The sequence below is a fragment of the Salvia miltiorrhiza genome, chromosome 7 (genome assembly GCF_028751815.1).
Source record: "Salvia miltiorrhiza cultivar Shanhuang (shh) chromosome 7, IMPLAD_Smil_shh, whole genome shotgun sequence".
Taxonomy (NCBI): Eukaryota; Viridiplantae; Streptophyta; class Magnoliopsida; order Lamiales; family Lamiaceae; genus Salvia; species Salvia miltiorrhiza.
In genome coordinates this window covers 7666264-7738352 of record NC_080393.1, presented here as the reverse complement: position 1 = coordinate 7738352, position 72089 = coordinate 7666264, and the positions used below count along the sequence as shown (strand labels likewise).

The following is a 72089-nucleotide window of genomic DNA, read 5'->3' as shown; positions in this document are numbered from 1 at the left end:
ATAAATGTAGTTTTTCCAAAAGCTAAATTTTTGAATTTTATTTTAAATGTGAACAGGGGAAGCATTGAAGGAGGATGAAGAAAATTATGAATTTGTTCCCATCTATGAGGACAAAGATGGGGACTGGATGCTTCTTGGAGATGTTCCATGGGAGTATGTCCTTCTCACCTATTTATATTTATTGTATTTTTTTTAATTTGTGATTTTATTTTATTTCTATCTTAATTAGCTGTCATGAATAATAGGTTTTGGGGAGTATTTGGCCCACAAGATACTTAAGTATAGATTACATTCTCTAAGCTTGAATAGAAATTATTAGGAAGCATTAATTAGTTCCGAAGATGAGTTGTTTGGGTTGATAAAAATAATAAGGGTAATCATTTATTTATTAAAATGAATTGAAATTTTAGGGTATTTCAAAATTCTTTATAATTTTTATCATTTGTTTAATCCATTAAAGAGTGAAATTGAAAAAGTCCTAATTTTGAGATAAGAAAAAAATATTCAATAATGTAAAATAACACCTCCCTATTTTTATTTTTTTTATTTTTTTTGGTATATATGACTATATATATATATTCACCTATAGTAGGCAGTACAATATTGTATCTAAAATTAAAATACCAATAATTAAAAAATATGATCAACAAATTTATTACTGTTGTTAAAATTGAGAGGGCAAATTTGTCCAATGACAAATCCAAGTCAAGACAAGCATCATTGCTTATGATTATTGAAAGTCTGTTAGGACCACCACTTCACTAACATGAGAATCTCTCGAAAATTTAATAGTTTTACCTTTTCTTGTAAAAAAATAATCATCGCTTGTCGCTGCAGACTCATTGAAACTTATCAATTATTTTCATTTGTACCAATGTTGTGTCATTGTTGATAGGCTTTTGTCCATTACCATTACTAATATTTTATTCTATTTACTCCACACCATACGTACATTTAGTTAATTATGATATAAACATTTTATAATCATTCCGTCTTCAAATAAGTGTCTTTCATTATCCTAATTTATATATTAAAGAAAGAAATGAGCAATTTTAAATTACTCTTAATTAATATCTCTAATTTGAAACTTTAAAATAGTAAATCGTAAATTTAGCAACATTTTATCATTGAATTCTAAAATAAGACGCTTATTCAGGGATGAACAAAGAGTAGTTCACATGAGAGGTCAGAAGAAAGGAGATGTCATTTAGTTGTATCTCATTTATTTGAAGATATATAATATAATATCCAACCAACACATACATATATTATTGATATTATCAAAACACATGATGCAATTAGTAATATATTGGTTTTATTTTATTTATTGAAATAAATAACCTAAAATTAATTTTTTGTGTCCATTACATGTAGGATGTTTGCAGAGTCATGCAAAAGGTTGAGGGTGATGAAAAGGGCAGAAGCCAAAGGTGTTGGGCTTCATGCAAAGGACCTTCTCAAGGGACTTTCCAAAGAGGAGTAGCTTGTATTTCTCGTAATTAAGAAGGATAAATATGTCTTTTCACCACCTTAGTTAATCACTATCTGTTATGAATGAGTAAGTTTAATTTTAAATGTGACTTCAATTCACTATAGAGACTTGAGATTTTTGAAGAATTGGTTGTATGTTTTATTGAAGATTGTCTGTATTGGCATGTAAGGGTGCTTAATACGCTGACTTTAAGCAGTGAGTTTTACAGTGTTGGAATTGTTGTTATTTAATTTCCAAGCATATATATAGGGATGTCAATCTAGCCCGAAACCCGTGAGCTGGCCCGATTAACCCGTCACCCGAGAGGGTTAAGGTTGAATATTTTCAACCCGATAAAAGTTACAACCCGATTAGCCCGTAACCGAATAGCCCGGCACCGATAGGGTCGGCCCGACTAACCCGATGGGCTAGCCCGAAACCCGAATACTTAATTAAATATTTAGATATAAAAATAAAAAAAAATGACAAAATATTATAAAGTCTCATCATTTCACTTTTCTGTATTTTTGAGATGCTTTGTTTCTATGAATTCAAACTATTGTTGAATATTTTAGGGTTAATTCTCTCTAAATCCTTAAACTATAGTCATTTTCTATTTTTCCCTCAATCTTTGAACTTCCCACAAAAAACCCCCAACTTTCAATTTTTCCTAATTTTCCCACGACGGGTTTTCCGGCCAAATTCGATCACAAGTGGAATCGGAATTAAGTGACGTGGACACGCCGGATTGTTAATAAAACGACGTAGTATCTATTATACATAAACGACGTCGTTTCGTGCTTGTTATTCTTCAATTTGTCGCCGTTCTACCACGTCCACCACCATCTTCTTAAAGTCCGATCACTGCCACTCATCTCCTCCAAAAAACCGGCAGGCTACCACCTTCATCCCTGTCTGTTACAGATCCAACCTGAGAACCCTTCTCTCTGACCCACGTTTTCAGAGTTGTAGCTAGGGTTTTGCCCCTCTTCGCGCCGCCTAGGGTTTGCACCGTAAATAGCAGCGTCGCCCTTACCTGCCTCCTCTGGTGAGCCTCTGTCTCCCAGTCACGCCGCCTAACGCCCCGAGCCTCTTCAAATTTGGTATCTGAAATTTGGTATCTGAGTAGAGGAGAGAGGGAGGAGGGGGACGAAGTGGGTTTTCAATCGGCGCTGGGAATCGAGTGGAGGTGAGAGGGAGGGGGAGGAAGGAGGAAGTGGCGGCGGTGGGGGATGGGGGAAGGGGGAAAGTCGACGAAGGTCCCAAAAAATGTCGGCCTGAGCCGGCGCCACCTGAGCTCGCTCGCCGCCTCTGAAATTTTGGCAGAGTCGACGCCGCTCTTCGGCTTGTGCCGTCTCCTGGAAACCGCCGTCCCCAGAATCTGGGCGATTGTGGCGATGAAAGAGGGGGGGAGCCAGACGGGGGGACAGGGAGAAGGGGGATGGTGGAAGAGAGAAAGAGAGTGACGTGGGAGGGGGAGAGTGACGTGTGAGGGTGTGATTTGCCACGTATAGGGTGATTTGGCATGAATAACGCCACATAGGAAAATTCCGACTTCGAATTTGGCCGGAAAACCCGTCGTGGGAAAATTAGGAAAAATTGAAAGTTGGGGGTTTTTTGTGGAAAGTTCAAAGATTGAGGGAAAAAATGGAAAATGACTATAGTTTAAGGATTTAGAAAGAATTAACCCAATATTTTATTATTTTTTCGTTAACAAAGTTGAACATTTTATTGTTACCAATTTATTTTATATGTTATGCAATCTTGATGTTTTTTTCAATATCTTATATTTTTGCATTTCATGCTTGCTATATAATTTATATCTTTGATTTCTATGTATATTTTATACATTATACATTAGATCATTAAAAATAATAAAATACAAATGATTATTTTATTTTACGCATTTAAGCCGACTAGCCCGATGGGCTAGCTCGAAACCCAAACGTTTAGGGTTAGGGTTAAAAATTTGTAACCCGATAAAATCCTCAGTCCGATTAACCCGCACCCGATTAAACCGAAACCCGATAAGGGTGGCCCAAAACCCCGTGGGCTGGCCCGATTGACATCTATTTATATATATATATGCTATTGTATTTAATGGTTAATTATAAATGTACACCTTGATGAAAACTATTAGGGGTGGAAAATCGGGTTGCGGGTATCGGGTATACCCTCACCCGTCCCGATACCCGCGCGGGTATCGGGTACCCGATACCCGCAAAATTCGGGTGGAGGGTCGGGTGCGGGTATTGGATCCTCGAAAATTGCGGGTAGAGGGTACCCTCGGGTATACCCGCGGATACCCGCACTACCCGCAAAATTTAACAATTATAAAATTAAAATTAATAATTTTATTTAGGTTTTTAGGAATTAAACCCCCAAAACTCTCCTAGCCCTAATTTTTCCCCTATTTCGTTCCTGCTGCCCTGGGCCTGGCCGCTGCCTTGGCTCTCGACTCTCTCCCTTCTCGACTTCGCCGTCGCCGCCGCTGCCCCGCGCCGGCCCGTCGCCACCCCCTCGACGCTGCTGTGCTGACTGCCGTCGCCACCCGGCACGTCGCTACTTTGATCTCTCCCTCCTCCGCATCGTCGACATCGGCAGCTGGCATTCGCTCTCCCTCACCTCCCCTTCGTCAGGCTCCCGCGTCGATTTCGCGTTCAAGGCGATTGATGCTCAGCATTGTCCAGGTAATTGTGTTTACTGCTTTTGATTCGTAACTTCTCAGTGAGATTTTGCTGCGATTGGCGTTGTTTGGGGTCGGATTTTCCTTGCGATTGAAAATTTCCGATTTCCCCTCTTTTGATTGTTAAGAACCCTATTGTGTTCATCAATTCTCAGATCCTGGAATCATCTCATTGCTTTTGATTGACCTATTTCATTCACTCTAAATAGGTTCAGTTATTTACTCGTCACAGGTTTTATGGATAATCGATGAAATAGAAAGGATATTTTCAATTTTTTTTTGTGAAATGCGGGACGAAATACCCTCTCGCGGGACGAAATACCCTCCAGCGGGACCAAAAACCCGCAAAATTACAATTAAAATCAAAATCGCGGGACTGTGAGGGTACCCTCATACCCGCAGCGGGTATCCGCTGCGGATATTCGGGTACCCGCATCGATGAAGAGGGTCGGGTGAGGGTGCCCTTTTGGGCGGTTTTCGTCCCGCGGGTACCCGCATTTTGCGGGTAGGGTACCCGCGGGTACCCGATTTTCCAGCCCTAAAAACTATGTTAGATTCAAGTCTGACGCTTGACTTTTTGTCGGTGGACTTTTAGAGCTCATTCCCGCTCAATTGATGGTGGAAGGTTTGAATGTACATCTCAATTTAGGTGGGGTAAAGTTAAACAATAATGTTATTTGGATAAAATATTTAGATAAAAAAATAGTTAATATATAAAAAAAATGATTTTACATAATAAAAAATAAAAAATGATTTATTTTAAAAAAATGTTCAAAATAAAAAAGATTTAATTAGTTTTATTATTTTGTCCACATTTTAGTTAATTTTGTATTTTTTATATAATTTTTGTTATTTTTTATGTATAAAAAATACATTTTTTTTAATACAAGAAATTTGAAAGATAGATACAATGTGCCCAAAACAGTAAAACAAACTAAATCCTATTTTAAAAACTACATTTTTTTAGAAAAAAGTACAAAAAAAAAAAATCAAAGATGGCTACAATGTGGACAAAATAGTAAAACTAACTAAATTCTAACAATAATGCTATTTGGACAAAATTTGTCCGGACAAAATATGATTAAATACTTTATGAAATAAATTTATTTAAAAATTTTGGTTCAAAATAAAATAGGATTTAGCTAGTTTTATTGTTTTCTTTATATTGTAATTTTTTGATAACCTTTTTAATTATTATTATTTTTAAAGCACACAAACTACAAATAAAATAACAAAAAATAAAAAATTTGTTAAAAAATTACGAAAAAACTACAATATGGAGAAAACAATAAAACAAACTAAATCCTTTTAAATTATACTAAATAAATTGATTTGTAAAAATTTGTAACCTTATTTTTGTCCGGACAAATTTTGTAACACTACTCAAATTCTAATCCCTAGTGCCTCCGTCTACGAAATGTTGTCCTAAGGAAGGGAGACACATATTTTAAGAAAAAATGTATTGTTTATTTATTGAGTGGAGAAAAGGGCCCACAAATGAAGGATATTGAAAAAAATTAATTAAGTTAGTGAGTGGAGAAAGGGTCCCACAAATAATTATTAAAAATATATTATGACAATTTTTTGTGGACGGACGAAAATGAACTTAGGACAACATTTCGTGGATGGAGGAAATATTTTATTTTGAATAGTTTTTTTTTATATATATATTTGAATAGTTTTTTTTATATATATATATTTGATCATGTTTTATCTAGATATATTTTGTCTAAATAGCACTACTCAAAGTTAAACCTAAGTTTAAATGTGTGTTAAAAGATGCAAATAATTCCCCCTAAAAAAAAAAAGAAGAAGATGCAAATAATTAGGGGCGAGCGAAATCCGTTCCAATTAAAATCGAAAATTTGACTATGTTCGATTTTTATTTATAGAAATCAAAATTTATTAGATTCGGTTCGATTTTTGAATAATTTTTTTTTTTTAATTAGAACTAAACTGACTATACAGAGAGTAGGAGAGTTAAAATATTGGTCCATCAGTTAAGCTCGAACAATACCATAAGGGATCGGAAGTCTCATCATCTCATGTTACAAGTTCATATAGTTTAAACCAAAATACACACACAAAGCAATGACATATTTATAATTTATTAAAATTGAAATATATTATTCTATGTTCTCGAATAAATGTATTTAATTAGCTAAAAAAAATTATATACCAAGAAATTATATAATTTATTTTTCTGAAACCAGAGCAATATTAATTACCCAAAGCTGGTTTCCAGATTCCTTACCCAACAAGGAATATCCGAGAATCTAAATTGTTCAATTCACAAGCTTTAGCAAAACTGTATACACAAAAAACACAAAAAATTGACAATTTCACTCTTTTATATTACCCTTATACTATTAATTGCATGAAAAATTCAAAACATGGAAATTTTATATTATATAAGGAAAAAGGTAAAATAAAAATGTTGGCATCACTTTATCATTACAATCTAGTAAAATGAAACACTTATTCGATGACAATAATTATTTTGTTATTCTGGCTAAAACTAGTGATTAATCAACCACACTAGTGATTAGTGATAACGTGTCAATGTCTACATTAATGATTCTTAATTATTAAATAAATAGCTATAAATCTAAATCCTTATCAATTCAATTAATCAACCAGGCATATTTTGGGTTATTAATTTCAAACCAATCCATAATTTACTTTTATCTGTTTTCACGCAGCTGGATTAGAGCTGTTTTAATTGATTGGTGCATGCATGAATCGAATTAAAACTTCCATTATTAACATTAATTTCCACTATAATAGTTTTATTCATTTACATATTGTTCAGAGAATCAGACTGATCTACATTCAAAGAACATTGAACAAAGAAGTAAACAAAATTTAAAATTTTGTGTAACACGATATAATATGGAACAGATTCTATGAACCTATAAATTTTAAATTTGTGATAAACTAAAACTAATCTCACAGATTAGATGTGTTAAGTGATAGAAGTTAATACAAATATATAATATGAAAGTATATTCGATTTGCAAGAGATTTTGATCAATCACAAGCGTTTGATCGCGTATCTCGTATCTCAACACACACATAGATTGATATCGCTATTTTTCTGGCTGATTTTGTAAAGTCAATCGATTTGTGTGTGATTTTGTTCAATATAGACCAGAATATTTGGAATCTTGTTGATCTACTCGTGCATGTTAGCAAATTAAACATATTTCAATTAATATATGGTTCTGTGTTTAATAAAATATATATTTTCGAATTGAACTAATTAATTTGTATTGGTCCTTTCGTCCACTATAAGTATGATTTGGATTGAAGAATACAGATTTTAAGAAAATACTAGGAGAAGTGTATAAAATGGAGAAATAGGCCCACTAAAATTAATTTGTTATGTAATTAATAATGATGTGTGAGATGAGTTTTTAACAAATATTATATGTGAATGTAGGTAAAAATATATTGGTAGTATTTGTGGTAAAACAAAAATACCACACTTATAAACGGATAAAAATGACAAAAAGACACACTTATCATGAAAGGATATATATAGGGCACGTTTGCTATGCATAATAAGTGTGAGATAGATACCTATAACACAATAATATGTTGTTTGCTTCAAAATTCAAAGCCCTTTATAAATTAATGGCCCGTTATCTATTATCCTTATATTTTGGATTCTGTATCACACATGGGAGGTGTGATAGCATAAAATCTTTTTTATATATATCTTACCAAATATGATATTGATATCTAATAAATTAATAGATATCACAGTCAAAGATATTACGTTTTATCCCATACCACGAAGAAAACGAGCCCATAGAGTATTACTGAAAAATTGATAAATTAAATATAGAAATTTCGAGGTACGATTGAGCTCCACTTATGTTTAGCTCGATTCGGTTTTGATTTTATTAGTAATCAAATAAGTTGAAAAACTAGGTTCGGCAGCTACTTCATGTAAGCTTAATTAAAATAATTATCTTTTTAACTCCAAATTATTTACATTTATAGAGAATAAAAGAAAACAAAGAACGTATGTGCATGTACTGATGTAATAATAAAATGGTTAATGTTTGAGAATGAAAATTTCATGTTCGAATTCATCGTCATACAATCTTTAAAATTAATTGTCCATTCACAGAAAAAGAAAAGAAAACATAGAACAAAGTGTTTTTTATAAGAGAAATCTATTATATAATCAAATAAGCAACTCGCATGCAGACGGAACTTCTACACCACACAAAGGTACTAGAAAATAATCACACGTAGATGAGACTACATAACACGCAAATGAGATTGAACCCAAGACCTTCGCAAAGAAAATTACCACTTAGACCTGTCTTATTGGCAATACATATATAGAACAATGTTAAAAAGCCAAAAGTTGATTTACTCTGAACTCCATTATAATTAAACTCATTTAAAGTTATGACTTCTGTATGAATATTATACGATTTCCTTTCCTCTTATGATTTAATTATTTTATTAAAAATAATTGTAGTAGTGTCTCGATAGTGATTAATTGGTTGATCGGTTTAACGGATATTGACCCGTCAGATGATTTGCTTAAAGACTCTTTTAACTAGTGGACCAAAGAACTTTATTTATTACTTTGCAATTAGAACACCTTTTCTTTTTCTTATTTCATTTACCTATCACATTAATTTCATTTTAGTTTGATGATCTCCATATATCAATTTTTTTTAATAAATTAACAAATAAAGAAAGAAATTTAAAGACAATGGAGTTGAATCCAACACCTCTGATTTGGGTATTAGCCCCCTATCGTGAGGTCATACACGCAAAAAGTTTTAAATATAGTTTGTATTAGAGTTGCTATACATTCATATTTCTCATGCTCTTGCCTTTATTTTGGGATCGATTTCTGAACCGTTTGTGTGAATAAAAAAATTTATAGACACCTATGAGACATTCTTTCATTGTTTAACAAGTTTTTTCTATTTAAAATAAAAAGTTTCAAATCCAGAAAAAAAAAAAAAAAAAAAGCAAAAAAATGTCTCTTAATTTTAAGTCTTAACTGCCTTAGCCCATAATTAGATTCCATTCTCTTTTTTGAAATATTCAAAGTACACCGTTTCATTATGTGGTCTAAGGATATTTTTTTTAATTAAAAAATGACAGGTTTAGTTAAGTTCGTTGAACTCGTTTACTTAAATTCGTTAAGGGAGTGCATAAACATGAACCCGATCTCAATTACTTTTGATATTTGTAATTTCGGAATAAGCACAATAAAAAATACTAATGTTTAGTATAAAATAATTGGAGACATGTTTCCTTGTCGTGCTGTCAAATCCCCATATGCATACATGAATGTCCGATAAATCAGTTGTATGTGACCATATAAAATTTATAATGTCTCCAAATCGAATCTAGAGTTTGATGCATATTTTGTTGGTAATATGTTGGTGTCTTTCGATTTTCTACTTTATTTTATGAGTGTATGTTATATATATGCGTAGTATAAGTATGGTGATCGATTGTTATATACTTGAAAATGATTATGAATATTACTTGTATTTTGAAAATCTTCAGTTTAATATGATATCAAATCTATAGAATATTGGCGTGTTCAGTGATGGAGGATGGAGCTATGGAGAGGATTATTGCTTAAGTCATCCCAACTATTTATTTATTTTTCATTTTTCTAAAATTGTTAAATTTTTTATATTTCGTATAAATTACTGTACAAAAGTGATCCCTATCACCAAAATCGAATATATCACTCAAAAAATGATTTTACAAATTCTCCACGTCTCATTCCCGATTTTTATGCTATAAAAATAGTAACATTAGCTAGAGCATCCACAACAGATCTCTAATAAATAATCATAACTTTAAATTTGAGCTAAAATAATAAAAAGTGAGATAAAATGATCATCCAACGGATCACCTATATTAAGTTGGGCCCACAAGAAAATTTACACCCCCTCAAATCTAATCCAAAATTTACACCCTCTTAAATCTAATCCTAAATTTATAAAATAGATAATGAAAAATTGGAGAGCTGCTGTGTGCAATTGTAAAATAGGGGTTAAAAATAATTTAGGGAAGACTTTATGAGTATTTTTAAGAGTACAATTTTGAGAGATCTGTTGTGGATGCTCTTAATCTTTTGTTACTAAAATGATTGGAACTTTGAGATATCACATTGAAAGAAAGTGATTTGAGAAGTCCTACTTTTGCGAATAAAAATAATCAATTATATATGTATTTTATCAATTATGCAAAATCATGCAAAGTAAATATCCATAAATAAGTATTTTACATCATGCAAAGTAAATTATTCATAATTGTGGTGTTTACTTTTGAAGATTAGCTAAAATAGGTATAAATAGTACTCCGTAAAGTAGTTTATTTTTTTTTTACTAAAATTGATGTTGATACCCCATTAAAAAGATAATTTCTACTATTATTTTTGCTAATTTTACTTTATTGATACCCCATTAAAAAGATATCATTAAAAAAAATAAAAAAAATATTCAATTATATATTAATATTATAAAAGAAATTATTTGAACTAGTAAGTTGAGACAGGGGGGATTCCTAATAGTGGAATGAGACTACGATTTGCACGTTGAAGGAACAACATGAATGCTGCAGAAATTTATTCATCTATTGCTTATTAAAAGAACGAAAAAAAAATGAGTGCATTGTACTTTTGCTAATATGAGCTCACGAACAAAGTATTGGTTTTTTCTTCTTCTTATTTTAAATTATATTTCATGTTTTCTATTTTATTTTATCTTTATAGAGCTTTCAAAATATATCTAAATGCTATCATGCTAGATATTTTCATTGATTTTGGATTTTTTTTTAAAAGGCGGTGAAAATTATTCCGATAGTCGATATCCTTGAGTTATCACGATGCAAAACAAAATTAGTTTCTCAATAGTATTAATTTCCCATGTCTAGGGGTGTAAACAAACCAAGCCGCTCGCGAATTATTCGGAGCTCGGCTCGAAAAAAGCTCGTTCAAGTTCGTTTAGAGAAGCTCGATAAATAAACAAACCAAACTTGAGCTTAATAGTATTCGGCTCGTTAGCTCGTGAACATGTTCGTCAAGTGATTCAGCTTGAAAAATATAAATTATTAGTATATACAACTTATATTTATCCACTAAAATTAATAATAATTGTATTAAATCTCTAATTAATTTTATTTGTTGTAAGAAAATAATTAATATATTTATTATTTTAAATAAAATAATTTATTTTTAAAATAAAATAATAAATATTTTGAATATAAATATAAATTTAGAATGTTCGTATAGTCTCGATTAGGCTCGTGAGCCGCTCGCGAGCCTCAAAGTATTCGGTAAGTAAAGTTCGGGATTCGATTCGATACTAAACAAACCAAACTTGAGCACACCATTATTCGGTTCGGCTCGATTCGATTACACCCCTACCCATGTCCAACTAAATTAGGTAATAGAATTCAATAATTGTGTATATTCTTCGTGCGTGGCAAAACCAAGACAGCTGCATATGCTATTAAAAGGCTACGGATTATTTTGTGACCAGATAATCATGATAGTTGAATTAACTCTACTCACGAATATGTGAATATCAAGATTTCACCAGTCAACTTTTTTTTGTCCTTGACGTAATTTAATGGTAAATTTTTAAAATTTCACTTATTGTAACTATAATAATCATCAAATAATTAGATGTTGAAAGATATCATATTAGACGGACTACGATGCATCGGTAAAATATAAAAAATGTTTTAACACTAAAAATGTCTGAACATTTCAAAAGTAAAATTAAACCTAAAGTTTTATAATTTATAATAAAATTGTCCCAACTATATATTTTGGCACAAGAATATTTAGAGAGCGCTTTTGAAATAGCCATTTTAAAGAATGAAATACAATATTTGGCCACTAATTGAAAAAAAATACAAATTCTGACCATTTATTATGTGTAAAAATTGTTTTGCCCTTAATTAGGGCGGACCGGATTCGGGTCGAATTCGGGTTTGCGCGCGGGTTAGGTACATATGGCAATATTAGTGCCAAAAAAAAATCTAAGTATATGGCACTAATGACACTAATATGACCTTAAGTACCATTCGTGCAACACTACATAAGAGAGTATAAGACACTAATGACACTAATATGACCATAAGTATCATTCGTGCAGCACACGAAATGGAGAATCTAAACCCTAAATGGATAATGTAAACCCTACGGAGAAGTGTTCAAAATGGTCATATAACTGTATCTATCTAAATAATATCAGCACACAAGTATATGGTACTAATATAGCCATAAGTACCATTCGTGCATCACTACATAAGACATAGTATATGGTACTAATGGTACTAATAGTGCCATATGTGCATAACCCGTGCGCAAACTCAAATTCGACCAAAAGTCGGTCCGCCCTATTTAAGGGCAAAACAGTCCTAAAACGTAAAAAATGACCAAAATTTGTGTTTTTTCAATAAGTAGCCAAATATTGTGTCTCATTCTTCAAAATGGTCATGAGAGTATATTGTTTCGAATATTTATGTATCATGCCTGTCGAAATGCATGGACTCATATTCTCTCCGATTATAACGTATTCAACTATTTTTTTTAAAATTTGTGCCAAAAACTATGTCAATATTGCATATTTAATTGTCATAATATTATTACACGGGAAACTAAAATAATTTGATAATTTAAAAAGTTAATTACTTAAACAACACAGCACTGGAGGATATTCCATTATGATGCGATGCGGTACAATTGTAACCCCAATTTTTTTATTTAAAAAAAACATAATATTTGTATATATAAATATTAGTCCCTCCGTTTCAATAATAACGTTCCAAAAAAATGAAACATGTAAATTGAGAAAATATAGATAAAGTAAGAAAGAGATAAAGTAAATAAGAAGAGATATAGACAGAATAGTGAAAAATTAAGAAAGAGATAAAGTAATTAAATGAGAAGAAAGATAGAAAGGATAGATAAATTAAATTGTTTCTTTCTTGGGTTGAGACATTATAAATAAGACGCCTAAAAAGAAAATTTGGGATATTATTATTGGAACGGAGGGAGTAAAAAAATACTTCTATTTTTTATTTATACCCCTTTTTATATCATGTTAGTTCACCTTCAATGAAACTTATTGAAACAAATATACATATACTTGAGTCGTACCATAGTATCACTTTTTCATTTTTGTATGTACCATAAGAAAATATAATTTTTATTTTGGGCCATGACCTCACACATTATCCACTGCACATTATCATTTTTTTTGTAAAAAGTAGTGGTTTATTTCTCCAATCAACATACTCCATTCGTCCCATTACAAATGTCTCACTTTCCATAATGGGATGTCCCATTACAAATGTCGCATTTCTTTTTTGACAACATATTCTGTCTTTAAACCTAATATTTAAATAATTTTCATCATCCCACTTTATCCATTAATTACATATTTCTTAATCTCCATACCTAAAAGTAATGAGTCATTTGTAATGAGACGAGCAAGATACTATTTACCAAACATTTCTTAAAACTCCTGTCATTTTCAAGTGATACTATCTTAAGAGACATACGGAGTATAAATCTTATACTAGTGCTTTTTACTCATTAAGTTGTATTACTTCCTTCTTATCTACCAAGCATTTTCTCAAATGTTTGTTTGGTTATTTTGATTGATAAGGATATTTTTCTCATTTTAATATTAAATATTTTTTATGTTTGTATTTACATAAGCATTTATCGCACCCTTAAATATATATATCTTTGATCTGTCACTGCAACACAATATGTATTAAAATTTTCATATGAGTTTTAAAAATATACTCCCTTCGTCCCATCTTTTAGTATTCAATTTTACTTTTTTGGATATCCCACATTTTAGTATCAATTTCTATTTTTAGTAAAAGTATGTGGGATCCTTACTCCATTTTTATTATTTTAACACTCACATAAAAGGTGAGACCTTTATTCCACTCACAACACACCTAACCACTTTATTAAAACTCGTGTCACTTTCAAATGGATATTAAAAGCTGGGACGAAGGGAGTAATAGTTACACCACCTTATCTTAACATTTTACAAATATAGCAAATGGACCGATGAAGTCTAGCTCAAGTGGCAAAGTTGAGGCACATAAATACTCTCTTTTATGAGAGGTCTTAGGTTCAATCCCGCCCACGTAATAGTAATTTTTCCACTTTTGTGTAGGGTAATATTGATACTCTTGTGTGGATAATAATTTCGTCTGCGTGCAATTGTTTTTCAGCTTTGTTTAATATAAAGATTTCGTCTGTATGCAAATTACTTATTTAATTATATATTAGATACATGTTATAATTTTTTTTGAAAAATATCTACATGGAGTTATGAGTTTAGCGCATGGACATACCCACAAACTTTGGAAAACAAGACTTGCCCCTAAAATCTCATAACTTGGGAGTGACGGTTAAGTAGAAAAGGCAAGGGTCGGCAACGCCGGTCCTTTAGGCCTTAACGCCCACGTGTCGGTCGCGGAGAGAGAAAATATTGCTGGTCCTAAAATTGAGACTTGATTACCCGACAAAGCAACAGGTTCACATGCGGCACCGGGCCCCACTCTTTGAATGCATTCGCGGTGTTGTACATTTTTCTGTTGACTTTGTACCTGATTTGCCCCGACACGCGGGCCCCACTTCCCGCCCTATAATTTCTCCTTGCCTTTGCTGACACCAGCACCGGGCCCCGTGTTTCTCTGTGTCTGCGCTTCAACTTTCTCTCCGTGCACTCTCCTTTTTTTCCCACAAATTTTAGCCCAGATAGATATATTTAAAGCTTTTACCAAATTAAAATTAAGGACATCTAATCTAAAAATGCTCACTTCGCTAGTAACTAGGTTATTTTTAATTTATTTATAATTAAACTGAACAGTTTAAGATTTTACAACTCATTGTCGTCGTACAAGTAATTCAAATAATATAGTATATTAGAATAACAACATAATATATTGGAATTGGACGAGTTTTGAATACAATTTTAATTTTAATTAGCTACCTTTTTAATTTTACTCAAATTATGAAAGGATTAATTTAATCATTTCCACAAAATTATTCAAAATATATGTTTCTTAGGCTAAAATAAGATGTCGGAATCTAACATAATCTTTGATAGGCCAAAGTTCAAACGATGAAAATCCTGAATCATGATCATATCAATCTTCGTTTTTATTTAATTCAGTTTCTTCGTTGTATAATCAATCAATGGGGAGTGATTTTTGGACACCAACTGTCTTAGACACCTTCATAAAAAAAAACGATTTGTTCTTAATATTTAATTTGATCGATTTTTTGCTATTTAGTGATTTGTCTAAAATATCATTTCCAAAAATATATTCAATCGATTTTGTTATTATTTTTTATTTTTATATAAAATAAATAAATTAGTGAATTTGGAAAAAATAAAAAATAAAACTATAAAAACCGAAAATAATAACAAAATCGATTGAATATATTTTTGAAAAGAATATTTTAGACATATCACTAAACAACAAAAAATCGGTCCAATTAAATATTAAACAAAAATCGACTTTTTATGAAGGTGTCTAAGACACCTGGTGTCCGAAAATCTTTTCCATTAATAAATTAGATGGGAAATACGGGTTGTTCCAGAAAAGGAATCGAAGTTAGATGAAGATTGTGGAGTTTTCCAGAAAAGCAGTGGCAAATTTAATGAGAATTAAGGGCTTTTATTGGAAAGAATTGCCCCATGAGATTCAAATTTACTATTTTCTTGCCAAACATTATCTCTTAGGAAACAACACAAACAATTATATTTTTTTTGTTAAGTTTTTGCAACTATTAATACTCTAATATTGTGTTACGTTTTTATATTTTACATTCACTAACGGCAAAGAATTTGACCTACTTTGTTGTAGTATTTCAGACGTCTATGCTTCACGATTCGATAATCGACTCCTCCCTAAAATTAAATAATATTGATTGCTAGTCGAATAAATAATATATAGATATTCAAATTATATAATAATATATTTTCTCTTTAGGGTGTATTCTTTTTTGTTTTAAATTTATCATGAAAAAGATAAAGATAAAAAGAATTATTCTTTCCAATCTCTCATTTCTTTTCTCTGATTATTTTTACATAAGAGAATTACCTAATTTACTATTCATCGTCTTTTTCACTCCAAACATGTATTCCTCCATCCCAATTTAATAGACCATATTTTTGTATTTGAATGTCCCATTTTAATAGGCCACTTCCTAAAATAAAAAATCAAAACATAACAAATATCCTCATATAACTCACTTCTTTATTTCTCCCTCTATTTTTTGGATAAATATATCCACAAGAAAATTTACATTATCTCTCCTATTTTAATATAAATTATTTGTTTCTTAATATTCATGCCCAACCTTAGTGGCCTATTAATTTGGGACGAAGGGAGTATAATATTATCACACAAAAAAATGAAGGAATAATATTATGTTGTCCTTAGGGTGAATTAGTGAAAAGAAGAAATGACAAATGGTTAAAACAAATTTTGTAAAAAATGAGTGAAAAGAAATGAGAAATTTAAAGGGTAAAATTATTTTTGCCCCTCTTTTTGTCATGATAAAATTGCAATCAAATCAAACACACTTTTTGATAGTGTAGAGCTCGAGAAAAATTACTGCCCTAATAATGAGATAGGATGCCTTTTAACGATAAAATATATATTATCTCCGTCTCGAAATAGTATGCATTTTTTTTTTCCAGTACATCTCGCAAAATTGTGCACATTTCATTCGAATGCTAACTCACGACAAACTCTTTATTTTTTTATTTTTTACCATCATTATATTACAATAAAAACAATAAAAATGAATTACTTTCTCTGTACACAACATTCAATTAACATTTATTAAATTTTATAAAATAATTTGAAGTGCACACTATTTTAAAAGAGAGAGAGTGTGTAAGATTTGTACAAAGATAAAAAGTGACAACCATTTTAACTTAAATGGAATTGCCAACAAATTTAGTAACCTAGCTTGCCAAACTAGTATATCATTTCATGTTACATCACTTTTACACTTTTGAACTCCACCTAACCTTTTGTAGCCTTTACAGCATATTTATATTACATGGTAATTATTTATATTTTGTTATATATACCCTTTTCATTTACGAAACATCTTGGTAATTTTTCATTTTCGTTCGCCTACACAATATGTTTCTACTCCATTTGTGGAAAAACTTCACAATTTTTATATATTTATACACATTGCCACTAATAGATTCATCATTTTTTAAAACAATTCCATTAAATATCATTTTTTCTAATGTGTGGAACCCTTTCTCTACTTATCAAATATACATTTGTTTTTCTTAAGACTGTCTCTAATCAATAATATTTATATCTCATATTTTAACGCGTACATATATTTTGCACAAATAACCCACAATTTTATAAATAATATTTGAATAATCTAACCAACACATTTCATAACATATCTTCCATCCCACATATTTCTGTTTCATGAATATCTCTATTATGTATCTCTATTATTACACTCTCCCCGTTGAAAGAACTTTATACTTTTCTTTTTTGGGACTTTCGCAAAAGAATTTTTTATCTAGTGTTGGACTATATTACATCATTTATCACACTCTATTTACCCTTATTTTCGGGTTTTATTACCGTCATTACTAATTACAACACTTTTTCATTACTCACATCACAATACACCTAACAACTTTTTCTCTATGTTACTCTCAATACACTCAATAACATTTTCATAAAACTAATGTCACTCTTTTATAGAAAGTTCTTTATGAATAGAGTGAGTATATATTTTCTTTTATATTCATATACAAATATTCTCCTGGTGCTCTTATAAATTAATATACTAGTACATCAAATTATTACAAATATATTAAAAAAAAATGATCGAGTAACATATTTTTAAAATAATAATTTTTATTCTTTGGACTATGGCTAAAGGCAATCGTGTATTTGAGGCTGACAGTCTAATTTAGCAATTACTCTCTCTTTCGTTGAATAAAAGTATCCTAAGCATCCTGTTTGAATATATAAATTTGTTTCTAAATATCATATCTGGATTTATAAAAATATATCGAACCTTTCCTTTTATTCTTATTTATAATACATTTAGTTTTGATAACCTACAAATGAATTATTTAATCGGCCAATTTTTAATCTAATAACTAGAGGTAAAAAGAGAAAAACTTAAGCACTTTATTAGTATGCAATTTTTTTACGACAAAGAATACTTATTAAATATCACGATTTAACAAAAAGAGTAACATTATTATATATCACCATTTAATTAATTTTATTTTATGAGTTTTGTGTGGACCCGGTACACCAATTTAGCTACAATAAGAAGCCCCCCCTACTAGTATAATGTAAAAAGACAAAATCGTACATGGTGGGCCCTAATGTCGAAAGGCACTCAAAATCACAAAACACGCACACCCACACGCTTACCATCACAACAGATGAACAAATCGACTTGGAAATCAAAATCACTCATCATCTGACACGCGTCGATTGATGAGTGGTCCATCGTCTACCAAAACGCTGACGTCTTGTTTCCTCCTCTTTATATCTCACTCTTCTCTCATCCCAATCTCAAAAGCAACAAAAACTAAAAAGAAAAATAACACGCAAAGCAGTTGAACCCAAAATAGTCAAAACTTTTCTTCCTGTTCAGACAGCGGAAAATGTCAACGGAAATAGGAAGCGCTCTGTCGGAAATGGAATATTCCGGCTGCCTGAAAACGGAGCTTACGTTGGGCTTACCTGGCGGTGGAGGCGCGGCGGCGGCGCCCAAGTCCGGGTCCAAGCGCGGATTTGGTGAACTGGTGGATTTGAAACTGGGTGCGAGTTGCGATCGTGACGAAGTTAGTGTCTCAACACCGCCTCCGGCCAAGTGAGTTTAGTTTATTCATCTACTCGCATTACATATATATATATATATATATGAAATACAATACTCGAGATTTATGAAAAATGTTGTTGATTTGTAGGGCACAAGTTGTGGGGTGGCCACCGGTGAGATCGTACAGAAAAAACATGATGAAAACCTGCAAATATGTGAAGGTAGCTGTGGATGGAGCTCCATATTTAAGAAAAGTTGATCTTCAAAATTATTCTAGTTATCAACAGCTCTTGGCTGCATTGGAGGACATGTTTACATGCTTAACCATTTGTAAGTACATGAAAAACTCATTTTTAGAATATCATTTTTTATTTATTTATTTTAAGTTTGAAATATTGATTTTGATAATTTTTTTAATTTTCAATTAATGTGGATTCAGGTAATGTGATGAATGAGAGGAAGATAATGGATTCTGCAAATGGCACAGAATATGTACCTACTTATGAGGATAGAGATGGGGACTGGATGTTGGTTGGAGATGTTCCTTGGAAGTAAGTCATCGAATATTTATATATTGTGAAATTTAGTTTTGTATTATTCCTTGGATGGCCTTAATGCGGGATCTAGATTATTGATTTTGATCAAATTGTTTAATTTTCTAATTTTATTAATTTATTTTTATTGGTTGGTGCAGAATGTTTGTTGAGTCATGTAAGAGAGTGAGATTGATGAAGAGTTCAGAGGCTATTGGATTAGGTAAGAGCTAGAATCATGTTTGATTATATTTAGTTCAGATTAATTTCTATACTTTGTTTAATTAATTAGCACGATGTATGCATAATTTGAAATGTATATAATTCTTTTTTTCCTTCTTTTTTGCAGCACCGAAAACATCTTCGAAGGGGTTAAGCATAAATTGATTAAGAAGGATTTGGCCGCAATCATCTCTTGGTTTAGAGTTTCTTGTACATAGAGGCCTTCTTTTGTTGTACTAGATCTTTAGAATTTAGTTATATGCACAAACTTTTGATGTATTATCGATTTTGGGGATTTATTTTCTTTTTGGAAATTTCAAAATACAGCAGCTATTCCAATGATTCGTTATAAAATTATAACTATAAGATGATTGTATTATACTATAAAGATTGTAAATCTGAAAACCCAATTTGAAGCTTTCCAAGATCTTGGTAGAGATTGATTCGTGGATACTCACAGATGTGCAGAAGATGTTTTTTACTATATATAGTAATTGTGAATACATGACAATTTAGCATTCATATTCGTGTAATGCATAATAATGCAAGGAAACGCTTTTACAATTTTTATATATGAAATTAATATTAAATTAATAATAATATAAAATTTATAAATATATATAAAAAATACTATTATTTTAACTGAATATATTTGAGATGAATTACAAATATTAAGAAGAATTCACAATAATAAAATTTGATATTATGAAAATATAAAATAAAATTAACAAAATAAAATAAGTTCAAAGAAAAGAAAAGAAAAGAAAAGTAAAAATAAAAAAGAAGTGAAAAATAGATTTATTAAAAAAGAGGGAAGAACGAGAGATTTTTTTAAAGTTATAATCTTTAAATAAATATGGCTTTTACACTAATACTCCCCCATCCCACTTCAATTGACACACTTGTCTTTTTTGTTTGTGGCACTTTTCAAAAATAGCATGTGGTCCCTACCTTCTCTACACACATTAAATAAATGGTCCTCATCCACTTTACACACATCAAATATTTCATAATTAGTCGAATTAATTTCACAATTTCAGAAAAAGAAAAAGAAAAATAAGAGCTTGGGCTTGAAAAAATCAGGTGAGGGCAACCGTGATACAAGCACTTGCTTGTTTCCTTGAAACCGTGTTCTCTTTACTTGGGATTATATCCAGAAGATTATAAAATTGATGTCAAACTTTGGGTTGCTGAGGGCTTTATAAAACCAAGTAGAAACCAAAGTTTGGAGGTAAGTTGCAGAGAGTTACGGAATTGCAAGCTTGAGCAGAGTGGTATGACAATGATTGCTTCGCCGCCTCAACTTGAGGATCTTATATGCAGTGGTGGGAGCTAGGTGACTGGAATTGTGTTTCATAATATGTGGGAGCTAGGATCACTTCGCGTGTTATGTGAATACGTGGGAGCAGCCTACAAATATTCGCTATCATAGATGATACTCCCTCCGTCCGCCAAGATTATGTAAAAATTACTATATTTGGCGTCCGTCAAGATTATGTCACTTTCCTTTTATGGCAATGGTCCCACCATCTTCTTTAATATTTTATCCTTACTAACACTCTTTATTTACAAAAAACTCACTCAAAACTCAATCTCAACCACACATCTCATAAAGTGGTGGGACCCTTTCTCCACTACATCAAAATCATCACCAATTTTATTAAATCCCGTGCCCAAGCAATTTTACATAATTTTGGCGGACGGAGGGAGTATCAGAAATGAAAACAGCCCAAGTCTGATAGTATGAGACAAGTGGAAGAAGCCCACAATACTTCTTTGTGTGTACACTAATCATAACCAGAGCGATCCAATTGCTACGTTGGTCAGGAGCCGATTGTTAAAGGCATAGGAGCTCTTTAATCAATAGAAAGATAAAAACATTTAAACATGGACACTCATTTGCATTTACATAAATATGTAGAGTTCAATAACTAAAAATATACTTTGAAAAATAAAAGTTCACCTTGATATACCAAATCTGTAGATAAAAGATGTACAAACATAGAAGTAATGCTAATTTCTTCTCTCTAGTAAACCTGAGTACAAGATATCTAATCTTAATAAGTCTCACGTATTGGTCTTAGCAAATATCTCTGAAAAGCTATGAAATCCTGATATTCTACACCCGAGTTTTCAAAACTTTTAGTTAGAAGTCTTGAAAAATTAATTCATCAAAATCTTCTTATTGCCAGATCATAACTTAAAATTTTGATAAACTCTCTTTATGCTATATTCACATGATTATGCACGTAGTGATATATTAATGTAATTCTTTTCTAAAATAATTAATTATCCCAAATTAGAATCAAATTAAATAAGCAAACTAAATCTTTAATTAAGCTATATAAGCATTAACCTTGGCCCAAATTAATAGATAATCCCATTTGTTTATCAAAGAAAATGTACAGCCCAAGAAGATGATGAAATAAACTGAACTCTTTTGTCTTATTTCATGTCCAATTCAATTCTTTTAATTAAAAGAAAGGCCCAAGCTGAGCCCAACTGATTTTAAATTGGTAAAAGCCCTGTTTTCAAAAAAAAAAAAAAAAAAAGAGTTAACTAGGGCTTTTACCTTTTTTACAGTATCGTGTATTTCACGGTTTGACAGAGCATCTGAATTTATTTTGTTGGCATGAATGGCGGGTGAAGGGGAAGGACGTGCGATCGGGATCGATTTGGGAACTACCTACTCGTGCTTGGCGGCATGGCAGCACGACCGTATTGAGATCATACCGAATGATCATGGCAACCGCACCACGCCGTCTTCACCGACTCCGAGCGTCTCATCGGAGACGCCGCCAAGAATCAAGTCGCCAATAATCCCACCCGCACTATTTTCGGTCAGTTTTCTCTTCTACTTTTCATGTTTTTTTTTTTTTTGCGTTTATCATCTCTCTTGCATTCTCCAGAAACCATCTGCACACACACGCATCAGTATCACTAAGCTAGCTGAATAAATGTAATCACAACCAATTTGGCTTACGCAAGGGAAAATTCTTGTAACCTTTCAATCCAACGTAGGGAAAGTTGAAAATGATGCGATCAAATTTAAGGTTTGCGAGCAGTTGATGATTGGCCATTGTAGTGGCATGCATCACCTTGCTTCCCCTGCTCCTTAGTTCCTCAATGTTGCTTCACATAATGCTTCTCTAGAAATGCTGAAACAAAACCCACAAATTAGGTAAGGTATAAGGTATGAACAATTTATTAAGGTATACGTCCCATCCTTATCATAAATCAATTGTTCATGTTATTCTTATTAAAAGAAGAAGATACTAGTATTAAGTGAGACCTCGGGAAGCTAGAGTGTGGCAATGATGTTGGGAGCGCTACGAAACGCCAGCGCAAAACAAGCAGAGAAGGAGAAATTCCCCTCTCCCACCAACACTATTCAATGCCCGCTGCTCTACTGCTTAATCCGCCTCATCTCTTAATCCACACTCTTTATCTCCACTGCCACTCTTTCTTCTTCTGCTCACTTCAGAGCAAGGCCGTTTCTATAATGGCTGATTTTTTCACGGTGGGAATTAATTATGTCATAATTACGTTTTAATTTTTTTGTTTTATTTTAATTAATCATATTAACAATACTTTCGGAGCACAAAAATAGAAGACAGTTTAATAGTTATGCCAAAATGCTGAATTGAAATAAAAAATTAAAAATTTATAAAACCCAGCCATACAATGAGACGACTAATGAAAGATTAAATGTTTTTAATCTTTATACTCCAAATAGTTGAATTTTTTGTTATTCTGTGTTGCACAGATGCAAAGAGGCTGATCGGCCGCAAATTCAGTGATCCAACGGTTCAGAGTGACATGGTACACTGGCCATTCAAGGTCATTCCTAGCCCCACCAACAGGCCTATGGTGGTAGTAACCTACAAAGGAGAGGAGATACGGATTTCGGCTGAGGAGATCTCCTCAATGGTGCTCACCAAGATGAAGCTTGTCGCCGAGGCATATCTTGGATCAACTGTCAAGAATGTTGTTGTCACAGTGCCTGCTTATTTTAACGACTCTCAGCGTAGGGCCACCGTGGATGCCGGAACCATTGCTGGCCTTAACGTTATGAGGATCATCAATGAGCCTACTGCTGCAGCAATCGCATACGGTCTGGATAAAAGAGCTAAAAATGTGCTCATTTTCGACCTTGGTGGTGGCACGTTCGATGTGTCTCTGGTGCAGATTGAGTCGGGCATCATAGAAGTGAAGGCTTATGCTGGACATACTCATCTTGGAGTTCAAGCAGAAGAAGAACAAGGATATTAGTGGGAATCCAAGAGCTATTAGGAGATTGAAGAGCGCTTGTGAAAGGGCCAAGTGGTTCCTTTCCTCCACTTGTGAAACCACGATTGAGATTGAATCATTGTTTGAAGGGGTTGATCTATTTTCGACCATCACTCGTGCTAAATTTGGGGAGCTTAACATGGATTTGTTCGACAAGTGTATGGAGTTAGTTAAGATGTGTTTGCAGGCTGCAAAGATGGAGAAGAGCAGCGTGGATGAGGTGGTGTTGGTTGGGGGGTCGAGCAGAATTCCCAAGGTGCAACAGATGTTGCAGGAGATGTTCGATGGGAAAAAAGTGTGCAAGAGCATTAACCCAGACGAAGGTGCTGCGGGGCTAGCTGCCAAGTTGAGTGGTGAAGGCAATGAGAAGGTGCAGAATTTGGTTCTTTTAGATGTCACTCCGTTGTCGCTTGGTGTTGAATGTGATGGAGATGTGATGAGTGGAATAAAACCATCCCTACAAGGAGGGACAAGATTTTCACCACAAAAACGGACAATCAGACTGCTGTGTCGATTAATGTGTACGAGGGTGAGAGAGCAAGGACGAAAGACAACAATCTGCTAGGGAAATTCCTGCTCCAAGGGATTCCACCGGCACCCAGAGGTGTTCCTGAAATCAAAGTGTGCATCGACATTGATGCAAACGGTATCATGAGTGTGTCAGCGGAGGCGATGGCGAACGGAAACAAGAACAAGATCATCATCACCAATGACAGAGCTAGGCTGTCTAAGAAAGATATAGAGAAGATGGTGCAGGATGCGGACAAGTACAAGTGGGAGGACGACGAGTATGGGAAGAAGGTTGATGCCAGGAATGCTGTGGAGAACTACGCACCATCAGATGTGCAGCCAACCTCACTGCAGCAGACAAGAAGAAGATGGAGTCAAACAAATATGCAGAGGCTCATGTTTTCAAAGACAAGATGAAGAAGCTCGAGACCATTAACCCTGATGAAGCCGTGGCTTATGGTGCTGCTGTGCAAGCTGCAATCTTAAGTGGTGAAGGTGATGAGAAGGTGCAGAATCTCATTCTTATGGATGTCACTCCGTTGTCGCTTGGTATCTCTACTACGGCTGAGCGAGTGATGTACGTAATCATCCCGAGGAATACAACTATCCCAATAAGGAAGGAGCGTACACTCGTCACGTCGGTTGACTATCAGACCAGTATGCATATTCCGGTATACGAAGGTGAAAGAACGAGGACAAAGGACAACAATCTAATAGGGAGATTCGTGCTCGCAGGCATTACTCGGGCGCTCAGAGGTGTTACTCGAGTCGACATTGATGCGAATGGAATCACAAGCGTGTCAGCGGAGGAGACAGCGACTGGACAGAAGAACAAGATCACCATCACCAACAACAAGGGTAGGCTGTCCAAGGAAGAAATAGAGAAGATGGTGCAGGATGCAGATGAGCAGTTTAAGAAGAAGGTTGATGCCAAGATGGCTTTCGAGGACTACGCCTACAAGATGAGGAACACCATCTATGATGACAAGAATGCAGCCAAGCTCACAGCAGCCCAGAAGAAGAAGATGATGGATGCTTTCGAGTCTGCTATACAATGGTTGGACTCAAACAATTGATGATTTCAAAGACAAGAAGAAGGAGATGGAGAGGATTTTCAACGCGATCATCGCCAACATCCATTAAGAATGAACAAGTAGATTTTTTGTTCCTTTTTGCCTGTATAGTAATCCGCTACGACACTAATTAAGGCCAGCATTTCAGTGTGGAAGAATTATCCTTTTTTCTTTTTTCGTTTTTTGCGTTGACATGTGGGTCTTAATGGGTGACGATTTCTGCGTTGATTTTTGCAAGTTTCATCTGTTCTCCTTTTGACCTTATAATTGAAATTAGATATGCTCCACGACATCCGCCAATATAAAATGGATTATTTCAGATTGAAGTCCCCATCCTCATCACTCATCAGTATATTAATTTTCATTGTATTGTTTCATCAATCTGCAAGAGTAGCATTAAAATTCTACCTTTTTTCTTTAATCTATCTACATATACTCTATGAAGAAGAGTTATATTATAAGGGTGTATTTGCTTTTTATCATTTTAAATGGATGAATAACAAAATTTTATGCTTTTAAATCTCTCCTTTCTTATCTCACATTTTATACAAAATTGAAGTTCACTATTTTTCTTTCCTTATTTTCACTTCAAGGAGGGATAATATTATCAGACCAAAATGGGGGTGAACTTCTCTTTTGTGTGAAATGTAAGATAAGAAAAAAAATATTTAAAGGCATACATTTTTGTTATCCTTCCTTTTCCCACCCATCAAAGTGAACACACCCTGAGTTTATATATTTAATATCTAAAATCAGTATGTTCGATAACTAAGGAAATTGTATGGCATGCATTGAAATTTGAATGGTTATTTGTTATACTATTTACAAAATACTAACCACCATACTAACTTGTAACTAATATACTACTCCCTCCGTCCACGAAATAAAGGCCTACTTGCCTTTTTGGGATGTCCACAAAAACAAGGCCTACTTTCTACTTTCTATTTTTGGAAAGTTTTTATTCATATTTAATTAGTGGGTCCCTTTCTCCACTATACTTTTTCTCCACTCAACTAATAAACAATACATTAATTGGTGGGTCCCTTTCTCCACTCAACTAATAAACAATACATTTTGTGGGTCCCCTTCTTCACTCAACTAATAAAAATACACTTTTTCTTAAAACCCGTGTTTTTTTACCTAGGCCTTGATTTCGTGGACGGAGGGAGTACAAATCACTGAGTAAATAGCAAAAATATCCAATTTCATATAGCAAAGACAAATTATATGCATTCCATTATTTTATTTTTATAAAATTATCAACTTTAATATAAATAGATATATTTACCCTTAGTTGTGTGTTTTTTTTTCTGATAAATTTAGTGACATTTTTACAATATTTTGATGAGTTTGATCTTGGTTCGAATTTAAGGCTTCATACTTTGATTTGAACTTGAGGACTCATAACATATGAGCTCAATTGGAGCTCATGGATTTAGATGATTTGAACTCCATCTTAACTCATATTTATGGGCCTTCAAAGGTCGAGTTGAGTTCCTTGCAATAAGTGAAGAAAAGGGGAATAAAAGGAAGACGTCGTCAAAAAATATTTAAGTAGGCGCAAAGAAAATTTGAGGTAAAAAAGATTTAACTTGAGGCAGTGAATTGTTTCATATTTTGACATTTGCCCATCAACCTATTTATTTACTCTATAATACGATTAGGCATTAGCCTACGTGGCAGTCCTCAAATCCTCTTTTCAAAACTCTTAGCCTACGTGACACATCTATAGTATATTCATATTATATATTACTACACGCTATATTAACCAAGATTTGTTCAAATCTTCTTTATTATTTACTGCAACATTAACGGATTACATGGTGCATTTAAATGGAAATAAAAGTCAACTTTACATCGAAATTTGTGAATCTGATCTGTAATTTTTCACGTTAATCCTCTCTGGTATGGTCTGGTCTGGTCTGCTCTGCTCTGGTATCTAGCTACTCTGACCTTCACTCCTGCTCTGATCTGGTCTCTGCTTTTACCTTCCGAGTGGCTCTGCACTGGTCTCAGCTCTTACCTTGAAAATACCCCATTACATATTAAATTTTGTTTAACACCCTAATTTGTCGTCCTCCAGAATCACGCTAATTTTTCATTTACTATTAACTGCTAAGTCTTCTCCTTACTCCTTCTAATTTGCCTTCTAACTATATCATGCCTCAAATCCTCTCTTTTCAAACATTAGACGCTGCTCAAATCTCAATTAGTGCAGGATTTTCTTAAAATATCTCTCTATTCACTCACAATCAACATCCTCCTTTTCCACTATAAATAATGGTTTCAAGATTTATTTTTTTTACCAACACCACTCCAATCAAAATCCTACCTATTCCACTTTTAAAATCTACCGCTCCTCGACGACTCCGCCAATTCCCTCACTACCAATAAAGGTGTGTTGTTTTTTATTTTTCTTCTTCATAAGTAGTTTTTATTTTTGTGTAGTGTATTGTTTGATATGTGAAATTTGCATAGGGTAAATTGTAAATTGTTACATCCTGTTTGAAACATTTATAGTTGTGTTTGATTGTGTTGCTGATGAATTTGGTGATAGATTGCATTTCCTTCTTCTGTTGTTTGCATTTTAAAAACAGAATATGCTATTGTGTACCAACTGTTCCACGAAATGCCTAAATGAAATTCGAATATTCTATTGTCTACCAACTATGGGGCGCGTGTTGGGATATGTTAATTGCATTTCATCGAATATTAATTGGTTTGTGTTTGATTGTGTTGCTGATGAATTTGGTGATAGATTGCATTTCATCGAATATTAATTGGTTTATGACTTTTTTTATAATTGTCCACATGTCGACGACTAATGGATCTATACGCTTGAGTGACCTCCACGATAAAATGAGAAATAAAACTGTAACTGTTAGAATCCTACGCTTGTGGATTCAAAAGGACATGTCAGGCAAAGAAGACATAGAAATGATTGTAGTCGACGAATGGGTAAAATTTTAGTTTAAATTCACTGTCATTTATTATTTCTTGTCAAGATGGCTAATGCCACTAAATATCAAACCTTCCGAGCTGAGCGCTCTGACCTTCCGATCTGCTCTGCTCTGACATTTCGATTTGATCTGCTCTGAGCTTCGGAGCTGCTCTGCTCTGGTTTCTGCTCTGACCTTCCGAGCTTCTCTGATCTGGTCTCTGCTCTCATTTGCTAGTACTAATTTCTCACTAATGGTATTTTGTTTGAAGAATGTTGGCATCTACTCTCAAGCGTGTTGTGATTGTTGCATGGAAGCAATATGATTTATCAACTCTGATGAGGGGTGAAATATGCAAGGTCCTAAGATCAGGACATGTGGCTTTGCTTGGAATACCAAAGATGAGCAGCAGGGAGCAAAGAAGCTGTGAGAAATAGGCAGAGGGAAAAGTCCAGAGCAGAGTTAACCAGAGCAGAGTTAACCAGAGCAGAGTTGCCAGAGCAAAGCTTCCAGAGCAGAGCTGCCAGAGCAGAGTTGCTAGAGTATAGCTTCCAGAGCAGAGCTGCTTATGTGAAATTTTTTCGGCTGAATTGGTCGCCAGCCGCCGTCAAATCAGCGCTCATGACTACAGGTAAATCGGTTACTCACTCCATCCCAAAATTACAGTTTCTATTTTATTTCTGTATGTATGTATGAATTAATAAATCATATTTAATATATTTGAAAAAAATAATAATATAGAGTCAAATTTCTTACTATACCTTTCTTCACTTAGCTCGCTTCGTCTCAAATATTTGGTCCAATATTCTATTTTGGGATTGCCTAAATTATATAGTCTTTTATGGCTATATTTCTTTTATAACTCTCTTTGTCGCACAATATATGGTTTAGTATTTCATTTTGAAGTGTCCCAAATCCCAATCATATAATTATATTACTATATTTCAAATAGTATTTTGTATTGTTTATCAAACATATATTATATGTGTTCTTGGAAATTAACATGTTGCATTAAATTATTGTACGACTCGAAATTCATTTAAAAGGAGTAATATAAAAAGACCTATATGCATGGAAGCAATATGATTTATCAACTCTGATGAGGGGTGAAATATGCAAGGTCCTAAGATAAGGACACGTGGCTTTGCTTGAAATACCAAAGTGGAATACCAAAGATGAGCAGCAGGGAGCAAAGAAGCTGTGAGAAATAGGCAGAGGGAAAAGTCCAGAGCAGAGCTAACCAGAGCAGAGTTAACCAGAGCAGAGTTGCCAGAGCAAAGCTTCCAGAGCAGAGCTGCCAGAGCAGAGTTGCTAGAGCAGAGTTTCCAGAGCAGAGCTGCTTATGTGAAATTTTTCGGCCGAATTGGTCGCCGGCCGCCGTCAAATCAGCGCTCATGACTACAGGTAAATCGGTTACTCCCTCCATCCCAAAATTACAGTTTCTATTTTATTTCTGTATGTAGGTATGAATTAATAAATCATATTTAATATATTTGAAAAAAATAATAATATAGAGTCGAATTTCTTACTATACCTTTCTTCACTTAGCTCGCTTCGTCTCAAATATTTGGTCCAATATTCTATTTTGGGATTGCCTAAATTATATAGTCTTTTATGGCTATATTTCTTTTATAACTCTCTTTGTCGCACAATATATGGTTTAGTATTTCATTTTGAAGTGTCCCAAATCCCAATCATATAATTATATTACTATATTTCAAATAGTATTTTGTATTGTTTATCAAACATATATTATCTGTGTTCTTGGAAATTAACATGTTGCATTAAATTATTGTACGACTCGAAATTCATTTAAAAGGAGTAATATAAAAAGACCTATATGCATGGAAGCAATATGATTTATCAACTCTGATGAGGGGTGAAATATGCAAGGTCCTAAGATAAGGACACGTGGCTTTGCTTGAAATACCAAAGTGGAATACCAAAGATGAGCAGCAGGGAGCAAAGAAGCTGTGAGAAATAGGCAGAGGGAAAAGTCCAGAGCAGAGCTAACCAGAGCAGAGTTGCCAGAGCAAAGCTTCCAGAGCAGAGCTTCCAGAGTAGAACTGCCAGAGACAGAGCTAACCAGAGCAGAGGGCCAGAGCAGAGATGCCAGAGCCAGAGCTAGCCAGAGCAGAGATGCCAGAGCCAGAGCTAACCAGAGCAGAGTTGCCAGAGCCAGAGCTAACCAGAGCAGAGATGTCAGAGCAGAGATGCCAGAGCTAAGTCATTAAAGTCAGAGCCAGAGCCAAGTCACCAGATCTAGAGTCTGAGCTAAGTCATTAGAGTCAGAGCCAGAGCCAAATCGCCAGATCCAGAGTCAGAGCTAAGCTATTGGAGCCAGAGCGCGGAGCCACACGCCAAAGATAATTCGCCAAAAGGCGGAGCTACTTAGCAGAGCGGAGCCAAAGAGTAGAAGTCTGCCCCAAGGAAGGAAATCCAGAGCTACTAGACAGAGCGGGATGATGAGGACATAATCCAGCTCTGTAATTAGGGGACAACGACCTGACAAGTTATAATCTAATAATAGCCTTAATTAGTTTGATAGCGAGCATGCGGAATAGATGAACAGACGAATTTATTACTTTACCCCGACTGTAATGCCTATAAATACCTACGATGATGAAATAAAGCGCACGCTCTCTCTTTTATTGCTTTAAGAACGCTTCTCTTTCCTTTCTCTCTAGAGTTTGAACTAATAAAATTACATATATAAATAAAATATCTAAATTGTTAGAGTTATGTTTGTTAGATAGTTGACAATTGGAGTCATGGTTGAATATAATTTCATATTTGATGATGCTCTCTCAAACTCTAGATGAGTGATGCTCAAAACTCCAGACGAGATGATGCTCTTTCAAGTTTTAGACGAGATGATTCTCTTTCAAGTTTCAGACAAGATGATGCTCAGAAGTTAGAGGTGATCTGTCAAGTTTGCGACGAGATGATGCCCACAACTTGGTTGGTCTTAAAACTCCAAATGATACGATGTTCGATAAATCAGTTATGGTCTTTTAAATATCAGGCGAGATTATTTTCATAATTAGTTATGCTTTTAAAAGTTCGAAATTATATGATACTCACAATTCAATTATGATTTTTCAAACTCTATATAAAATTAGGGCTAATTGCCTGTAAATTCCTAACGTATACACGGAATTGGTTTTTGCACCTATTTTTATTTTTCTACTTTTAAATACCTAACCTTTCGTTTTTGTCTCAAATTTATCCGATGACCGGTTTTTTCTTACTCCGGTGCCGGAAATCCCACTGTGGCAGCCGGAATTGATGAGGTGGCAGCCGGAAATTGACACCTATGCACATTTATTACATGTGGAAAAAAAACTTTAAAACAAAAATAAATAAAAATCCATATCATCTTTTTCCCCAATCTTCCATACTTCCAAACCCTAATTCTCCCCCTTCCACCGCCGCCGCCGCCCCCTCTCCTTCCCCCACCCTCCGCAGCTGTCACCTTCCCCAACGCACAGAACATGAAGATGGCGATAGATGTGAAGCCCAGATCCGCCCAAATTTGAAGCTTTGTCTGCTCTTTCTTACGCATCGCCTGGGGCGCCGCCTCAAAGCATTGGATTCGTGGAGGCCGGCTTGGCGGAGGCGCCGCCAGAGGATTCGGTGGCGTTGGCTAGCGTGAGAGGTTTGATGGTGTGGGAGGCTGAGAGGGTGGGGCGGCGTTTGGAGAAAAGAGGAGCGACAGTGTAGGCGGATTTGAGGGACCAGGACTAGTGGTGGGCGGAGGAGAGCACAACTCCGCCGCCGTTGGCGGCCGGAATTAGCAGAGGTGAGTGTTGTATAGACGGATCTGAATTTCCTTATTTTTTTCTTCTTATTTTCTGTTGGGAGAAGGAGAGTGTTGTGTAGAGCAGGGTGGGGGTTGGCGGCCGCAGAGGGGGAGGCGGCGGTAAGGGGAGGAGAAGGGAAGGAGGTGGCGGAGGGGCGGCGCCGGTGGTGCTGGCAAGTAGCAGGGGGAGGCAACGACGAGTTGGAGGAGGGGGATAAGGGTTTGAAGAAATCGCCGGTAGTGTGTGGTTGATGGCGGTGGTGGCAGCAGCGGCGGCAGATGTGGGAGCTATGTTTCGCAGAGGTGAGGGAATCGTCGGTGGAGGGTGCGGCTGAGACTGAGCTCGACGGTGGCGAGCGAATCGCCGGTGGTGTGTGGCTGGGGGCGGTGGTGGCGGCAGCGGCGGCAGAGCCGGGTGGGGGAAGGGGAAGACGATGGGTGGGTGGGGAAGATGATGACATAGATTTTTTTTATTTTTTTATTATTTTTTTTAATTCCACATGTCATGAATAGGCTATGTGTTAATTTTCGGCTACCAAATCAGCGATTCCGCCTGCCACAGTGGCATTTCCGGTGCCAGCGTAAGAAAAAATCGGTGACCGGACAAATTTGAGACAAAAACGAATGGTTAGGTATTTAAAAGAAGAAAAATAAAAATAGGTGCAAAAACCAATTCCATGTAAACGTTAGGAATTTACAGGCAATTACCCCATAAAATTATGGTCAAAAGGCAAAATAAAAAAAAATTGAACAAAATTAATAAATCTTGTAACAACAAATGCAACAAATCAATCATCCATAATACCTATGTCAAATTTATATGTATTTCTACTCTCTTTTTTTTTCTTACAGCGTCAACTTTTTATAAAATTTCATATGAAAACTAATGGGTATTTTTATGATCTCAACAAAATTAATAATTTAATTGCTAAAAGTTGTTGAGATTAATATAATTTAAAATGTATTACTAATTTAATTTAATTAATTATATAAATAGTTTACATAAAAATTATTTTATATAATTATCATAAGAATAACATATAGTATATAAATTACAAGAAAATATCATGTACCCTTCGAATTTCAACGGATAATGCACTAGTTGTCCATAATATAGATTAAAAAAAGAAAAAAAAGAGATCCAAAATCACCGTCATCATAAATTCGCGCTCTCTCTTTCCACCGACGCCTGCGGTGCGCATCTCTCTCATATGTATTTCCTCTCTCTAAATCTACTGAATTTGCGCTCAAAATCTGCTATCCAAATTGACAAAGAAAAAACTGCATTTCAAGAAAATCACTTGACTCACAAATTTTCTTCACAAACAGAGCGAGATAAAAGAAAAGAATAAATAAAACATCCAATCTTGACGCTTTCTTCCACATCGAGCTCTACAGAACTCCGTTTACGCTCATCTCAGATCTGCTAGCCAGGTAAAACACCAATCTCTGTTCGAAGAATTCCACAGTCAATGTCATTTTCTTGAATTAATTTTCTAGGTTTTATTCCCCTTTCCCATTTTCGTGCAGATTGGAAGCGCTCAACCGAGAAATTATGCCCAATTCCGTAGCAGAACCGCACCACTCAAACGGCGTCGCGGCAAATAACTCCGATCCGAAATCGAGCAACGGCACTGTGAGCCGCAAGCCGTTCAAGATTTTCATCGGCTATGATCCGCGCGAAGATCTCGCTTACGAAGTCTGCCGCTATTCTCTATTGAAAAGATCTTCGATCCCGCTCGAAATCCACCCGATCAAGCAGACCGAATTGCGCGAAAGGGGGGTTTATTGGCGGGAAAGGGGGAAATTGGAGAGCACGGAGTTCTCATTCTCCCGTTTCCTGACCCCATTCCTGGCCAATTTCGAGGGCTGGGCGGTTTTCGTGGATTGCGATTTCCTATACCTAGCCGACATCAACGAATTGTTCCAATTGATCGATGAGAAATACGCGATCATGTGCGTGCAGCACGACTACGCGCCTAAAGAGACGACGAAGATGGATGGGGCAGTGCAGACTGTGTATCCGAGGAAGAACTGGTCTTCCATGGTGGTGTACAACTGCAGCCACCCCAAAAACCGCGAGCTGACGCCTGAGGTGGTGAACAAGGAGACGGGCGCGTTCCTGCATAGGTTTCAGTGGCTCGAAGATGGTGAGATTGGGGAGATTCCGTTTGTGTGGAACTTCCTTGTGGGCCACAATAGGGTTGTGGAGGGCGACTGGAGCACCTATCCGAAGGCGATACATTACACGCTTGGGGGGCCGTGGTTCGAGCAGTGGAAGGATTGCGAGTTTGGTGATCTGTGGTTGAAGGAGTTGGAGGAGATGAGGAAGGATTCGGAGGAGAAGAAGGATTAGGTGTAGCTCTTTTGACAATGTAGCTTCGTGGATGAGGTAAATTGGGATGATTGGCATTCGCTTTGGAAGAATTCTTTAGCTGGAGTTATATATGTTTGTTGATTGTAGGTGTATTACTGTTGTTGGTTTTGGACTAGGCGATTTGAATGTTGTTTGTTTGGGGGCATTGTATTTTTTGTGATTGTTTGGTGAAGGGGAATTATGTAGGATGTTTGATTTGATTCTGATTGACTTTGTTATAACACGATACTAGTTGTTATCCTCATCTATATAATGTTTAGTAGTATGCTCTGCAGCTCATGAGTTCCATTTGATTATTTGTCTCTGTCTCTCTCTTGCAATATCCTTTTCAAGAAGGATGAGATGAGATGAGATGAGATGTGTTTGGTTGTAGTATGAATATTCAGCTTCCGAGTGAAGTTGAGAGATTCTTGACGAGTGTTTAGTCAAAAATTGACTTCGGGAAAACCATTAGAAACCAAATTAAAGTCTAATAACCTCAGAGTGAAGTTGAGAGATTCTTGATTAATGGAAACTGAAGTTGTATTGAGTGAAAAATTGACATTGAAAAACCACCAGAAATTCTCGATGAATGAAAACTGAAATATTAATAAAAAATTTCAAAATAAAAATAAAAAATGGGGATAATTTTTTTTTTTTTAAAAAAAAACGATGAATGAAAACTGAAATATTAATAAAAAATTTAAAAATAAAAATAAAAAATGGGGATAAATGAAAACTGAAATATTAATAAAAAACTTAAAAATAAAAATAAAAAATGGGGTGAGAGAGGCTCGAACTCTCGACCTCAGGATTACTCAGAAGCTATGAGACCTACGCGCTAGCCAACTGCGCCACCACCCCTTATTGTAATTATTACATATATTAAATTATTAAATCTTATGATATTTATATTTTTTTGATAAATTAACAGTATTAAATAAAAAAATTTAAAGGCCGCGTCAGATGAGACTCGAACCCGAAGACCTTAGACCTTGGATATTAACCATTTACCGCTTGACCAACACACACAATAGATTAGAGTTATAAAATGTGATGTTCTTGAAAAGATGGAGACATGTTTGAACTAAGATTTCCAACAATAGATGATAAATGCACATTTAGAAAATTTGTAATTTAAGTTTTTTTGAATTAAGAGCTTGTTGTTTTTGTAAAAGTTGAGTCATTATACTTTTATGTTTGATGTAGTTCCTTGTATAAAATTGAGGTCCGCATATACTTTTTATATATGTTGATATTTCGGCCCTAATTTAACATAAATGAAATTAAGGGGACTTATTTTTAACAAATGAAAATTCGAGAGCCAATTTGGAAAAAGTGGAACTACATGGACCCAAAAACGCATTTGTCAATTTTTGAAGAATATGTTTCTTGCAAGACTATCTCACTGACTGGAAATTCATGCGACAAAATATTTAAATCATAATTTTTCATTGAAAATATTAACTTTCTTACTCATTTTTTATTTTAAATACATTAGTGTAATTTTTACACACCAAAGAGTAGCTGTGAACGTATATGCTAACTAGGGGTGATGAACGGGTCGGGTACAATATAACTGTATACTGTATCCAAAATTTGGGTACCCGACTACCCGTACCCAAAATTTAATATTTATGTTACCCGTACACGAATCCAAACGGTGTTTGATTACCCGTATAAATTTTCTTTTATATTCATATACAAATATTCTCCTGGTGCTCTTATAAATTAATATACTACATCAAATTATTACAAATATAAAAAAAATGATCGAGTAACATATTTTCAAAATAGTAATTTTTATTCTTTGGACTATGGCCAAAAGCAATCGTGTATTTGAGGCAGACAGTCTAATTTAACAATTACTCTCTCTGTCGTTGAATAAAAGTATCCTAAGCATCCTGTTTGAATATATAAATTTCTTTCTAAATATCATATCTCGATTTATAGAAATATAATATCGAACCTTTCCTTTTATTCTTATTTATAATACATTTTTGTTTTGATAAACTACAAATGAATTATTTAATCGGTCGATTTTTAATCTAATCTATATATATATATAAAAGTAAAATAAGTTCTATCTTACGTGGCGTCATAGAATCACTCTATTCTAATTTTCCTCAATTCTCATTCATTCTTATTTTTTCTAAATTTTTAATCAACAAATTTCTATATATCTAATTTCGAACCTATCATCAACAAATTTCTATATTTTTTTCTAATTTTTTAATCATAAAAAATTAGGTTTATCATGTAGTTGCTGTTAACATAAAAAACGGTTGCATATTAAAAAAAAAATCTCCGAATCATCTTTCCAACTCGACGCGTGATATTGTTACGCTAAATTAGGGGAGTTATTACTAAAAACATATAAGACTTAAAAGACTTTATTATCCTTATTAAAAAAAAACGAATATGTAAAATTGGTTCTAATATAATCCGTTGGATTAAGCTAATCTAAAGGTTAAAAATCTTTCTCATTTCTCACAACATATGAGTTAACAAAAGAACTATATATATATATATATATATATATATATATATATAGGGAGAGGTTCAAATAAGAACCACTAATAAAATAAGAACAGAGAACCATTTTAAGCCATTCGATCATCAAGATCTACGGTGGATGCATCATCTTGGTGGATGGATGCAGATGCTGGGTTCGAATCCTGAAGGGAGCAAAAAAATTATTTTTTTTGGATGCATTAAATTTAATAGCGGATGCATTAATTTGTATAACAGATGCAATAATTTTATTGGTTCTTATGTTCTCACGATAATTGTGGTTCTCACTATAACCGCACCCTATATATATATATATATATATATATATATATATATATATATATATATATATATAGGGTGTGGTTATAATGAGAACCACACTTATCGTGAGAACATAAGAACCATTAAAATCAATGCATCTGCTATATAAATTAATGCATTCGCTATTAAATTTAATGCATCCGAAAATAATAAAAATTTTGGTCCCTTCAGGATTCTAACCCAGGATCTGCATTCATTCACCAAGATGATGCATCAACCGTAGATCTTGATGATCGAATGGCTTAAAATGGTTCTCCGTTCTAATTTTATTTAGTGGTTCTTATTTGAACCTCTCCCTATATATATATATATATATATATATATATATATATATATATATATATATAAGCAAAATAAGCTCTATCCTACGTGGTGTCATAGAATCACTCTATTATAATTTTTCTCAATTCTCATTCATTCTTATTTTTTCTAAATTTTTAATCATCAAATCTATATCTAATTTCTTATGCATTAATTATATCCCAATCATATATATCTAATTTCCACGTTTGAGCTCCAAGGAAAGACTAAATGGAATCAACACATTTCTTATTTTATTTACTTCAACGTATCATCTTTATCTTTTTCTCTTGATTTTAATTATTAACATGTATTTGATCAACATCGCAATTATTAACAAATCATAGATAAACTCAAATTCTTAGATAAATCCTATCAAAGGTAGAATTCTTTGTCAAATTAACTATCTTATATTTCATCTATAAAAAGGTGTATAATTATTTTTATATCTTTAACGTGAACTATTCTCATCGGTTCTGCTTTCCTTCTCCCGGTTCTGCTTTCTTTCTCCGCTGCTCTACCGGTTGGCAAGTTGAAGTTTCTGCTCTCTTTCTACGTAGAGGTATTTATTCAGCCCTTAACTTTTTTTAGGTTATTAATGTTATGACTGAGGATTACGAGATAGTTGTTGGAGCGCTATATCTATGTATGATTATGTATTATGCGTAGAATTGTGTGAATCTGTTTGTTGATTTCTGCTGAAGATTCCAACAATAACACCATAGCTAATATTTCCAACGTTAGCCGAGAAGTAAAAAGTGAAGAATGGTTGAAACCTGCTTTAGTGAAAACAATTAAAGAAATGAACAACTCTGAGGTAATTTTTAATTTGCTATACATATTTTAAAATATTTTCAGAAAAATATAAAAATTACTAACTGTCTTTATGTATGTATGTATGTGGTCAGAAACATCTGAGTTTCAATTACATATCCCAAGTTTAATTTTTTTTCAATAATCATTCATTCTTTTTTTTCAAAATTGTAATTAGTTTTTAATAAAAATAATTTATAAATATGTCTACGATTTATAGTTTATAGTTTTGATTTGGATATTACATTGTTCTAATGACTTTTTATTTAACAGATTTGTAGTTCACAGATGATCAAATAAAAAACTTAGCATTGGTTGAAATTGAGAAGTTGCTTCTAATTTCACCAGTTTAACCAATTTTCCTAACATGTCGTTATCAAACGAAACTGTCATATCTGATTAAGAGAATCTACTGATATTAGAAGAGATGTTTTACAATATGGAAGAAATGAAAAAAGACAACGTTAAACTATATGTCTATATCCCTCTTTGACAGATGAGCAAAGAATGATTTATGAAAAAATAATGGTCGTGGTTGATAGTGGTGTGGGGAGGATTTTTCTTTCTATATGGATATGGTGGTATAGGAAAGACATATATTTGAAACACCCTATACTCGATCATACGTAGAAAGGGTAGTACTCCAGGTAGCTTCGAGTGGTATAGAATCAATAATGTTGTCTAGGGGCAGTAGTACACGCTCTAGATTCTGTATACCTTTAGATTGCCACAAAGTGTAATTTTTTATAGCTATTAATTTTGAAAATTAAAAAAATGCAAGTTTATTTTGTTTTGAGTTCATCCTCCATTTTAGAAAATAGAAAAAAGTATTAAAATATAAAAATTACTAATTGTCTTTATGTATGTATGTATGTATTTATGTGGTCAGAATGGTTGGTCTAATATATTTTTCTCATTAGCTAAAATTCGTTATTTTGCTATTTAAGTTTTGATTAATTGTCTTCCTCTGTACAGAAAATGAATGAGTACTGTAGTGGGCAAAATTCTCTATTTTAGTGAAAAGAAATTCATAAAACAAAAAATATAATATTACTTTCACCCTGAAGAATCATGGTATTATGAGTCATGATGTGTTCCTAAAGGAAAGCAAAATCGGAGATTATTGCAAAAAATGCAAAAAACCGATTGGATCTATAAATATAGGGTAATTGGTTTTGTAAATTTTAATCTATATAAAAAAATATTACATATAATATTTTGATTAGAAATAAAAACCTACTAATTATATTTTTGGTTTCCTATTATACTCAGATTTTTGCTGAAGGTGCTTGTAGAAGATGAAGATGAGGAAATATACTTTACATTTTTTTCAATATTTAGAACTAATGCAATGTATAAATATATTCTTATTTGCAGATGCAATATATTCATCATGGGTTGCTAGACAAAGGAGGCGAGCTATTATGTTACGCAACGTAGATTACTCAAACATTAGCGAAGGTATAAGATAAATTATATATTATTATTTTATAATTCATGGAGTTTGTTTAAGCCAATTTGGCAAGCCATTATGACTCGACCTAATAAATCTTCTGAATTTTTTACAAATCTCAAATACTCATCATATATTACTAGACAATGAAGACGTCATATCCTATCGAGAAAAAGGAATAGACCACTACAAAACAACATTGTTATCTGGATTCATACAAGTAAATTATTAATTAATAAATTATTAACAACATATTTTGAACAAATAGAAAGTTATCTGAATATCTTCTTATCATGCATCACATGATGAAGAATAAAGCGCCATTGACTAAAGGTAAGATTGATTCACATACATATAAAGAACAAATATTCAATGTATATATTATTTTAGATTTTTAGCATAATAAATTAACAAATATTTTCATATTTTAACAAAGTCTTTTGACATTGGAGATCCAATCTATGAATGTCAGTATTGTAAGGCACAAATGTGGACCAGGGAAAATACAGAACAATCAAAAATAGAACCCCCAACATTCTCACTATGTTGTTTGAAGGGAAAAGTCGTTCTACCTATATTGCAAAAACCACCTCAATTGTTGAGTGACCTTTTGGAGAAAAGACACGAGAAGAGCAACAAATTTATTGAGAACATTCGTGCTTACAATATGATGTTCTCATTTACTTCGATGGATGGAAAAATAGATTACTCTATAAATACAGGTTCCGGTCCTTATACTTTTCGATTGGGAGGTCAAAATCTACATCGCATAGGGAGTTTGCTTCCACTTGAAGGATCAGCCCCTAAATTTTCCCAGCTCTATATATATTTATGACCCAGGTGCAGAGATACAACATCGAAAAAATACTCTCAGGTCAATAAACATTCAAATTTCTATTAATTTTTATCTTCTTCTTCATTAAGTTTGATCACGTGCCATTTATAATAATAATAATAATAATAATAATAATAATTTTTTAGAATTATTATAACATTTGTATAATAAATAACATAGAATAGTATAAACTGAAGTAGTAATTTGATTAACAAAATTCATTTATTATTATGTTATTAAATTCAATTGCAACCATAAAGTCAAATTATACATTTTATAAATACAGAATCTATTAATTCAGTTAGTAATACCAATTAAACATACGTTTAGAATCTTTTAATTTTTAATTTATTTATTGTTATGTTTTTTTTTTTCTTCCAGTTCCTTATAGTTATATATTTTTTAATTTTATTTTTTTATTATAATTTCACTAAGGGTAAAATATTATATTCAAACAAAAAATAATTATAATAAATAATTTTTTATTTTTGCAGCTAACATCAATCTTTTGTTAAACAAAATGATTATTTGCATGTAGTAATACTTATTTTTAGGTATATATATATATATATATATATATATATATATATTTAATGCTTCTCAGAAATATTGATCCATCTAATGAGCTTTGCAATGACACTAGGCTGATAGTAACTCAACTTGGAGAACGCGTAATTGAAGGCAAACTCATATCAGGAAAAAATGCGGGTAAGAAGTTTCCCATAGCTAGAATGATTATGAGTCCATCAGATTTTGCTAAATTTTCAATTCGGTTTCAGAGAAGGCAATTTCCTGTGAGTGTTTGTTTTGCTATGACAATAAATAAAAGTCAGGGACAATCTCTTTCAAATGTATGATTATCCCTACCGAAATCAGTTTTTAGTCATGGACAACTCTACGTGGCAATCTCAAGAGTTACTAGAAAGAGAGGTCTAAAGATTTTAGTAGTGATGAGAGTGGTCATACGCAAGACACAACAACTAACGTTGTGTATGATGAAGTTTTCGATAGATTATGAGGTAATTGCAAATTTAATATTTTATTCAATCTTTAAAAGTTTAAGTCATTAACGATATTATTTAAAATATTTTTTTTCTTATATTTTACTAGGCTGATTTGATATGTGTGTGCTGCTTGTGCTTGGAGGGAAGAAAGGTGCAATAAATCCCATCATATTTCTTCATGTTCATAGGTAAAATATGTTATATGAGGATGGTTGAGCCGGGTCGGTTTAGGAACGATGGTTAGGCCGGAATTCTTGAAACTGACCTTCCAGCTCCTCTTTCCTTTCCTTTTTGTTTTCGTTTTAGACGAGTACTCTTTTTCCTTTCTACGATTTTTCCTACCAGGTTTTTCATAAAAGGGTTTTAACGAGACTCGACCCTTAGTCTGCTTCTTTTTTGCTTTCAAAGGTTTCTTAGGTTTTTCTTTTCTTTTATATATAATCGCATTATAATAATATGTTATATGAGGATGGATATATTTCATCTTTTACTCTATCAAGTTTCGGCTTGGGACTTCGGAGTTTGCTTTATTCTTTTTTTTTTTTTTGAAGGGGGATAGATGTTGATTTTTAAGCATCGAAAATTTCTAAAATCATTATAATCAGATTGGATTGGTGGAAGTGTCTAAGAAATAGTTTCTTACAATTAGCTTGTGAGTTGAGAGGATTGTTTGACTAAATATTAGTAGTAAAAATGTATTTAGTTAACATCTTTTACTTTAAAACAAATTTATTTAATGCTTTATTTTAGTGAAAAAAATTCATCAAATAAAAAATGTATTGAATAATTATAAATATTTATATGTTTTCATATATTCCCGTCGAAAAAACCGACTAGTTACTAGAGGTAAAAAGAGAAAAACTTAACCACTTTGTTAGCATGCAATTTTTTTACAACAAAGAATACTTATTAAATATCACCATTTAACAAAAAGAGTAACATTATTAAATATGACCATTTAATTAATTTTATTTTATGAGTTTTGTGTGGACCAGGTACACCAATTTAGCTACAATAAGAGCCCCTCCCTACTAGTATAGTGTAAAAAGACAAAATCGTACATGGTGGGCCCTAATGTCGAAAGGCACTCAAAATCACAAAACACGCACACCCACACGCTTACCATCACAACAGATGAACAAATCGACTTGGAAATCAAAATCACTCATCATCTGACACGCGTCGATTGATGAGTGGTCCGTCGTCTACCAAAACGCTGACGTCTTGTTTCATATCTCACTCTTCTCTCATCCATCTCAAAAGCAACAAAAACTAAAAAGAAAAGGACCTTGCTATTTGGATCAATTTGATCCGGATCAAATCCAAAAAATAATTAATGTTCAACATAAAAAGACATATTTACCCTTTATGTATTTTTCATTTTAATATTAATGGAATATGTATATATATTATTGGGAACATTATTTTCAATAAATACTTTTGTATTTTCAATGAGAAGTTTGACTAATTTATAATATATTTTGTAAACCAACATGAATGTATTTAATTACTCAATCATGCATTTATTATCATGCTTTGATATTCTTTATGTATCTGACGTTTTTTATTTTTTTTGTTAACATGTTTTACTTTTATTTTTGTTATGTATGCTTTTCTTTTTTGTAAAGACTAAATTCAATGGATACATTTTAAGCTAAAGTTTTTCGTACGCATTTGATTGATAATATGTAAAGTGATTTAAATATACACATAATTCATAAATTATATATATTGTATGAAATATAATTAATTTTTATATTTATTAACTAAAAATAAAGAGTCAAAATTTTATATTTTAAAAATAAATACATGTAAATGAAATTGTCACCTCTTGTCCAATTGCTACAATTGAAGTATATATTTTTCTTGCTCACAAATATATATGAATAACAACTTTAGCTTTAGTGATCGCCAACATAATTTTAAAATATATTGTGTACTTTTCATTCTTTTTTCGCTGGATATCTTAATGCATTAAAAAGTTATTGCTTAATATATACGAAAAAACGGCTTAACTACAGTGATTGTATTAGTTTTGTAGCTTTTAGTATGGTAACTTGACGAAATAAACTATACTTTATTAAATATAATTAATTCATAATTTTTAATATTCATTAACTATAAACAAAGGGTTCAATATTTTATCAAGGGTAGAGGGTTTACAATTTCGTACATCGTCCTTGCATATATACATTTTTTTTAAATTTCAAAAACACATGCACACATGAGTCAATCCACTGACTTTAAGATTGTTTGAGGAGCGTTTTATATTTAACAATAAAGTCTATTTTAAAGTATTTTTTATATTTAAATTATGAAAATAGTATTATATGAATGTTAAAATTTTATGTTATACAAGAAACGGGTAGGAACAATTATTGCTCGTTATATCAAAATAAAAATGATCGCAGATGTTGTTAGAATAGGACGTATAAATGTTTGAAATGATGTCTATTATTGAAACTTTAGATGCATTAAGCAATGCCAATGTACACTAAAGGAGATCGATAGATGCATAACAATCATTAACACCACCATTTGTTAAATCTCTAATACATATACTTACTAAATATTTTATTTACATTTATTGAACATGTGTGATCATTTAATACAAAAATATGTTATTATTTCATTTAAAGTCTATTTTAATTATATATATTACCAATATAAATTTTCATAATATTATAAACTTTGGTTGGACAATTTATTTACATTTATCCGTAAGACTAACAAATATAAAATATTAAAAAGATAAAAAAAATTAACTAATAATTTAATTTACGCAATATCAAATTTTTTCATAATATTATAAACTTAGGCAATATGTTACTATTTATGTAATTGGTTGAGCTTTCATATATATATGATATGATTTATTTACAAATATATATATATATATATGTATGTATGTATGTATGTATGTATGTATGTATGTATGTATGTATGTATGTATGTATGTATGTATGTATGTATGTATAGAGCGGGCTAAAATAAGTACACTTCTTAAAATATAAAATAAAAATCATTTTAAGCCCTTAGATCATCAAGATCTACGGTTGATTCAACATCCTGTTGGATGAATTCATGGTCCTGAGTTCGAATCCCAAAAGTAGCAAAAATTTATTTTTCGCAATTCATACCTTTATACAGCGAATTGATATGTGTTATACATAAAATTCATACATTATTTGTAGTTGTTATTTTTTATTTTAAGAGGTCGATAGCCCTCCTATATATATATATGTGTGTGTGTGTGTGTGTGTGTGTATCACATACTTAATAAATTAGAATAATTTGTACAAGTAAAGTAATTATTTTTAGTATGAAAAAAAAATTGTGTGAGATTGAGCCTATTGTAATCTCCAATGAAATCATGAATAAATTACGAAGAATTTGAGTTTACTAATTTTAATGTGTGTGAGATTGAGCCTATCGTAGATCTTCATGATCTAACGGGTGAAAATAGTTTATATTTTATATTCTAAAAAACTTTTACAATTTTTTTAGAATATAAAATATAAACTATTTTCACCCGTTAGATCATCAAGATCTACGATAGGCTAAATCTCACACACATTAAAATTAGTAAACTCAAATTCTTCTTAATTTATTCATGATTTCATTGGAGATTACAATAGGCTCAATCTCACACAATTTTTTTTTCATACTAAAAAAAATTACTTGTACAAAATATGCTAATTTTATTAAGTATGTGATATACATATACATATATACAATCCTAAATTAGAATATATATTATATTACATTTTAGACTTTTTATATTTTTGGTTGTGTTTCGAATAATTACGATCTCATGGAAAATACTAAAATCAAGATGATGTTGAAAAATACACAATACTTGATAAATAATAATAATAATAATAATAATAATAATAATAATAATAATAATAATAATAATAATAATAATTGGGGGTGTTTAAATAAAAAAATGTTACAAACTTTTATAATCTTGATAACTAATGTTACAAACTTGATAAATAATAATAATAAAAATGTTACAATACTCATTAATGATTTATGTAAAGAAATTTAATTTAGATATATTATCCAACATAATAATAATAATAATAATAATAATAATATATAAATATTTAAATTTTTAAATTGAAATACATTTTATAGTGATTGGGGATGTTTAAATAAAAAAATGTTACAAAAACAAAAAGGTCAGATAAAACATAAAAACATATTAAAAAACAAGTTATTTATATATACCAAACTACTTATTTTCTTAAATAAAAAATGCTACGAATTATGAAATGTTTAATTTTTTATAAAAAAAATTAAATGAAATGTTCAATTTTACATAGCACCGAATTTTATGTATCCAATATATGTTCAATGTATTGATTTAAGTGCATATGTTCATGAACTTAATTTATGGCCTAGAAAATTGAAAAGACATTCAATTTATATTCACAATATATTAAATTTAGTATTTTAAAATAATAAACTTTTATAAGGGACATTTAAGGTAAAACACATTTTCAGTCATTTTTTTGGACTTTTATAGCCCTACTGATTCGGATAAAATTGATCCGTAAAGATTTATCCAAAAGAAAATCACTTGACTCACAAATTTTCTTCACAAAAAGAGCGACATAAAAGAAAAGAATAAATAAAACATCCAATCTGGACGCTTTCTTCCACATCGAGCTCTACAGAACTCCGTTTACGCTCATCTCAAATCTGCTAGCCAGGTAAAACACCAATCTCTGTTCGAAGAATTCCACAGTCAATGTCATTTTCTTGAATTAATTTTCTAGGTTTTATTCCCCTTTCCCATTTTCGTGCAGATTGGAAGCGCTCAACCGAGAAATTATGCCCAATTCCGTAGCAGAACCGCACCACTCAAACGGCGTCGCGGCAAATAACTCCGATCCGAAATCGAGCAACGGCACTGTGAGCCGCAAGCCGTTCAAGATTTTCATCGGCTATGATCCGCGCGAAGATCTCGCTTACGAAGTCTGCCGCTATTCTCTATTGAAAAGATCTTCGATCCCGCTCGAAATCCACCCGATCAAGCAGACCGAATTGCGCGAAAGGGGGGTTTATTGGCGGGAAAGGGGGAAATTGGAGAGCACGGAGTTCTCATTCTCCCGTTTCCTGACCCCATTCCTGGCCAATTTCGAGGGCTGGGCGGTTTTCGTGGATTGCGATTTCCTATACCTAGCCGACATCAACGAATTGTTCCAATTGATCGATGAGAAATACGCGATCATGTGCGTGCAGCACGACTACGCGCCTAAAGAGACGACGAAGATGGATGGGGCAGTGCAGACTGTGTATCCGAGGAAGAACTGGTCTTCCATGGTGGTGTACAACTGCAGCCACCCCAAAAACCGCGAGCTGACGCCTGAGGTGGTGAACAAGGAGACGGGCGCGTTCCTGCATAGGTTTCAGTGGCTCGAAGATGGTGAGATTGGGGAGATTCCGTTTGTGTGGAACTTCCTTGTGGGCCACAATAGGGTTGTGGAGGGCGACTGGAGCACCTATCCGAAGGCGATACATTACACGCTTGGGGGGCCGTGGTTCGAGCAGTGGAAGGATTGCGAGTTTGGTGATCTGTGGTTGAAGGAGTTGGAGGAGATGAGGAAGGATTCGGAGGAGAAGAAGGATTAGGTGTAGCTCTTTTGACAATGTAGCTTCGTGGATGAGGTAAATTGGGATGATTGGCATTCGCTTTGGAAGAATTCTTTAGCTGGAGTTATATATGTTTGTTGATTGTAGGTGTATTACTGTTGTTGGTTTTGGACTAGGCGATTTGAATGTTGTTTGTTTGGGGGCATTGTATTTTTTGTGATTGTTTGGTGAAGGGGAATTATGTAGGATGTTTGATTTGATTCTGATTGACTTTGTTATAACACGATACTAGTTGTTATCCTCATCTATATAATGTTTAGTAGTATGCTCTGCAGCTCATGAGTTCCATTTGATTATTTGTCTCTGTCTCTCTCTTGCAATATCCTTTTCAAGAAGGATGAGATGAGATGAGATGAGATGTGTTTGGTTGTAGTATGAATATTCAGCTTCCGAGTGAAGTTGAGAGATTCTTGACGAGTGTTTAGTCAAAAATTGACTTCGGGAAAACCATTAGAAACCAAATTAAAGTCTAATAACCTCAGAGTGAAGTTGAGAGATTCTTGATTAATGGAAACTGAAGTTGTATTGAGTGAAAAATTGACATTGAAAAACCACCAGAAATTCTCGATGAATGAAAACTGAAATATTAATAAAAAATTTCAAAATAAAAATAAAAAATGGGGATAATTTTTTTTTTTTTAAAAAAAAACGATGAATGAAAACTGAAATATTAATAAAAAATTTAAAAATAAAAATAAAAAATGGGGATAAATGAAAACTGAAATATTAATAAAAAACTTAAAAATAAAAATAAAAAATGGGGTGAGAGAGGCTCGAACTCTCGACCTCAGGATTACTCAGAAGCTATGAGACCTACGCGCTAGCCAACTGCGCCACCACCCCTTATTGTAATTATTACATATATTAAATTATTAAATCTTATGATATTTATATTTTTTTGATAAATTAACAGTATTAAATAAAAAAATTTAAAGGCCGCGTCAGATGAGACTCGAACCCGAAGACCTTAGACCTTGGATATTAACCAATTACCGCTTGACCAACACACACAATAGATTAGAGTTATAAAATGTGATGTTCTTGAAAAGATGGAGACATGTTTGAACTAAGATTTCCAACAATAGATGATAAATGCACATTTAGAAATTTGTAATTTAAGTTTTTTTGAATTAAGAGCTTGTTGTTTTTGTAAAAGTTGAGTCATTATACTTTTATGTTTGATGTAGTTCCTTGTATAAAATTGAGGTCCGCATATACTTTTTATATATGTTGATATTTCGGCCCTAATTTAACATAAATGAAATTAAGGGGACTTATTTTTAACAAATGAAAATTCGAGAGCCAATTTGGAAAAAGTGGAACTACATGGACCCAAAAACGCATTTGTCAATTTTTGAAGAATATGTTTCTTGCAAGACTATCTCACTGACTGGAAATTCATGCGACAAAATATTTAAATCATAATTTTTCATTGAAAATATTAACTTTCTTACTCATTTTTTATTTTAAATACATTAGTGCAATTTTTACACACCAAAGAGTAGCTGTGAATGTATATGCTAACTAGGGGTGATGAACGGGTCGGGTACAGTATAACCGTATACCGTATCCAAAATTCGGGTACCCGTTCTCAAAATTTAATATTTATGTTACCCGCACCCGAATCCCAACGGTATTTGAATACCGATTAAACGAGACGGTTATATGGGTCAGTTAAACGGATAACCGAAATACCATTAAAAAAGGTTAGCTATATTAGATGGCAGCTATTTAGTACTCCTATTAACTTATTTAATTAATTCACCTTCACGATTTCTTGTGCGATGATTTCACTGAGTTGACTTAATATTTTAATAGAATTTAATAGTTTATTATTGATTGTTCTATTATACTTTGACTATTTATAAGTTTATTTAATTATTAAATTTTAAATTGATACATTTCCTTTCACGTAAAGTTGTAGTTATATTATAAATATCAAATTAAATATATTTATATTAATAAAATTATATTTTATAATTTTAAAATTAATTAAATTGGTTAAACGAGTATACTCGGTAATCAAAAAATTTCAATACTCATACCCATAATCGTACCATTTAGTTAAATATCGGGTATCGATTACCCGATAACCGACGAATTTCGATTCGATTCGAATATAACCAATACTCAATATCCAAATAAGCATCCCTAATGCTAACAAAGCCTCTTCAATTGGTATATTTTGAGTACTCTCTCTCTATATATATATATGTATATACAGTATATTATACTCCATCCGTCCCATGCAGCATGACCCATTTCTTTTCGGCATGGAAATTAAGAAATTTGTATTTTGTGTGTTAAATGTGGTAGGTGAAAAAGTGAAAAGGTGAATAAAAGATAAATTTTTTGTTATTTTTAGAAACATGTCAAGTTTCGCGGAACAAATTAAAAAAGAAATTAAGTCATGCTTCGTGGAACGGAGGGAGTAATTTACTATAATGATTTTATCAACGGATTTGGTGAAAAAGTGTAACATCTCCTTTAGTAGCTTACAACTTTAAATAAGGAGGAAGAAAAAGCCCACAACATTTGAATATTGTACTTACCTACGAAAAAAAATAGTATCCTATAAAGTTATAAACTATTAGTAGCCGACCAATCATAACATTAAATATTTCGAAACCCGTTTGCCAAAAGAAAATCGAAACACTTGAATTGCTTTCTCCATAGTTTCATTTTCTGGATTTATAAGAAATATTGCAGTAATATGAATGCGACCAATGAATGAAATAAATCGCATATTTAATTATTTAAATTTATTTTACTGTTATTCAATTATTATCATTTTTATCACCTTACGTTTTTTAAATATGTTGGACTCTCTAACGACAAAATAATTTGAGTAAATTGAACGCTAATAGTAATAACCAAAGATACTAAACCTTTGAATACACACAAGTCTGTTTTGCCCGACTTTTTTGAAGGATATTTCTTTAAAGTACTCTATTCCACGCAAAAAATGCAAGTCGCAACGGTTTGTGTGAGAAGGAAATAGTAGAAAACTGGAATACGTATATATTATGTATACTTTTGGCTTTTACCACCTTTTCTATCCAATCTTTTCTCTGTGATCACATAAAATAACATGTATTTTCAGAAAATATTATTGAAAAAAATGAACTTTCCAACTTTTCGAAAAAATAGTAAACAATTTAAATCTTGTAAGGGTAGGTGAGAAAACGCCAAGATAGCAAAACCTTCATACGGTGAAATAAATCTTTTTTCTCTTACATGTGCTTGCATTTTGTGGGTGTCTAAAAGAGAGAGAAAGAGAGAGAGAGAGAGAGGGGGGAGAGCTAGAGAGAGATGGGTTCTTATGGGATGCTTGCAAAGAGGGCTTTGCTTACTGAAACTCCTGTTATGGTTGAGGTATTCAATTTTCTCCTATAAAGAATGAGATCCCTTTAATTTTTTTCAATTTAATGTTCAATGTTTTACAGGCATGTATATGATAATGTATAATTTGAAACTGTATTCTTGAAGTTTTGATAAATGAGTAGCTTTAATTATGTGTAAAGGTGATTTCTTTACTTCAGATTGCATAAAAAATTAATGTTTTAACACTTTCAGATGCAGAAGCTGATCCGAGGTGTGAAAGATTGCGTTTCTCTAGCTCAGGTTTCTTTACTTTTCCCAATGTTAATTTTTTTGCAACTTCATGAAATTATAAATTTTGAATTATTGCACCTATTTTCTGAGTTATCGAGGTCGAGAAATTGAGATGCGTGAAGGGGTTAATGCTTTTCTTGGGTTGAACCGTGAAGTTTGTGCTGTCCAATTATTGGGAAAGTGCATTTTCTTGAACTTGACATTTTGTAATTGCTGGATGTTGTTGTTTTTCTATTTGGTACTTTGCGTAAGTTGAGACTTGTTTAAAATAATGGTGGTGATTGGGATTAGTTTATGATTTGTAAAAAGTTCTTGATCATATTGGCAGACAAAAGCTCCTGCATCTTGAAATTTGTATTCTTGAATATGGCCTTTCTATATAACTACTGCATCTCTAGATGACCGAGAAACTATAGTTTATTGTGGTACTTCACTTGGCTTGTAGCAGGATTATGTTAAATTATGAGGAAAACATATAAAGGAGGTCTATGATGCTAACATCGAGATCTTTTTATCGACATAAATTGGGAACTGATTCAGATGCCCTTGCTTTATGTTGGTTTGCTTTCCAATATTGTTTTTGATTTATCTTATGACTTGGTTTGGAAGCTTAAAGTGACCACTTGTCTTCTAGTTAGTGAGACTTTAATGTGTGCATCTTTGTAAATTTTACCAATGTGATGAACTTTTCCACTGCACATGATTAATACAGATAGATTGAATTGGTTGCATCTTATCATTTTATAATGATGGTATTTTTCAGGGGGTAGTATACTGGCTACCACCGAAGGAGGCACTCGAAAAAGTGCAACAACTAGTATGGGAGCCTTCAGTTAGTCGCTATGGTGCTGATGAGGGCCTTCCTGAGCTGAGAGAGGCCTTAACAAATAAGGTCATATTTGTTGGACACTTAAATTTTCTTCTTTTCTCCTAGCACTTGTTTTCTGCAATGCATCACTACTCATGATGGGGGATTCATAACATGACTAATCACATTTATGTCGTTGTTTATGGATATTCAAACATTTACCCTGTGAATTCATGTGCTTGGTCCTTCTTACACTATTTATTAATTATGACAATATGTGTATTGCTTATCTTGCAAATGGCATCTCATTTTGATTCTCGAGCTAATTATTTTTTGCAGTTACACAATGAAAACAAATTAAAGAAATCCTCAGTGATGGTGACTGCTGGGGCAAATCAGGTGAGTTGTTGTTCCGATTCTTTCTTTGTCAAACACTATAGAAACAGAGTTTCTCATGACAAAGGCTTACATGGTGGAACTGGACATGTTACACGGGGCTAGCTTCTTAGCCTTTTTCTTTTCTGTTATGCTAATTTTATGGATCTGGTTAGGGATCGAAAAAATTAACCAGTTAGATTTACACGGGGCTAGCTTCTTAGCCTTTTTCTTTTCCTGTTTGTTTCCTCAAAGAGGTTCTTCTAGCATACAGAATCTATACGACAGCATATGAGCGAGATTTGAATTCTCTCAGTGAGTTTTAATTTGCATACAGATAGATTTTCTGCTCTGTAGAAGTTACCGATTTGAAGTTTGTTTGAGTACTTTTCTTTCACATGGATCAATACTGCATTTTAACAGCCTTAGCTGTTGCAAGCTTTTCTTCCACCATCGTGCCTGCATTCATGTTGTATAAGTTTACTAACATCTGCCGAATTTTTTTGCAGGCTTTTGTCAATATTGTTCTTACACTATGTGATGCGGAAGATAGCGTTGTCATGTTCGCCCCGTACTACTTCAATTCGTACATGTCGTTCCAGATGACTGGAGTGACTAACATTCTGGTGGGCCCTGGTGATCCCAATACACTTCATCCAGATGCAGGTTGGTGCCTCAATAAAAATGCTCATGTCTGTGGATGACGGCATTTCCTATAATTACCTTCCTAAAAACGGCTTATCAAGGATGCTCTGTTTAATTAAAGTATGCATAGAAAATATGTATGCTAGCATTAACCGCCAGCAAAACTCCACGCTCCATTACTTGCTAGAGAATACATTGTAATTTTATCATAACCTTCTTGTTTGCCCCAAATATTCACACACTGCTGATTGGTTTATAGTCTGTTTCCCAACTTCTGATGAGACACAGTCAATCTTCTAATAGATATAGTACGCAGATAGAAGCAGAAAAGTCTTTTGGGATAAGTTCCTTACCATATGAATAAGGATTGATGCTCATGTTGATTGTGACATATGCTGTCTGATTTCAGTTATCTCGATCTGTAAATACTGAAATTCACTCTGTTTCCAGACTGGTTAGAAAATACATTACAACATACAAAACCAACTCCGAAGCTTGTAACTGTTGTAAATCCTGGCAATCCGTCGGGAACCTACATCCCTGCACCTCTTCTTCAGGTTCGTCTTGCCTTTACTGCAAATTTCCATCTACATTTATTGAAACAATGTTTGTCTTGACACTTCACTTATTTCTCTGCATTTGCTATTTGAGCAGAGGATATCAGATATTTGCAAAAAGGCGGGATGTTGGCTTGTAGTTGACAACACATATGAGTAAGTGAATTTTCTTCATTTAACTTACAATGTTGATATGATTAGATTGATTGCTACTTTACCACTTGACTGCTTTTGAACTAAATGGCTGATAAAATAAAGTATCTTAGATTCTTAATTACTCCCTCCGTCCCATGAAGCAAGACCAAGTTTCCTTTTTGGTCTGTCCCACGAAGCAAGACCAGTTTCTAAAAGTAGCAAAAAATTTACTCTTTATTCACCCTTTCACCTACCACACTTAACACACAAAATATCAATTTCTTAATTCCCGTGCCGAAAAGAACTTGGTCTTGCTTCATGGGACGGAGGGAGTACTTTTCTTATAGCAGTTTTATATGTATTTTTTTTTAGAGAAATATAGCAGATTTATATTGATATCCTTTAGTGACTGGCTTTATTAGAAGTTTCATCCTAAACCGAGCAAACTAATAACTTTGTACTTGAGACATGAGGTTGTGCTCCGAGAGCCATTTCCCTCAAGGGCAATGACCATCCACGCCTTCCAGAAACGATGTTTTTAGCTATGCACATTCTCTTGGTTGGATCAGAGAGCATCTTAGTCATATTAAGCTATAACCAGGCTTGGCAAAGCTCTAAAACAACAGCAATAAGCTAAAAGATTTGAGAAATTGGAAACATTAGAAAGAAAGAAGTGTTCGGTTAATCTGTAAATTGCCCTCTTTTTAAAGATTTTCACCGTTCCCTTTTCTGATAGGTCCAGGATGGTCGTATCACCTTGACTACCAAAACAACTTTTCCATCACCCTTGTTTATGTGGTCGAATCTTGTATGGTCTTTGCAGAGATTCCCTTCTAAGTATGGACAGTTTGACACAGTTGGTATTTTCATTGATATGTCACGAATTTCTTTCTAGGTACTTCATGTATGATGGTCGAAAACACGTGTGCCTTGAGGATGATCACATAGTCAACATATTTTCCTTCTCGAAAGCTTATGGGATGATGGGATGGAGAGTTGGATACGTAAGTTCGCTTTCATGTTTTGAAAATCAATCAAATTGTCATCTTTTGAGCATGCAAGTCAGAACTCTTGATTTGCCTTATTGATATGAATGATCAACCATGCCTAGTTTCATATCAATTGAATCTGATTTGCATGTTACCACGTCTCGATCAACTATCCCCTTGCAGATCGCGTACCCTTCAGAAGTCGAAGGCTTAGCCGCTCAACTCCTGAAGGTCCAAGACAACATCCCTATCTGTGCTTCCATAATATCCCAACAGCTCGCGCTTCACTCCCTGAAGTTGGGACCGAAATGGGTCACCGATCAAGTTGAGAAACTCGTTGCCAACAGGGAGCTTCTTATTGACGCGTTGTCCCCGTTGGGTAAAAATTGTGTTAAAGGAGGAGAAGGCGCGATTTACTTGTGGGCGAAGCTCCCAGACAAGTATAAGGATGACTTTGCGGTCATCAGTTGGCTGGCCAAGAAGCACAGGGTCGCGCTGATACCGGGTAGCTCCAGCGGGTGCCCCGGATATGTGAGGATCTCGTTCGGGGGGCTAGTCGAAGAGCAATGCCGGGAGGCGTCGAAGAGGCTCAAGAAAGGGCTAGAACAACTGGTAGATGAAGGCATGGTGCCATGATTTTCATTTGAATTCTTGTGGTAATTCCTAATTTTCTTCAGCCATCAATTGTGACAGAAACAAATATTTGTGAATCCTAAGGAATACCTGCAGATGGAAAAGAATAAAGTTTTATAAATGGCCAAATTTCCATACTTCTAATTTTCTTTGAGCATGGACTAAATATGATATGATTTTGATGCTTGGGTAAATATCTTGAATCAATAAACTATTACAATAAACAGATTTTGATGACTTAATTTTACTATTTATATATATTAGACTTAATCGGTGTTTGATTTTGCTGCTTGGATTAGGCTTAATTATTTTTACCGGTTGAATTGGTGTGAATTCAAATCAAATAAAATAAATATTTTAGCAAGACCAGACATCGATCTGAAGTCGATTCAAATATTCTAGCTCTATTATTGTACTATTGTGTCCTTTCTAAATATTCAATTGGTCCATTGATCACATATAACACTAGAACTAAATTATTTAGTTATTTTAATGTGGTCCAATTTCCAAAATTGAAAAAAACATAGCGATTGATCAAACTATGGACATATAACATTATGTTTCTTTACTTTAGTATTGACATCAATCTGAAGTCGATTCAGATATTTTAGCTCTATTATTGGACTATTGTGTCCTTTCCAAACATTTAATTGGTCCATTATATTGATCACATATAACACTAGAATTAAATTATTTAGTTATTTTAATGTGGGCCAATTTCCAAAAAAAAAAAAAAAAAAAACATAGCCACTGATCAGATAATGGACATATAACATTATGTTTCTTTAATTTTGGAAATTGGACCACAAAATAACTAAATAGTTTAGTTCTAGTGTGCCTTCAAAGTCAGCGGAATGGGTGTCAAAATATTCAAATTCAATTTTGCTGATTAAATCGTTTCATTTGTTATATCTGTTTGAGTCACAATCATTATTTTGTAATTTTATAAAACTATCAAGTTATTAACTTTATCTCTCATGAAATATATTCTTGCAAATTCTCTCTCCCAAAAAGGAAGAAAAAGTTAACGTAATTGGTGAAACGAGAAACTAACACCTAAACTAGAAAGCTTACACGAGACAAGATTTACGTGGTTCGGTCGAGAAGACCTACGTCCACGGGAGTTTTGGGGGTTTTTCAATATAATCGAGAGAGTATTACATTTTACAAGAAATGAATGAATAATGAGATAATCCTCTAATCTATGCCCCAAGGCCCTATTTATAAGCATGGACATAAACTTAAGGCCCTTAGGCCCATTAGACCCTTAAAGCCCATTAGCCCAATGAATCAAGCCCAAGCCCCATTATTCTAATCTACATCTTGAAATTGAGCCATCAAAGCTGGAAAGCGGAGCCGAGCTGAGCCGAGCCGGGAGTCAGGGCAATCCTGTATCAAATATCAGAAATAACCACAATAACAATAATAATAAGAAATATTCCCGTTATGTTTAGCACAGCGCTGGTGCATATTTCAGTCCTCATCAGTAATGCAAGCGACGGATTAACTATATCAATTTTTAAAACCGTTTATCATACGATCTATACCAATTATAAAAGAATTTTATTTTATAAAATTTAATTTAATTATTATATCCCTCGTATACTTAACAAGGTCAATTGTGTACTATTATAATTTATGTTGTATATTTTTATTCCCTTATATTAAGGGTAAATATCACTTTAATCCCCAAACTATATTCGCACTATCAATTATATCCTAAACTATCAAAAATAATTTTTTAAACCTTAAACTATCAATTTTGTATCAATTGCACCATTCATTCCTTTTTTTAGTCCTCATCAGTAATGCAAGCGACGGATTAACTATATCAATTTTTAAAACCGTTTATCATACGATCTATACCAATTATAAAAGAATTTTATTTTATAAAATTTAATTTAATTATTATATCCCTCGTATACTTAACAAGGTCAATTGTGTACTATTATAATTTATGTTGTATATTTTTATTCCCTTATATTAAGGGTAAATATCACTTTAATCCCCAAACTATATTCGCACTATCAATTATATCCTAAACTATCAAAAATAATTTTTTAAACCTTAAACTATCAATTTTGTATCAATTGCACCATTCATTCCTTTTTTTAGTCCTCATCAGTAATGCAAGCGACGGATTAACTATATCAATTTTTAAAACCGTTTATCATACGATCTATACCAATTATAAAAGAATTTTATTTTATAAAATTTAATTTAATTATTATATCCCTCGTATACTTAACAAGGTCAATTGTGTACTATTATAATTTATGTTGTATATTTTTATTCCCTTATATTAAGGGTAAATATCACTTTAATCCCCAAACTATATTCGCACTATCAATTATATCCTAAACTATCAAAAATAATTTTTTAAACCTTAAACTATCAATTTTGTATCAATTGCACCATTCATTCCTTTTTTTAGTCCTCATCAGTAATGCAAGCGACGGATTAACTATATCAATTTTTAAAACCGTTTATCATACGATCTATACCAATTATAAAAGAATTTTATTTTATAAAATTTAATTTAATTATTATATCCCTCGTATACTTAACAAGGTCAATTGTGTACTATTATAATTTATGTTGTATATTTTTATTCCCTTATATTAAGGGTAAATATCACTTTAATCCCCAAACTATATTCGCACTATCAATTATATCCTAAACTATCAAAAATAATTTTTTAAACCTTAAACTATCAATTTTGTATCAATTGCACCATTCATTCCTTTTTTTAGTCCTCATCAGTAATGCAAGCGACGGATTAACTATATCAATTTTTAAAACCGTTTATCATACGATCTATACCAATTATAAAAGAATTTTATTTTATAAAATTTAATTTAATTATTATATCCCTCGTATACTTAACAAGGTCAATTGTGTACTATTATAATTTATGTTGTATATTTTTATTCCCTTATATTAAGGGTAAATATCACTTTAATCCCCAAACTATATTCGCACTATCAATTATATCCTAAACTATCAAAAATAATTTTTTAAACCTTAAACTATCAATTTTGTATCAATTGCACCATTGTCACAGCCCGCCCTAACTAGGGATAGTTAGGCCGAGTGATCCACGACTAGGGATGGGGTTAAAGAAGAAGGGGAAGAAAAGGGGCGTCATTTATAGCCGTAAAACTTACTCATCTTAATAAAACTCGTCATTTTTATTCATTAATACTCAATTGAAAACAGTCTATGAAAGACAGCATAAAACTTAATTAATATCATTAATCAAGTTATACATCATATGAAACCATTCTCTTAAGACTCAAAGTATGACATAACATACTATAACATCAACAACATCTTGCAGCGGAAAGTAGCTAGACATATGTATGAAGACATATTCTAGACAGGTTAACTATTTATTAACAACCCTGGAGACTCCGCTCATTGCAGCACCATCATCACATCAGCTCAACCTGCACATTTAGAAAACATATGCAGGGCTGAGTACAAAAGCACTCAGTGGGCACGTATGCCTAGGTATAAAAATACATGCTTCAAAACTGTAAATTGTCATGCCATCATAAACAGTACAGCAAGGGAGTTTTTCGCTAAAAAGGCCCAAGCTTACTAAGTTCATTTGTGATTCTTAAAGTTCGTCTGATCAGACTAAGTTCTTTTGTAATCTATCATATCTGAAACTGTGTGCCGGAGAGGTGGCCACCTCTCACGGTCACTTGACCGGCCAACCCGCTAGATGACTCACGGTCACTGGTGTACACTAGCCCTGGCAGGATAGCTATCAACTGCTCAGGACCCGAATTCGATTGCATCATTGGCAAAGCCAAAGCAGATAGATATCATACTAAAATTTAAACATTTTATGGCAAGACAATACTTGAAATAACTTTAACTCAAATATTTTGTAACGAAATAACTTGCTCAAATGTAACATTAAATTCATTTGATAGATATATAAAACTGAAATTAACAGTTAAATCATCTCATGCATTCATTCGTATAAGAGGCCTACGACAAGCAGGGGATCTCTATATACGTATAGTAAAAGTAATGCCCACCTCGTTGTGTCTCTGTATCAATGAGTAACGTCACTCTCTCCCTCAAGTCGTTACTTCCCAAAAGGACCTTCATCGTTATGAAGAATTGGTGAGAAGTTATAAAAGAAACCTCGATTAATAATCTAATCTCTTTTATGAAACATTAGTATCTCTAATGTTCATCTCTCTTGATTGTTAATCAATATAACAATTATTATCTCTCGTCATTACTCATTAATTATAACATCCTTATGTTATAATTAACAGCACTTCAATTAAAAGAAATATTTAACACATCGAAAAGTCCACTTTCTTAGCAGATCTATTCGCTCTCATCTCGTCTAATTAACCAATTAGAAAGTTAAACTTTCCATTAGGCATGTATTTGAGTCACGGGTCAACAAGAATTGACTATGCTCAAATCCTAATTTCACTAAAAATTTCGGCATGACCCATTCATATATAATGTCAGCCACGAGATTTCATCGCGTGAATCTCACTACGTGAACTCGTCTCTCGACTCAAAACTTAACATCTTGACATCTTTTCAACGCAAACCAAACAATTCAAAATCATCAAAACTCTTTATCAGTAAACTATCATTTATACTCGACACCAATTGTTCGAGTGTCAGATACCAACATTTATGTGCGTTAATCATAACTCTCACAACTCACACCATTTAGTCATATCGTATCATCCATCAAAACAAATATAATCAAGTTGTTTTCTAGAAAGTTTTGCTGTTTTTGTGTCATCTTTAAAAATTCATAACAACCAACTCAATCATCATAAACTCTCATACCAAATGATCTCAAAACCTTCATGAAGTGTAGTTCACTCTAAAAATGGTAGTTAACCAAAAAGGTTAAAGGTTTTTGGAGATATTGCTCTTTTAGTGCAGGCTGTCAAAGATTGACAGTTTCTGCAAATTTTGTTTAGGCCATTAGAAACCAAGGCAAACCTTAATAAAATTCCATCAAATTTAATCAGCCAAAACTAAAGGTATCCTTGAAGATTTGGTTAAAATTTCACAAGAGAAAACGTTCATATGATCTGCCAAATAAACAATGAAACTCATACACTTTTACTGTTGGACAAATATGACAGCAGAACAGGGCATTTTTGAAATAATAAACTGCTCTGTTTCAGAGGTCATAAAAATCGAAATCTTATGTTTTTAGAAAAGTATTGAAGTCTAGTTTCGTTTAAAAAAAACGGTGATGCAAAATCCTTCATGGATTAATAGATATAAACGTTTTTGTGAAGTCTACCAATAGTTGACAGATTCTGTCAAGGATTTTTCAAAATATCTTTAAAATAGCAAACATCATCCAAAAGACATGAAATTTTGCAGCGACGAAATACACATATCATAGATAAACATACTAAAATTTCAGAGTCATCAAGCAATGAAAACTCATCGAAACATAAGCTTGAAACTGCTGTAAATTCCAGTTTTAATTTCGTTCAACCAATTATCATCCATAAATTGTAAATCAATTAGCATGCTCATGTGATATCGTAGAACACATATACGCAATAATATTCATTATGCAACGTCCCAAACTTCACGAATTTAAATAATCATGCTCTAAAAACTTATACAATTTTCGTGCTTGAAAAAATACGAATTTAATATATATCGATCCTAGCATACCCCTAAGCACAAATATCAAGTCAAAACGATCAAACAAAAATCGAAAGACAAGCTAATATGTGAAAAACGGGGCTGCCCTCATGGGTTTCATAGCTACGGTTCGTTCCGTTCTTACTCCCTTCATTAAACATGCTCAACATCTACCCAAGAACAACATACTAAAATTTCACGACGATCCGACGTCGTTTCAAAATAAAGTCGAGAATCGACGTTTTTCGACGTCGACGAAAATCGAAAAGAAAACCATCAAAACGTAGGTAGAGATCTTTCCTACTTAGATACGTGATCGAAAAGATGATCGGCGCTCGTCTCGGTGCTCAAATCGGAGGTCAAAAGCTCCGTCCAAGCTTAAATGGAAAATGGCGTGTGTAGTGTGTGTTTTAGGTGTTGTGTGTGTGAATATGTGAGTTGTGTGTGTGGTGTGGGCTGATATAGCGTGAGTTAGGTGAGATAGAGGGATAGTGGGCAGTTGGGGGGTGGTTAGGGGTAGGGTAGGTTAGATATTTAGGATATTAACCCGTTAGTCGTTAAATATCTCGTTTCATCTCGTTTTAACGACTAACTACCCATATTATTCGTTACTCGCCCTCTCAACCTCTACTCACTTTCATTACACTCGTAATTCTATATAAATATAGAAAATACAAGCTCGTTCTCGAAATTCTGATAAACGAGCTCGGTTCGTTTATCGAGAAATCCCGGTTTACTATTCACTCGTCGTCCAAAAATAAAAACTTTCATTATTGGACTCGTATCGAAAAACTAAGAATATTTCTCGACGACGTGCACGTAAGATTTTGAAAGTCGACAAAAAGACGAAATAGCCGTACTTTACTATTCATCGTCAAAAAGTCAAAAATTTCAAAAACGTCTTAACGGACTCAGATTTCACTTCCGAGTTCACCGTTCTCATTCAAATAATTATCTAGAATTATTCAAATACTCAAACTCAAATACGGATATAAAATCCCACATCATCCTCACATCATCAAAAGAACATCTCAACATCTTTAAAATATAACAACAAAACTTCATATAACTCTTCATCTCTTTACAAAGTAAATCAAACAAGGGATCTATACCCTAATTACTCAAACTTAAGCAATTAAACACGTCATCAAAAGCCCGGGTGTTACATACCCTCCCCCTTAAAATAAATTTCGTCCCGAAATTTGTACCTCCTGTAAATGTTTCGGATACTTCTCTCACATCTTATCCTCAAGCTCTCTTTCCACTTCTTTCTAACTATCATATCTCCATTGAACCTTATCCAATGCAATCGACTTATTACTCAATTGCCAAATTTTATGATTTAGCATCATCTGAGGTCTCTCTTCATAACTCAAGTCTGGTTCTAAGATCATTTCTTCTTAGTAAACCACATGGTTTGGGTCGAAAATATATATCCTCTCAATTGTGACACGTGAAACACGTTATGCACATTTCCAAAGCTAGGTGGCAAAGCCAACCTGTACGCTATTGGACCTATCTTTTGCAATATCTCGTAAGGACTTATAACTCTGGGTCTAAGCTGTCCTTTAACTCCAAATCTATTCATCCCCTTTTGAGGGTGAAACCTTCAAGAAAACTTTGTCTCCAATCTCGAAACTTTGTCTCACATCTTATAGGCAAACTCAATTAGTGGCAACACATTCTCCTGATGTACTCCTCTATCAAGGATAGTAGTTCCTATAATATCTTCTATCGCCTGCTATGCTAAAATTCATCCTTGTACCCAACTCTTTCTGTAACTCATCCAAAAACGTGATGTAAATTTTTTTTTTCTTTCTGAGGTGATCTACACCGGTACTCAATGCAATCTTATAATCTCACGAACGTACAATTGTGATAACTTATCTGGTCCATACGCGATTAGGATCGGTATGAAATGGGCAGATTTTGTTAGTCGATCTACAATCACCCAAATTGTTGTATTTCCTCTTTGACTTTTGGGTAAAGCTGTCACAAAATCCATTGCTATGTGATCCCATTTCCACTCGGGAATCTCCAACGGTTTTAACTTCCCATAGGGTCGTTGGTGTAATGCTTTCACTTGCTGACAAGCTAAGCATCGCTCTACAAACGAAGCTATGTCTTGTTTCATTCCGTCCCACAAAAATCTCTTTTTTCACAACCTGATACATCTTTGTGCCTCCTGGGTGGGCGGTGTAAGGCGTGTCATGAGTCTCACTCATGATCGTATTCTTAAGTTCATCATCGCGGGGAATGCATCTTCTCCCCTCAAATAAGATAGCATTGTCTGATGTTTTTTTTTTTTTTTTGTAACTCTTGAGATCTCCTGCTCTTATCCTTTCTCGTAACTTGTTCATTGTCTCATCTTTCCTTGTGCTTCAATCACCATTTTCCTCAAACTAGGCATCGTCGCAACAATACTCGCTATCGTCTCTGGTGGTTTTATCATCTCTATCCTCATCTTGTCAAAGTCCTTTATAAGCTCATTCTCTCTCGTGAGAAGACATCCTAACTTTGACGAGACCTTTCGGCTCAATGTATCGGCTACTACATTGGCCTTGCCAGGGTGATAATTAATGTTGCAGTCAACATCATTTACTAATTCGAGCCATCTCCTTTGCCTCATGTTAATATCCTTCTGCTCGAAAAAATATTTCAAACTTTTGTGGTCCGTGAAAATCTCACATCTAACTCCGTAGAGATGATGTCTCCAAATTTTCAGGGCATGCACAACGGCTGCAAGCTCTAAATCATGCGTTGGATAATTTATCTCGTGGGGTCTAAGTTATCGTTATGCATAGACTGTAACTCTTCCTTCTTGCATCAAAACACATCCTAGCCCATTCTCTAACGCATCTGTGTAGATGGTATACTCTTTATCTATTTTCGGGACTAGCGGTACTGGTGCTGTAGTAAATTTCCTTTAAGCTCTTAAAAACTCTCTTCACACTCCATTTTCCAATTGTTCTTAGCTTCTTTTCTCGGTCTTGCTATCATGGAAAATCCTTCAATAAACCTCTGATAGTATCCTGCTAAGCCTAAAAAGTTGCGAATCTCGTTAGGCGTAGTTGGTGATCTCCACTCATGTACAGCTTGTACCTTGACGGGGTCAACTTTAATTCCTTCGGAGGATACAATATGTCCTAGAAAAGTTACTTCGTTCAACCAAAACTCGCACTTGGTGAATTTGGCAAAAAGCTTCTCAACTCTTAGTGTTTCCAACATCTTTCTCAAATGTTTTGGCGCTCCTGCTCATTCTTCGAATATATGAGAATATCATCTATGAAAACTAGGACAAATTTATCCAGTTATTGATGAAAACTCGATTCATGTAATCCATGAAAACTACTGGTGCCTTCGTCAAATCGAATGGCATAACTATGAACTCATAGTGCTCATACCTCATTTGAAAAGTTGTCTTAGGTATATCATTTTGTCAAAATTTCAACTGGTGGTAATCTGATCTCAAGTCAACTTTTAAGAAAAAGCTCGCTCCTCTTAATTGATCAAACAAGTCGTCTATCCTCGGTAAAGCATATTTGTTCTTGAGTGTCAATTTATTCAGTTCTCGATAATCTATGCACATTCTCAACGTGTCATCCTTCTTTTTGACAAAAAGTACTGGTGCTCCCCACGGGAAAAACACTAGGTCAAATAAAACCTAACTCGAGCAATTCTTGCAGCTGAATCTTCAGCTCTTGTAGCTCCTTAGGCGCCATTCTATAGGGTGCCTTCGACACTAGTGCTGATCCAGGTTCTAGATCGATAGTGAACTCCAACTGTCTTGTTGGTGGCAATCCTGGTAAAACCTCGGAAAATACATCTCTATATTCCCTTATCACTGCTACATCCTCAAAGTTTATTTTTTTTACTTGATTATCCTTCATCATTCAAGTAAACTAGGTAAGCTTGTGCTCCTTTCTTCTTTACCAATTTCGACGCCTGAAGTGCCGAAACGATTGGAACTCTCTTCTTTCTATCAATGCCGTGAAAACATGTCTGTTCCTTCCCAGGTGGTTGAAAAGTTATCTGTCTCTTCTTACAATCAATCGGGGCAAAGTTCTCTGCTAACCAGTCCATCCTTAGAATAATGTCTACGTTCCACATAGGCATTAAGTGCAAGGTTCTTGCTTTCATCTTTAGTGATCCTAACTCAAGCTCTAAGCTAGAAATCATGTAAGAAACTGTAGTAGCTCTTTCTACAGGAGTGATTACTCTCAACTTGGGACTAGCTCGTTTTTGGTTCGAGTTTGAAGGTAACATGCTTCAACCAATTAAAGAATGCGATGCTCCTGTATTAAACAGGATTCTAACTGGTGCATCCAATAACTTGCCCATACTACCTTAAAGTCCTGCCTTAAACCGGCACTTAAAACTCAGACATCTCTTCATCAGTATCCATCTTCTGATGAGCGAACGTGTTAGCTCACAAAATTCTCGATTATACTCTACAACCGATTTCTTTCCTTGCATCAAACTTCGATAATCAGCCTCTCGCTGCTTACTGTACTCCTCTGTACATACTTCTCAAGAGTAGTCTTCAATTGTTCTCAAGTGTAGTTTGCCAGTTGCTCAGGTGTTAAAGTCCTCTGACGTGCCTCTCACTGGTCTTATACATCAAAAGAATCTACTAGGATAACTCAAAAGTTGTAAGGGTTCAACCCTAGAATGACATCAAAACAAATTGTTCAAGAGACTCAAATGAATGACCAGAGGGTGGAATGAAGTAACTACCAGGTCGAACAAAAATGACTTAGAGTAAGAACCCATCTGGCTTTTCAACCGAAAGTTGAAACACATGGGTTTATAAACCCAAAACACGTCTACTGAGATTTGGATCATGCGGACTGGCCAGGTCCAACATAATCACTCCCCAGTCACACGGGATATACTATCCCGAACTTGGAAATTCTGTATCTTCTAAACCCTCAACATACTATACATAACAAAACTTAAGTTCACACCAGCAAGCTAAAAGCTTAAACTCAGGGTCCTATGTTCTAGACTCTTGTTTCGAAAGTTCAATATTTTTTTACTCTCCTCTCATGTTGCGGTGGTGGTGGCGGAGTATTATCCCGCCTATCCTTCACATCACACTCTTGACGACATCTTTGAGGCATTTTGTAATCACAAAAGAAAAACTCAACTCGACCAACGCTCTAAGCATCCTCAAAACTCAAGTTCAATTTACTAACTCAACTTTAAGGAAAACCCTCACGGTCACCTTAACATTCATCTGTAAGGCAATAAGCACTCACGAAATGCTAACAAAAAGACCACTCTGGTCAACCTAATATATCCATCAGTAGAATGCCTCTTTTTAGAGGGCTTACATAAAGGGGTTATTTAAACCCTACAAAAACCATAGTATCTATCGTAATGTCCCTTCTAAACCGACACCATTAATAGTACTATGTCTCGGTCTGGACCTCCTACGGTAACTGCTACCAGTTAACTCATCTAGTTGCTACTTTAGCACACTAGGAACATCCATCTATTTAACATCAGTAGGGTACTATATTCGCATGCTTATCTATCATCATGTCAAAATCTCAAGTACCAGTATCTCCTAAGTAAGTTATATACATCGCAATGTAATTGCAACTAATCAAAAACAAAGGTGTACTGCTCATACTCTCAAGATCATCCTTAGCTCTAGCCTACATCGGATTCTCTTCTCATCCTCATCAACTCTAGCCCTCCTCGGCTACTTCTCATCCTCATTATCGTTTATCATTTTATAATCATCTTTGGTAACTGATACTCAAGGATCGACTCGATATCTACTACACTCTTCTAGAGTCCCTGGTAGAAAACAAGCATCCGGTCAGTAGATCCGCATAGAAAATCTGGGTATCTGTAACAAATCTCATCTCCTGTGGGTCCGATGCTCAAGACAACATGTCCCATCATATTGAGTGGCTTTCTTCCTTGCTCAATCCTACCACTCGATTGGTAGCACGGGGACTAGGTGCACGATGCCATCCAGTCTAGTAACAACCATAAGGCTTTCATCCTTTCATAGTCTATGAACATGTGTTTGAAAATCTGCTAGGGTATCTCTGTACCACATACTGTACGCCTCGTCCTCGTATCCGATCTTTCCTGAGTTCGATCTCACAACAGTCCACTTTCGTGCAGTGCCAACAGTCCTGGCCAACCTATAAGGAGAATTTAAAGGTGACTCTAGGAACTAACTCTACTTGGCTCCAGCAACAGAAATAAACAAAACATAACTTAGCAAAACTCCTATTAAGTAGTACTGTTATCTTAAAACTCAAGCTCAAAACATCTAAATTCTCATCTCGTCCCATCTTTACTTAGTAGGGAATCTCTGTAAACAATGATATTAGATCCCTTAATCTAAATCATCGTGACTCAGTAAGACAACTCAACAATTCTCTCTCAAAGCCATCTCCAAAGACTATGGCTCATGATACCTCCTCAAGTACCATTAAGGTTGCGTGAGCAAAACTCGCGTCACAAAATAACTCAACATATCGTACAATATCTCATTGCAGCATGCTAATAACTCATCATTAATCATGCTATTATACTCAAGCTCATAACTCAAACTCATAACTCAAACCAACAAGTACTTAAAGCAATTGCTAATTCTCTCAAGCTTTAGCTCTAAGTTCTCATTTCATCCTTCTACTTAGTAGAAAATCTCTCTTAACAATGACATTAGATTCCTTCATCTAAATCATCGTGACTTATCACAACTGCTCAAACAATTCTCATCACAAAACATCTCAAATACATCACATCATAACTCATAATTATGCATCCTCAATCATATAACATCATATGATATAAACTCTCTCATGATTCATCATGTTACATCAACATATGCTCTTACAACATAATAACTCATTATTAATCATGTTGTCATCCTCAAACTCAAACTATGCATCTTCAAAGCATAACATCATAACTCATCATATAACCTCAACATCGTGCTCTTCAAAATTTAACGTCAAATAAACTTTGAAATTTTACATACCTCGTTGAGCCTGGTGTGATGGTGCGCTGAGCTCACGGTTGTTAATAACTATTAGTCTAGTGACTCATTCTAGACTAAACTCAAGACTTCTAATTCAGAGCTTTCCTTCGCTCTGATACCACTCTGTCACAGCCCGCCCTAACTAGGGATAGTTAGGCCGAGTGATCCACGACTAGGGATGGGGTTAAAGAAGAAGGGGAAGAAAAGGGGCGTCATTTATAGCCGTAAAACTTACTCATCTTAATAAAACTCGTCATTTTTATTCATTAATACTCAATTGAAAACAGTCTATGAAAGACAGCATAAAACTTAATTAATATCATTAATCAAGTTATACATCATATGAAACCATTCTCTTAAGACTCAAAGTATGACATAACATACTATAACATCAACAACATCTTGCAGCGGAAAGTAGCTAGACATATGTATGAAGACATATTCTAGACAGGTTAACTATTTATTAACAACCCTGGAGACTCCGCTCATTGCAGCACCATCATCACATCAGCTCAACCTGCACATTTAGAAAACATATGCAGGGCTGAGTACAAAAGCACTCAGTGGGCACGTATGCCTAGGTATAAAAATACATGCTTCAAAACTGTAAATTGTCATGCCATCATAAACAGTACAGCAAGGGAGTTTTTCGCTAAAAAGGCCCAAGCTTACTAAGTTCATTTGTGATTCTTAAAGTTCGTCTGATCAGACTAAGTTCTTTTGTAATCTATCATATCTGAAACTGTGTGCCGGAGAGGTGGCCACCTCTCACGGTCACTTGACCGGCCAACCCGCTAGATGACTCACGGTCACTGGTGTACACTAGCCCTGGCAGGATAGCTATCAACTGCTCAGGACCCGAATTCGATTGCATCATTGGCAAAGCCAAAGCAGATAGATATCATACTAAAATTTAAACATTTTATGGCAAGACAATACTTGAAATAACTTTAACTCAAATATTTTGTAACGAAATAACTTGCTCAAATGTAACATTAAATTCATTTGATAGATATATAAAACTGAAATTAACAGTTAAATCATCTCATGCATTCATTCGTATAAGAGGCCTACGACAAGCAGGGGATCTCTATATACGTATAGTAAAAGTAATGCCCACCTCGTTGTGTCTCTGTATCAATGAGTAACGTCACTCTCTCCCTCAAGTCGTTACTTCCCAAAAGGACCTTCATCGTTATGAAGAATTGGTGAGAAGTTATAAAAGAAACCTCGATTAATAATCTAATCTCTTTTATGAAACATTAGTATCTCTAATGTTCATCTCTCTTGATTGTTAATCAATATAACAATTATTATCTCTCGTCATTACTCATTAATTATAACATTCTTATGTTATAATTAACAGCACTTCAATTAAAAGAAATATTTAACACATCGAAAAGTCCACTTTCTTAGCAGATCTATTCGCTCTCATCTCGTCTAATTAACCAATTAGAAAGTTAAACTTTCCATTAGGCATGTATTTGAGTCACGGGTCAACAAGAATTGACTATGCTCAAATCCTAATTTCACTAAAAATTTCGGCATGACCCATTCATATATAATGTCAGCCACGAGATTTCATCGCGTGAATCTCACTACGTGAACTCGTCTCTCGACTCAAAACTTAACATCTTGACATCTTTTCAACGCAAACCAAACAATTCAAAATCATCAAAACTCTTTATCAGTAAACTATCATTTATACTCGACACCAATTGTTCGAGTGTCAGATACCAACATTTATGTGCGTTAATCATAACTCTCACAACTCACACCATTTAGTCATATCGTATCATCCATCAAAACAAATATAATCAAGTTGTTTTCTAGAAAGTTTTGCTGTTTTTGTGTCATCTTTAAAAATTCATAACAACCAACTCAATCATCATAAACTCTCATACCAAATGATCTCAAAACCTTCATGAAGTGTAGTTCACTCTAAAAATGGTAGTTAACCAAAAAGGTTAAAGGTTTTTGGAGATATTGCTCTTTTAGTGCAGGCTGTCAAAGATTGACAGTTTCTGCAAATTTTGTTTAGGCCATTAGAAACCAAGGCAAACCTTAATAAAATTCCATCAAATTTAATCAGCCAAAACTAAAGGTATCCTTGAAGATTTGGTTAAAATTTCACAAGAGAAAACGTTCATATGATCTGCCAAATAAACAATGAAACTCATACACTTTTACTGTTGGACAAATATGACAGCAGAACAGGGCATTTTTGAAATAATAAACTGCTCTGTTTCAGAGGTCATAAAAATCGAAATCTTATGTTTTTAGAAAAGTATTGAAGTCTAGTTTCGTTTAAAAAAAACGGTGATGCAAAATCCTTCATGGATTAATAGATATAAACGTTTTTGTGAAGTCTACCAATAGTTGACAGATTCTGTCAAGGATTTTTCAAAATATCTTTAAAATAGCAAACATCATCCAAAAGACATGAAATTTTGCAGCGACGAAATACACATATCATAGATAAACATACTAAAATTTCAGAGTCATCAAGCAATGAAAACTCATCGAAACATAAGCTTGAAACTGCTGTAAATTCCAGTTTTAATTTCGTTCAACCAATTATCATCCATAAATTGTAAATCAATTAGCATGCTCATGTGATATCGTAGAACACATATACGCAATAATATTCATTATGCAACGTCCCAAACTTCACGAATTTAAATAATCATGCTCTAAAAACTTATACAATTTTCGTGCTTGAAAAAATACGAATTTAATATATATCGATCCTAGCATACCCCTAAGCACAAATATCAAGTCAAAACGATCAAACAAAAATCGAAAGACAAGCTAATATGTGAAAAACGGGGCTGCCCTCATGGGTTTCATAGCTACGGTTCGTTCCGTTCTTACTCCCTTCATTAAACATGCTCAACATCTACCCAAGAACAACATACTAAAATTTCACGACGATCCGACGTCGTTTCAAAATAAAGTCGAGAATCGACGTTTTTCGACGTCGACGAAAATCGAAAAGAAAACCATCAAAACGTAGGTAGAGATCTTACCTACTTAGATACGTGATCGAAAAGATGATCGGCGCTCGTCTCGGTGCTCAAATCGGAGGTCAAAAGCTCCGTCCAAGCTTAAATGGAAAATGGCGTGTGTAGTGTGTGTTTTAGGTGTTGTGTGTGTGAATATGTGAGTTGTGTGTGTGGTGTGGGCTGATATAGCGTGAGTTAGGTGAGATAGAGGGATAGTGGGCAGTTGGGGGGTGGTTAGGGGTAGGGTAGGTTAGATATTTAGGATATTAACCCGTTAGTCGTTAAATATCTCGTTTCATCTCGTTTTAACGACTAACTACCCATATTATTCGTTACTCGCCCTCTCAACCTCTACTCACTTTCATTACACTCGTAATTCTATATAAATATAGAAAATACAAGCTCGTTCTCGAAATTCTGATAAACGAGCTCGGTTCGTTTATCGAGAAATCCCGGTTTACTATTCACTCGTCGTCCAAAAATAAAAACTTTCATTATTGGACTCGTATCGAAAAACTAAGAATATTTCTCGACGACGTGCACGTAAGATTTTGAAAGTCGACAAAAAGACGAAATAGCCGTACTTTACTATTCATCGTCAAAAAGTCAAAAATTTCAAAAACGTCTTAACGGACTCAGATTTCACTTCCGAGTTCACCGTTCTCATTCAAATAATTATCTAGAATTATTCAAATACTCAAACTCAAATACGGATATAAAATCCCACATCATCCTCACATCATCAAAAGAACATCTCAACATCTTTAAAATATAACAACAAAACTTCATATAACTCTTCATCTCTTTACAAAGTAAATCAAACAAGGGATCTATACCCTAATTACTCAAACTTAAGCAATTAAACACGTCATCAAAAGCCCGGGTGTTACAACCATTCATTCCTTTTTTTAGTCCTCATCAGTAATGCAAGCGACGGATTAACTATATCAATTTTTAAAACCGTTTATCATACGATCTATACCAATTATAAAAGAA

The 72089-nt window shown here is 33.7% G+C and overlaps 5 protein-coding genes, 2 non-coding genes and 1 pseudogene across 7 annotated transcripts in view; 6 read left to right on the top strand and 2 right to left on the bottom strand.

Annotated features, from left to right (window-relative positions):
• The window catches only part of LOC130992228 (auxin-induced protein 22C-like), a 4061-nt gene extending 2353 nt beyond the window's left edge, over positions 1-1708 (top strand). The window contains exons 2-3 of the mRNA XM_057916776.1: positions 57-153; positions 1375-1708. Coding sequence (XP_057772759.1) covers positions 57-153; positions 1375-1483 — 206 coding nt within the window. The 3' untranslated portion in view covers positions 1484-1708. The remainder of the gene's footprint in view (positions 1-56; positions 154-1374) is intronic.
• Positions 1709-18760: 17052 nt separating this feature from the next.
• LOC130992227 (auxin-responsive protein IAA17-like) lies at positions 18761-20129 on the top strand. The gene is made up of 5 exons (XM_057916775.1): positions 18761-19083; positions 19181-19362; positions 19472-19583; positions 19727-19788; positions 19915-20129. The coding sequence occupies exons 1-5, from the start codon at positions 18875-18877 to the stop codon at positions 19950-19952; spliced, it is 603 nt and encodes a 200-aa protein (XP_057772758.1). The 5' UTR covers positions 18761-18874; the 3' UTR covers positions 19953-20129.
• Positions 20130-22379: 2250 nt separating this feature from the next.
• On the top strand, positions 22380-25831 carry LOC130992223 (heat shock cognate 70 kDa protein-like; annotated as a pseudogene).
• A 7713-nt stretch (positions 25832-33544) lies between these two features.
• Positions 33545-35052, top strand: LOC130992224 (protein CDI-like). Its single transcript, XM_057916773.1, has 2 exons — positions 33545-33835; positions 33932-35052. Exon 2 carries the CDS (start codon positions 33957-33959, stop codon positions 34755-34757), a length of 801 nt encoding a protein of 266 aa, XP_057772756.1. The 5' UTR covers positions 33545-33835; positions 33932-33956; the 3' UTR covers positions 34758-35052.
• A 484-nt stretch (positions 35053-35536) lies between these two features.
• Positions 35537-35621, bottom strand: TRNAM-CAU (transfer RNA methionine (anticodon CAU)). Its single transcript is given in 2 exon segments — positions 35537-35572; positions 35584-35621. It is a non-coding gene; the product is annotated as a tRNA-Met (tRNA).
• Positions 35622-46553: 10932 nt separating this feature from the next.
• Positions 46554-47935, top strand: LOC130992226 (protein CDI-like). Its single transcript, XM_057916774.1, has 2 exons — positions 46554-46718; positions 46815-47935. The coding sequence occupies exon 2, from the start codon at positions 46840-46842 to the stop codon at positions 47638-47640; it is 801 nt and encodes a 266-aa protein (XP_057772757.1). The 5' UTR covers positions 46554-46718; positions 46815-46839; the 3' UTR covers positions 47641-47935.
• A 484-nt stretch (positions 47936-48419) lies between these two features.
• On the bottom strand, positions 48420-48504 carry TRNAM-CAU (transfer RNA methionine (anticodon CAU)). The gene is given in 2 exon segments: positions 48420-48455; positions 48467-48504. It is a non-coding gene; the product is annotated as a tRNA-Met (tRNA).
• Positions 48505-50635: 2131 nt separating this feature from the next.
• LOC130992222 (aromatic aminotransferase ISS1) lies at positions 50636-55562 on the top strand. Its single transcript, XM_057916772.1, has 9 exons — positions 50636-51036; positions 51238-51285; positions 52040-52168; positions 52424-52483; positions 52969-53125; positions 53555-53661; positions 53759-53817; positions 54692-54800; positions 54969-55562. The coding sequence occupies exons 1-9, from the start codon at positions 50974-50976 to the stop codon at positions 55419-55421; spliced, it is 1185 nt and encodes a 394-aa protein (XP_057772755.1). The 5' UTR covers positions 50636-50973; the 3' UTR covers positions 55422-55562.
• The last annotated feature ends 16527 nt before the right edge of the window (positions 55563-72089 follow it).

Coding starts and splice junctions, on each gene's coding strand:
- LOC130992226 (XM_057916774.1), top strand. CDS start 46,840: ATGCCCAATTCCGTAGCAGAACCGCACCACTCAAACGGCGTCGCGGCA.
- LOC130992222 (XM_057916772.1), top strand. CDS start 50,974: ATGGGTTCTTATGGGATGCTTGCAAAGAGGGCTTTGCTTACTGAAACT. Junction 52,169..52,423: donor GAGAGGCCTTAACAAATAAG/GTCATATTTGTT, acceptor TATTTTTTGCAG/TTACACAATGAAAACAAATT. Junction 54,801..54,968: donor TGGGATGGAGAGTTGGATAC/GTAAGTTCGCTT, acceptor ATCCCCTTGCAG/ATCGCGTACCCTTCAGAAGT.
- LOC130992224 (XM_057916773.1), top strand. CDS start 33,957: ATGCCCAATTCCGTAGCAGAACCGCACCACTCAAACGGCGTCGCGGCA.
- LOC130992227 (XM_057916775.1), top strand. CDS start 18,875: ATGTCAACGGAAATAGGAAGCGCTCTGTCGGAAATGGAATATTCCGGC. Junction 19,363..19,471: donor GTTTACATGCTTAACCATTT/GTAAGTACATGA, acceptor ATGTGGATTCAG/GTAATGTGATGAATGAGAGG. Junction 19,789..19,914: donor TTCAGAGGCTATTGGATTAG/GTAAGAGCTAGA, acceptor TCTTTTTTGCAG/CACCGAAAACATCTTCGAAG.